General features: G+C 41.4%; 2 protein-coding genes and 2 long non-coding RNA genes across 4 annotated transcripts; 3 read left to right on the top strand and 1 right to left on the bottom strand.

Moving 5' to 3' along the window:
• The first annotated feature begins 25,581 nt into the window (after nt 1–25,581).
• LOC132778755 (uncharacterized) lies at nt 25,582–30,499 on the top strand. The gene is made up of 4 exons (XR_010910234.1): nt 25,582–26,142; nt 28,948–29,048; nt 30,080–30,163; nt 30,386–30,499. It is a non-coding gene; the product is annotated as an uncharacterized lncRNA (long non-coding RNA).
• Nucleotides 30,500–30,519: 20 nt separating this feature from the next.
• On the top strand, nt 30,520–35,047 carry LOC132778751 (uncharacterized). Its single transcript, XR_009631768.2, has 3 exons — nt 30,520–30,825; nt 32,856–32,955; nt 33,975–35,047. It is a non-coding gene; the product is annotated as an uncharacterized lncRNA (long non-coding RNA).
• Nucleotides 33,741–46,777, bottom strand: NIF3L1 (NGG1 interacting factor 3 like 1). The gene is made up of 7 exons (XM_060782024.2): nt 46,672–46,777; nt 44,995–45,438; nt 41,386–41,551; nt 38,274–38,400; nt 36,789–36,927; nt 36,199–36,282; nt 33,741–34,096 (listed from the first exon to the last, which is right to left on the bottom strand). Exons 2-7 carry the CDS (start codon nt 45,428–45,430, stop codon nt 33,912–33,914), a joined length of 1,137 nt encoding a protein of 378 aa, XP_060638007.2. The 5' UTR covers nt 45,431–45,438; nt 46,672–46,777; the 3' UTR covers nt 33,741–33,911.
• On the top strand, nt 46,773–60,246 carry PPIL3 (peptidylprolyl isomerase like 3). The gene is made up of 7 exons (XM_060782039.2): nt 46,773–46,858; nt 48,979–49,024; nt 52,499–52,573; nt 54,275–54,368; nt 56,266–56,333; nt 58,595–58,713; nt 59,910–60,246. Exons 2-7 carry the CDS (start codon nt 49,022–49,024, stop codon nt 60,034–60,036), a joined length of 486 nt encoding a protein of 161 aa, XP_060638022.1. The 5' UTR covers nt 46,773–46,858; nt 48,979–49,021; the 3' UTR covers nt 60,037–60,246.
• Nucleotides 60,247–60,593: the final 347 nt, after the last annotated feature.

Below are 60,593 nucleotides of genomic sequence, written 5' to 3'. Positions count from 1 at the left end.
ACATATTGTTTGTGCTATGAGAAAATGTGGATGTTATGAACTTTTGTGCAAAACTTGCACCTATTTATTTTTGGAGATTAGTTTTGCTTGCAAAGAGAAACAGCATTTTTGCATGTGAAATATTTCTGCATAGAAATATTGTCTTCTGCACAGAAAATGCCATTCCTGGCAAAGAAAATGCTGTCCCCTGAGCAAAGTGCAGTTCCCTGTCAAAAAAGTCACATGAGAATAAATGCAAAACTACAAATATTCTCATTAGGATTTTACTCATTCGTTCCCTGACACCTGAGAAACATTCTTTGGTGAGCATTAAAAAAAAGTTCAATATTCTTTTTATCTCAATTTTCTCTTTATGAGAATTGGCTTTTTGAGCAACCATATGGTATCAACCATATGGTGTTGGAGGAAAATTCTGAGAGTGCCTTGGACCGCGAGAAGATCCAACCAGTCCATACTTCAGGAAATAAAGCCCGACTGCTCACTGGAGGGAAGAATAGTAGAGGCCAAGATGAAGTACTTTGGCCACATCATGAGAAGAAAGGAAAGCTTAGAGAAGACAATGACGCTGGGGAAAATGGAAGGAAATAGGAAGAGGAGCCGACCGAGGGCAAGATGGATGTATGGTATCCTTGAAGTGACTGGCTTGACCTTGAAGGAGCTTGGGGTGGTGATGGCCAACAGGGGCCTCTGGTGTGGGCTGGTCCATGAGGTCACAAAGAGTCGGAAGCGATTGAACGAATGAACAACAACAAAATGGTCCTAATCAAATAGAACCAGAATTCCAAATCAGATCAAGACAAGCATTCTCTTTAACAGTTTTAAGAGACATGGTTCCATTTGTAGGCTTAACTCTTGTTCTCAGATTTGTTGCAAATTATTTGAAAGGTTTTATATGCCCATCTAATTAATTGCCTTACCAGACTTCACCCAAATCTATAGCAAAGTTTTGCTTCACAGTTACTTATTATACACAATCACTATGTTGAAAACACACTTGTATGTGCAAGCAAATGTGTGTAACCACTGCTTCAGCTGCTGCATCAGGACCACAGAGCCATGGGATGGAATCAGAGGATGAAAGCCATTGAAGAAAGAGCTTGTTACACTGTAAATAGCACAATTGATTTTTATGTCAGCCGATGCCTACTGCACTTTGATTTCTCTGTAGATGGGCTGTACAGCATCCCAGTTAAGCCAAAACAATGCTTCTGCAAGATGAAATAAAAGTATTCCAGGAATCACTCATATTGGCCATAAGAGGACAGCCTCTGTCCGACTTTTGTCTCGGACAAGTGTTTCAAGGTGCTCTGCAGTGCAAGCTGAAATAAACAAGTAAAGTAACAATAAGCGTTTTTCAGCTCTAGTCTTTGCCAGCTAGGCCCAGATGACTTCCAGCAAGTTCATAGTGATCCCCTCCATATTTATTTTCTGCTCACCCGAGGCCGGGCTGTCGCACTCTTGCTGTGTCATATGCCAAGCTTTTTCTGATGTGCCGAGACTGAAATTGAAAACGAGCAGTGCAGCGACTCTCAGTAAGCTTCCTATTTCTTACATCAATGTAGTGTTGAGATTAAGTCCTACTGCAGAACGGTGTTGTTGCCAGTAAATTGCAGGGAGGCCACTGACTTGAATACATTCAGAACATCTGTAAGAAGCAATGGCTCCTGTAAAAGACAAGGATGTGGTGTGGGCAATACTCCAAATCAGACTGTCTCTGCTACTGGCTAGGACTGTTGATAGTTGCAGCCCTACAACACTGAGAGGTGCATCGGTTCCTCTTGCCACTGCATAAAATCTATAATGCAGGGAGTGGTGGAGTGTTCTGCCACCATGCAGTTAGCAAATTCACTCTAGATTTTCCTTCCACTGTTCTTATAGTTGCTCTGGGTTCAACCTCTTCCCCCCCCCCGCCCTCCCTTCCCCCCCCCCTTTCTCTCTCTCTGGCAGCATGAGAGCTTTCATACAATTCGGAGCAGCTAGGGGAAGTGCTGAGAAAAAAAATAAAGAGTTCCCTCATTGCCTTTACAGTTGTGGATCCATTGTCCTCTTCCTGCACCCACTGTAATGTTCACTCCTACCGTGGCTCTAAATGCTGTTGAAATTGCAAACTTAGGCCCATTGCCCAAGGCATCACAGAACACAACTAGCAAACACTTTGCCTTTCAGGACACTCAGTTGCAGATGCCACAGTGAATATTCTTGAACAAAAGAATTTCAAAAACAGATTTCAGTGCAAATCAAAACCCTCAACTCTGTTTCTTACGGTGTAAATGCAGGATTATGTCACTAATTCCAAAATGTCTTTGTCGTCACTCTAGTATGGGTATTTATTGGGGGAGGGGAGTTTAAGGAGGAAAACCATTTTCCTCATTTTTGCTGGTCCCCCCCCCCCTTTCCTATGTCATACACAAGGGTTGTTTGCACGCTGCCTAAATGGGTGGAAGGAATAACAGGAAAACAGGATGGAATAGTTTTCCTCCTTCAATCCCCCCCCCCCCCCCATATTTCCTATCCTTCTCTGTCTAGTGCCCCCCTGTGGCCTCTGCCTGGATAATGGAACAGTCCCCTTTATCCCTACCTATAACCATGCATATGTATTCCTGGCAACATGTGTCTGATAAACTAAACTGTATCCTTAGAAGTTTAGAATACTAGAAGTATTCCCATCTATAACAGATGTAAACAACTGAAAACTAGCCAGCAGTAAGGGTTTGAGAGGGTTGAGAAGGTAATATCCAGGAAAGGGATCTGTATTGTGGTAGTTTAGAGATTTGGAGAATGTTAATTCTCCCCCCAAAAATTATAATTTGTGGTAGTTCATCTGGAGCTTTCAGGAATCTCTTTGGAGACTTCAGGGGCTACAATTTGGCATCCCAAGGGATTCATGCGCCCTCTTCAAACTATAAGGTGCCACAAGACTCTTTGCTGCTTCAGATTAATACGGATGTTTCAGTGGAAGTGATTTTATATGGCAACTTTTTGTTCTTTTAAGAAAAAGAGATTGCCTGGTGCCCCATCCATCTCTCATAAATATCAGATAATTTTCATCTTTTTAAAGTGATTTAAAAGATCTGAAAACCCATTGGGGATTTACCACTAAGTACACTGTGCTAGGCACTTTCCTAAGGTCTAATGTAGTTTCAGAAATTTGGAAAATGCCCCCAAACCCAAAGAATCCAAGAAGAAAGCCCAGCTCTCCCCCTTTAAGACACATGCTTCTATTCCATAGGATGGCTGAGGATTGCAGAGTCAGAACTTTAGGTTAAAAGATATTTATTGGAGTAAAATAAATGCATTCTTGATAGAAAAAGGTCTTGGAACTAACTAGCTTGCTAAGTCTCATTATCTAAAGGATGTCAAAGGTAAAAGGTTCATGCAACTACTTGTTGCCTAGAGAGAGGCAAAATGTGTCCTTACTGGAAGGAAGAAAAGGCAGAAGAGACTGAAAAATGGTAAAAACCACATGGTTAACCCAGGGCAATTTAAACATAAAGAGGAAGTTCCCTCACAAGCCTTTGGAGATCTTGTGCAATTGACAAATATGGAATTATGTGCAATGACTATTGGAATGGCGGCAACAGTTGAAGACAGTTCCATCTTGTCTCCTTGTGCTTATTATATTGTATGTAATATTTATAATATTATAATGTAATACAACATAACACTAATAATAATAATAATAATAATACAATATTATAATTATATATTTTATATTACATGTAATATTACTAATAATATTACAATATAATGGTGTAGTACAGTATAGTAATTTATAATACTGATATTGTACTATGCTAATAATTTAATATATTGTATGTATATATATCTTGTAAACTGCTCTGATCCTCTTTGGGGTGAGAAGGGTGGCATATAAATGTTGCAAATAAATAAATAAATAAACTGATTGGACAATAAAACTAAGAAGTAAATGAACATTAAACATATAGCATTAAACACAGTTAAAAGAAATTGCATTTGAAATGGCTAATAGAGGTGTGTCTTAAAAATATATTGCAGCCATCATATAGTGCAAATGGTTCACATGGATATGTGTGTGTTAGTGTATATGGACATGTGTGTGTTAGTGTATATGTGTATCTGTGTTAATGTGCGTGTGCATATTTTCTCTTTGTGGTCTCTGTGAATCCCACCCACTGACATCACATGGATTTGAAGGGAACCCCTTAATGTAACAGGATAGTCCATATCTAACTGTTATTTTGAATGATTCAGGGTTTTTTATATTGAATTGCATTAAATGTTATACAAACAAAGAGCTGCATATTATGTCTCGATAACTTTGCAGACTGCAAGAAACAAATGCAGGGCTGTTATATATTCTTCTGAGCTTTTTGTGTTGTTATAACACATCTTTCATCTGTAAGGAGATGTGTGAAAATCTGGAACTTTATATCTCCCATCATCAAAGAGATGTATAATTTTTCTCTTGATGCATTATTCCTGAGCTGAAAGTCATGCATGCATCTGGAGTTCCCTACTTACATTGCAATCTTATCATATAAATAGGGTTAACTGAGCCTTATTTATACTTCTCTATATGTTGTATTTACTTATCTGTAATAGCCTGGTCTTTCAGAACTAGGATGGTAATGTTCTTTTGATTAAATACATGTCAGAACATGTATTACATGTCAGAACATGTCATACATTATTGTGTGGGATATAAGTCTTGTAGAACTCATGGATGCTGAACCTTGAAGAGTGTGCACGTCAGCAACTCCCAGTAACAGGTTTGTAAAACACAAGCCATTCCCTCCAAGCAGTAAATGCAAAATGCTGTTATTATTTATCAAGGGCAGGTATCTGAAAAAAGGTAAAGCGGACTGTAATAGATTTAAATGTAAAAATGTGTTCCAATTACAGCAGAACCAATGAGTCAGTGGGATTTGGAAAATCAATACTTATTTAATGGATCTGAAACTGACTTGAGACCTTGGTTTTTTGTATGCCACTTTCCCATGGCAGCCTACTCCAAGTGGATCCAAAAAAATTACCCCTTGTCAAAACGGGTTACATTTTACAAAGGATTCAAACAATCGGGAAAAGTAAAACAACAAGACACCTGGAACATTGCAATAGTCCATGTTTAACCTAGATTAAACTGAATTTAACAAACGGGTTGGAGTGGGGGAGAGTCTCACAGCTAGAACTTTTCTTGTTGCCCTCCAAGGAGTCATATCAGCCAGCTTTAAATACAGCTCAAAAGGAACAGAGTGTCATACTTGGGTAAGCCTAACAACCTCATCATAAGGGGCCAGAATCAGCAGCAAACACTGACCTAACCCCAGTCACCCATGAAGCTGACCGGATCCCATAAAATGATGATGTGCAGGCTCTGTGGGTGCAGAGGGGCAGAACTGGCATGCTGCTGCTGCCCTGGCAACATGGGACAATTCCCGTGTTGCCTAATCTATTGGAGAGGGGGGAGCCGCACACTCCACGCTTGCCCTATGTGATCACCTTCCTGGAGAGGTGCACAATGAGAGGCATGGGGTTCCCAATTCCCCGTGTCTCACAGTGTAGTGGGCCGCTGCCTCCTTCTGTTGCTGGCCGTCTGATGAGGTGGTTAGAGCCTATCTCCATTGACATAGCATAAAGCTCAATTAATTATAACTACACTCCCTCCCATATCCCCACATTCTTTATTTACTAATCTGCTGCTGGGGCAAGAGGAGAATGACCAAGGACCAGCTGGGTGTTTAAAAAAGATACAGATCAGCCATGAATGAAAATCTTGTCTCTTGAAAGGATGGGGCATATACGTTGATTACCACTAGATGCCTCTATCAGTGCGTAAGCAGCCTCTAACCTCAGCCATTTACAAAAACAGAACACAAAATCCCTTATGTTGTGGGGTTGTTATCCTGTGAATGATTGAAGCTAGGGATTCTTTATGCATTTGAAGAGACATCAAGCAGTAATAATTTAAATCTAGATCCCACCATTTCAAGTAATAGTTTCATTCCTTGCTGATTTATGGTTGCAGAGTGTTTGGCCCCCTGTATATGGTTGTTGTCATAGATGATCTGGGGCCAGTCTACAGTATAATGCTCCAGACTGGCCCTAGAGTAAAAAACCAGTGTAGACAAGCTGTGAAGCACCACCATTAAATATGTGGCATGACACAATACCCAAAACAAACTGGACAACAAGGAAAGTAAATGGTAGAGGTGTGTGTAGCCTATCTATGACTGAGCACGTTATTATTTAAAGGTATATGTTTGTGTGAAGCTGGAGATAGAGACTAGTATGAGGTTTGAGATAAGAGTGGCTGATACAAGGCTTCTGATGAGAGAGGTTTGACTTTTAAAATGCTTTGTCTGTGGCACTTTAATATGCGTAGTAACCCAATACCATAAACTGAATCCTTCTCCAAAGGATCTTCAGCCATCTTCTTTGAGGTAATTTTCACTTCAGAAACGTGACACAAGTCTTTGTTGTAAGAAATTGGACAAAGAAATATTCATTTAAGGATTTTCAATGTGCCTTCCCTGAATAAATGAAACAATGCCCTGCTCTGATTAATTCCCTGCAAAATGTCCTCACAAGCACTTCATGAACAATTGAAACAGTTTCTATATAACTTCCAGAATGGCTTATCTCCTTGCCAAGCTAACTTTAATAACTTGCTTTACTTTAAAATGATATTCTCTCTCAGCCTTCTGACCGGGTAAATATAATCTTATGGTTTCTTCAGCTTAGCAATAGGTTAACTGTGGACTTATCTCCCAAAGGACACTTTTTCCTCAGTTCCACTGACTGACACTTATGCACAGATGTGCCTTTTATTTACCTCAGCTTTCCCACTGAAGACCTAAAATATTACTGGTAATGCCTTTCTCCTAGCTCACAAGCTAGTTTTTAATTCAAAACCAGGTAATTTAGCACTCTAAATATCAAAGCTGAAGACTTAAACTCCTTGGTCTAGCTCTAACATAGCTAGAACCAACCTTCCTTTGGCTCAGCCGGCCAAAGACTGGCTAACATTTAAAAATGTCCGCTCTCCTCCTTTGGCAGTTGGCTCCCCCCCCCCCCTTGGCTCTTGGTTACTATGGCAACACATAAACACAGCAACTGCCACTTAAGCTAGCCTATGCTTACAATATACTGACCTTAATAAACATATTCAAAACCCATATTATAATTACATATTTTGTTACACAAGCCCTAACACAGTCCCTGGGAAGTTGACTGGTCTTTTAAATAAGCACTAAAAAGACCCTTAGCAGATTCACAATTTTGGGGTCAGTGGCCTGGTATTTCCCATCCTAGTTTAATAGTATTGTTTTGTTCATTTCACTTTTCCCTTGGATTCATTTTCTATTCTATTCGGCATGCTGTTGTCGTCACATTTGCTTTGGCTTCATCTTTCTAGTTTTCTTATGATGCGTAACTGTGAAATGAATTTCTTACCTGCCACACATGGCTCTGGAGATCCGAGCATTGTATTGCATTGTATTACTAAGGCCTGTGGAGCTTTCTCAGACAGATACTTTCTATTGATGTTCCCATAAGTATTTATTTACTCAACTAGCACTTCTGACTAGATTTTTAATATGAACGTTCAAGAGACTTTCCATTACAAACTGTAAAGGAAAATGTAAGCATGTGTAAGCATGTGTACATGTAAGCATGTACGTGCTTTGAGGGGTGGCCATATGCATGTGTGTTTGTATGTGTGCATACACTCTCTATTTTCCTGGTACATTGGGGGGGGGGGGATTGAAAAGTACAATGAAATAAGAAGCTGATAACTCAGTAAGAATTTTCCACAAATAATTTGATTTACATGGAATTTGGTTTCATCCATATTGTGGTTTTCTCTTTTAATAGACAAGTGTCTTCTTTTTCTGATAATCTTTATTAAGGGGTCTCCCTTTTACAATAAAACAATGGGGTAGAAGGTCTGTTTATGTTATTATTATATTTCCTTTTCTCTTTTTATATCAATAATTTCACTTTATTTTCTTTTGACCACGTCTTCAAGGATGTCCAGTCCGTCATCTTCATAGGTTTGTTTTGTGTCTTTGAAAGTAGAAATTTGTTCATTCTGAACAAATTTCTCTGCTCATTTCCATAGATCCCAGTCTATCAGTCAGAACCACTGGCTAGCACTGGATGTGTAACTAGTCCCTTTTTCATCAAAGGCATAAGTGAGCACCTTGCCCTGCCAGAGGCAACTGAAGCAAGGCATCCCCTCAGCTTCCATCCAGCAGATGGCACTCTAAAACTACATCTTGGCCAGACAGGGGCAGCTAGGGGTTCTTTATGCATTGGAAGAGACATCAAGCAGTAATCATTTGAAACTAGATCCCACCATTTCAAGTGATAGTTTTATTCTTTGCCGAGTTATGGTTGCAGAGACAAAGCAATTTCAAGTCAGGTCTGTCTTTTTGGAACACTCTGCATTTCAACAACCAGCCACAGGAAAAAGACTTGATTTTCTAGGACTTCTTGAGGACTTCAGGAATTTGCTTGTTTGTTTGATTGACTGGAGCCCCCAGTGGCGCAGTGGGTTAAACCCCTGTGCCAGCAGGACTGAAGACCGACAAGTCGCATGTTTGAATCCAGGGAGAGGCAGATGAGCTCCCTCTACCAATTCCAGGTCCTCATGCAGGCACATGAGAGAAGCCTCCCACAAGGATGATAAAAACATCAAATCATCCGGGCGTCCCCTGGGCAACGTTCTTGCAGACGGCCAATTCTCTCACACCAGAAGCGACTTGCAGTTTCTCAACTCGTTACTGACACGACAAAAAAAGGTGACTGACTGCTGAAAGACAGGAATCTCAGCCATTAACTGGTTAGATGTGAGCATCTCAACAGCAGATCAATGAGTAAGGAGTGTGCCCATTTCTAACCTTGGCAGAAGTGATGGCATATCAGACAGGCTTTTCATGGAGGTCGTAGGCTGGTTAGAAAGTGGTTGCAATGGCTCTGAAAATGGGCCAGTGGAGATGGTGTGGAACTAGCCCAGCTTGTCTCTGTGGAAGCTGGAGATAGAGACTAGTATGAGGTTTGAGAAAAAGTGGCTGATATACGGCTTGTGATGAGAGAGGTTTGACTTTTAAAATGCTTTGTCTGTGACACTTTAATATGTGTAGTAACCAAATACCATAAACTGAATCCTTTTCCAAATGATCTTCAGCCATCTTCTTTGAGGTAATTTTTACTTCAGAAACTTGACACAAGTCTTTGTTGTAAGAAATTGGACAAAGAAATATTCATTTAAGGATTCTCAGTGTGCCTTCCCTGAATAAAGGAAACAATGCCCTGCTCTGATTAATTCCCTGCAAAATGTCCTCACAAGCACTTTAAAACTACCCGTTGGGTTGCTCTCCCTACACTGTACTTCAAAACCTCCCTGCTTAGATACATCCTACCTCTGTTTATTTTAAATTTTTAATCTATTACATCTGGCCCGGCCATAGATTTTTAAATTTTTGTGTATTATTGCCTATATGTGAGTGATATTAACAGGATTGTTTTATTTGCTTACTGCTTTGTTGTTTTATTGATGTGTTGTTGGGCTTGGCTTCATGTAAGCTGCCCCCCGAGTCCCCTGAGGAGATGGTGGTGGGGCATAAATAAATTATTATTATTATTATTATTATTATTATTATTATTGCAAAGCTTAGAGGTTACACAGTAGTTTCTTCTCAGTATTCTTTAGTTACAGTTACAGTTAACTTTTATTATCATGAACACTTGAAACAGTTTCTATATAACTTCCAGAATGGCTTATCTCTTTAATAACTTGCTTTACTTTAAAATGATATTCTCTCTCAGCCTTCTGACTGGGTAAATATAATCTTATGGTTTCTTAGCAATAGGTTAACTGTGGAGTTATCTCCCAAAGGACACTTTTTCCTCAGTTCCACTGACTGACACGTATGCACAGATTTGCTTATTTACTTCAGCTCTCCCATTAAAGACACAAAATATTACTGGGAATTGCTTTCCCCTAGCTCAGAAGCTAGTTTCTCATTCAAAACCGGGTCATTTAACACTCTAAATATCAAAGCTGAAGACTTAAACTCCTTGGTCTAGCGCTAACATAGCTAGAACCATCTTTCCTTTGGCTCAGCCGGCCAAAGACTGGCTAACATTTTAAAATGTCCACTCTCCTCCTTTTGGCAGTTGGCTTCCCCACCCACTTAGCTCTTGGTTTCTATGGCAACACATCAACGCAGCAACTGCCACTTAAGCTAGCCTATGCTTACAATATATTGACCATAATAAACATATTCAAAACCCATATTATAATTAGATATTTTGTTACACAAGCCCTAACACAGTCCCTGGGAAGTTGACTGGTCTTTTAAGTAAGCACTAAAAAGACCCTCGGCAGATTCACAATTTTGGGGTCAGTGGCCTGGTATTTCCCATCCCCATTGTCGTCACATTTGCTTTGGCTTCATCTTTCTAGTTTTCTTATGATGCGTAACTGTGAAATTAATTTCTTCACTGCCACACATGGCTCTGGAGATCCGAGCATTGTATTGCATTGTATTACTCAGGGCTGTGGAGCTTTCTCAGACAGATACTTTCTATTGATGTTCCCATAAGTATTTATTTACTCAACTAGCACTTCTGACTGGATTTTTAGCATGAACGTTCAAGAGACTTTCCATTACAAACTGTAAAGGAAAATGTAAGCATGTGTAAGCATGTGTACATGTAAGCATGTACGTGCTTTGAGGGGTGGCCATGTGCATGTGTGTTTGTATGTGTGCATACACTCTCTATTTCCTGGTACATTGGGTGGGGTGGGGGGGGGAAGCAAAAAACTGAAAAGTACATTGAAATAAGAAGCTGAAAACTCAGTAGGAAATTTCCACAAAGAATTTGATTTACATGGAATTTGGTTTCATCCACATTGTGGATTTCTCTTTTAATAGACAAGTGTCTTCTTCTTTTTCTGATAATCTTTATTAAGGGGTCTCCCTTTTACAATAAAACAATGGGGTAGTAGGTCTGTTTATGTAATTATTATGTTTCCTTTTCTCTTTTTATATCAATAATTTCACTTTATTTTCTTTTGACCAAGTCTTCAAGGATGTCCAGTCCGTTATCTTCATATGTTTGTTTTGTGTCTTTGAAAGTAGAAATGTTTGTTTATCCATGCTCATTATATCGAGGATTTTCTTTAGCCAGTCTCCTTTTTGAGGTCTTACTTTTTGTCTCCATGACTTTGCGTAGATTATTCTTGCCACTGTCGTCATATATACGAAAGGTTTGTCATCATTAGTGTCCCATTGAATGTTTTTCATTCCTAGGAGAAAGCTTTCTGGTTGGAATGGGATTTTTTCTTCAGTATTTTTGACAGGTATCCAATATCTCCTTCCAGAACGATTTTGCCATTTTGCATGCCCACCACATGTGCATGAAATACCCTTTGCATTTCCCACATTTATAGTTCACGTTTTTGTTGAATTTGGCTATTTTATTTGGGGTCATGTACCATTGGTAGAACATCTTTACCAGATTTTCTTTGAGGTCATACGTGTAAGTCTAGTTCATTTTCTTGTTCCATATCGCTTCCCAATCCTCTAATGGTATCGATCTTCCTGTGTCCCTGGCCCATTTAACCATACAGTTTTTAATTTGCTCTTTTTCAGTACTCCATTTTAATAGTTTATATATATATATATATTTGTAACTATATATTTTTTTTTTGCTTTCAAAGATCTTTTGCCATGTTGAGACACCTTCTTCAAAACCTAATTTGCTATCTTTTTTGAAGTGATCTTTAATCTGTAGGTATTGGAACCAGGTTATGTTAGCAAATTTCTTATTTACTTCTTCTTACGTTTTCAATTTAGTTTCCCTTTGTCCTTCCTTCAGAATATCTTCATAGGCGAGCCATACAGTCCAACCTTATTCTCGCCTCTGGCATGCTTCCAGAGGGGAGAGCCATAGAGGTGTTTTCCTATGTATTCTTTGCTTATATTTATCCCAAATTCGTAGCAGGGCCAAGCATACAAAATGGTTCCCAATTTTTTTCTATGCTTTTTCTTCCGTACCAGAGGTACACGTGCCACCCCGCTTGTAAGTCATGGCCCTCTAGTGTCAATATTTTTTTGTGTCATCTTCTTGACATGATTCTATAGTGACGGAAAATTGTTCCCCTTGACTGCATTTTGCTTACCTCCACTTTTCCTCTTGCCAAGGTCATATAAGGCATTCATGTGGAAAGCATGGATATCTGAGCTATGATATAAAGAAGACTAGTTAATTTGGAAATATGCACTGTTTGCTCAGTTCTACCCTTCACTGTTCTGGTAAAGGGACATCATAAAAGTAAATTCAGAAAAAGTAGGAACCATCTCACGAAAGGAACATAACAATGACATTTTAAGTATATCGGAAAGGCAGAAGAATAATCATAAATTCCTTGTGTATTCACATATCGACTCTACTGTTGTCATCCATCCCACAATGAACTAAATTCAAATTTAGTCTAAGGACTTTCTTGCAGAAATCCACTAATCCACTACATTTTTATTATCAACTACTAGCCGTTCTATGCCACATGGTGCTGTGGCCCAGTTTGTGTTTTGAGTGTGTGTATGTGTATATATCTTTGTGTATATATGTGTGATTTTGTAGTTTTGTGCATGTGTTGTAAAGCATTTTTTTTGTTTTTTGGCTTTTTAAGTCCCTTCCACTGTGTTTTTCAGTGTTTTTATGAGTGGTGGTCACTTGTTGGCCTGGTATATGTATTGTGTCCAAATTTGGCATCAATTCATCCAGTGGTTTTTGAGTTATGTTAATCCCACAAACGAACATTACATTTTTATTTATATAGACAAACTGTCCCCTGCCATGTGTTGCTGTGGCCCAGTCTGGTGATCTGGAAAATAAAGTAATGAGAAAGTGTTGGTTTCTAATATATTTAATTTCTTTATGTTTGTGGGTAAAAAACATTTCTTCTTGTTTCTTTGTCAGTGTTGCTGTGGAGATTATCTGGTTTGCCGACTCTGAAACATGCAGCTTATCATTGTCCTTCTTTAGGGGTCCCTTTCCAATATATGATACCATTTGTCTCCTGCATATGCCATCAACTGGAGACCCACCCACCCCACCCCCCACACCCCAGCACCAATTGCCACTCTGGGCAAGAGTGAAGAGAGGGGAGGCCAAGTTACAGTTCCATCTTATGTCCTGGATATGCCATCAGCTGGAGACCCCTTCCCCCAGCACCAACTGCCACTCTGAGTCAAAATGAAGAGAGGGGAGGGCAGGGGACAGTTGCATCTTGTGTCCTGGATATGCCATCAGCTGGAGACCCCTCCCCCCAGCACCAACTGTCACTCTGGGCCAAAATGAAGAGAGGGGAGGGCAGGGGACAGTTGCATCTTGTGTCCTGGATATGCCATCAGCTGGAGACCCCTCCCCCCAGCACCAACTGCCACTCTGGGCCAAAATGAAGAGAGGGGAGGGCAGGGGACAGTTGCATCTTGTGTCTTGGATATGCCATCAGCTGGAGACCCCTCCCCCCAGCACCAACTGTCACTCTGGGCCAAAATGAAGAGAGGGGAGGGCAGGGGACAGTTGCATCTTGTGTCCTGGATATGCCATCAGCTGGAGACCCCTCCCCCCAGAACCAACTGCCACTCTGGGCCAAAATGAAGAGAGGGGAGGGCAGGGGGCAGTTGCATCTTGTGTCTTGGATATGCCATCAGCTGGAGACCCCTCCCCCCAGCACCAACTGTCACTCTGGGCCAAAATGAAGAGAGGGGAGGGCAGGGGACAGTTGCATCTTGTGTCTTGGATATGCCATCAGCTGGAGACCCCTCCCCCCAGCACCAACTGTCACTCTGGGCCAAAATGAAGAGAGGGGAGGGCAGGGGACAGTTGCATCTTGTGTCTTGGATATGCCATCAGCTGGAGACCCCTCCCCCCAGCACCAACTGTCACTCTGGGCCAAAATGAAGAGAGGGGAGGGCAGGGGACAGTTGCATCTTGTGTCTTGGATATGCCATCAGCTGGAGACCCCTCCCCCCAGCACCAACTGTCACTCTGGGCCAAAATGAAGAGAGGGGAGGGCAGGGGACAGTTGCATCTTGTGTCCTGGATATGCCATCAGCTGGATATTCCTCCCTTCAGCACCAACTGCCGCTCTGGGCCAGAGTGAAGAGAGGAGAGGCCAAGGGACAGTTCCATCTCTTTTTTATTAAATATTTTTTATTTTTCCGACACAAAAATAGTACCATTACATACGATCATTGTTAGAAATTCAGTTGCTAAATTACATTGTCAGTACATATCACATATCACATATTGTTTTCCTAATGCTCTTATCTGTCTCCCCTTCACCTTACCCTTGTGCCTGACAGTTTTACACCCCTCCTCCCCCACCCCCACCCCTCAGGGAACTGTGTTTACCTTAGTTCAGATCTTAATTTAATTGGACAATTGTAAAAAGAGAATGATTTAGCACATTATATCTTTCTTTTCCTTCCACTTTTTCGATCAGTCCTTCCCATTTCTGCACCCAAGTTTTCTTAAATCAGCATGTTGTGTATTTGCTTCTTTCTTCATGAGTATAATCCTGAAGCATATATTCTGCTAAATACTCATACCATTTTTTAACCTCCCATTTTCTGTAATCTTTCCACCCCAATGCCACAGTTGCTTGGGCAGTTAATATCATTTTACATCATAAAGACTAAAAGGTTCCATAGGTGGAACTACATTGCATCTGTTGCTTTCTCTCCTGGCAAGCCTAGTTTTTCCATCCTGTTTGAGAAGCATTTTATGAGAAAAGAATCCTTCCAGATTTCCAAAGGTCTTCCAGGAGGGCGATGATATATCTGGTGCAGAGACATAGCCAGATGATTCTCAGTATATAGTAAGGTCAGGGGTAGGAAACAGAGAAAGCTGGATTTAGAGGGTGGGTTGTTTGTTCCATGAGTGAGGCAGAGGAGTTCAGCTTCCAAAACAACCACAAGGGTGAATTATGGAGACTTCTGTTGGACTTGGCCTACATAACGAACTGATAGGATGTCATCCAACATGATTTGACTGTGTTCTTGAGTTGCATTTTTCTGTTATGAGCAAATGGAAAATGGGAAACAAAACCCAATCCAAAAAGTATTATCTCTCTTTTTAAAATCTGGATGGCAGAAGAATTGAAACCATTTATATATGTGCAGGGATGTACAAGATCTATAAAATGTAATACATTGCAGGAAAGCAAAAGGCAGGGAGATGTGCAATGGTGGATGGAGGCACCCTATTAGGATTTCTAATCCTGGAAACTGCACAGAAACATCTAGCCAAATACATGAACATATCAGGCCTTTGTCAGATTTTTACATTGAACAAGCCGTGTTATTCCAGAAGGCAGCCAGAGGTATGCAAGGAGCTTGGGGGCATGGCATTGGGGCCGCATTCACATGATAGTCATCAAAGTAGTCCTACATGAGTTCAGGTGAATGCCTACTTGGGGCTTTTGTCAATACATGAAATGGCTTTCTAATCATAAACAAACACTAAGAAGGGGGGAGGGGAGGAAGAAACGGGTTTGTAGCTGTTTGTAAACATGAGGTCCGGGCCAAGCAATGTGTAGTTCATGAAACAGTTTTTGTGAACTTCATCCCCCCAGACTGCCCTATTTCTAGTCATAAAAATAATAAATTCCATCTCCTGAAAGCCCCCAAAAGCAGCAATTCATTTTTAAATAGGATCCAGATCCCTCTGTAATCTTGAAAAATAAAAAGAGTCCTTGTTATGGCCTTTTTGACAATTTGTGTAATTTTGCAGGACCACAATGGTTTCTCGTACTCCAGAATCTGTCATGGTTGCCCACTATTACAATAGAAAGTATTTTGCTCCTCTTCTTTCTCACAATAGATGAGATGAAAATGTTCTAGCCAGTCATTTCCACGCAGTGTGTCTCAGAGGACTTTGTTATGTTGGGACATTTTGTTAGCAGAGATTTGAGAGATTTGTTTCTGAAAACCAGACTTTATCAATGGTTTCTTTGCAATGTTGTCATTCACACCAGCATTTACTATTTTGTTAGCCAATAGTAAAGACACAGAAGAGAAAGATATACTTGTGGCAAACGCTCCTTCATGAAAGAGCAATACAAAGAAGTCACTCCCTGAGCAAGTCATGAATCGCCAGTTGAATCCTATAGTGCTTGCAGTTTAATGATAGGTCTGTTGGAAAGTTAATTCCATCTGTATGAGAAGTAATTTACAGGAGTCAATTTGCTCACAGAAACAATCCCTTTACCATGCATGAAATCAAATATTGTTTCAGTGTAGTTTATTATTTATTGTCTTTTGCTTAGAAATTCAGATCAGATGTATAGGACTCTGCGATGGCCCATTGCTTCATATGTTTCTTCCAGCTCAGTGACCAAGGCCAAGGTTATCTCTTCCTGCCACTCAGTTCTCAGCTTTTTGCTGATGCCATCATTATTTTCATTGTCCCTCTTTTGATCATATTTTATACATAACCAACATGTATATATTTTATATGTCTATATTGGCAATACGTAATAAATAAAGAGTAGTAATGGAATATCTCACAGGTCTAAAGACATAGTAGAGGATGCTAGGAAGCAAAATGGTATAGCCATGGTTTTAAGTTGGTGGGTTCTGAACTATATTAAATTTTCACTTAATCTGACAAACACATAACTTTTTCTTAATTGGCAGCACACTAAGAGGCTGCAAGATAATAGTATCTTTAATTGGTACTTATGACATGGTGTCATCTTTTTCACATTGCTGTTTTGCATTTAAATCATTGTTGGAGTGCACCTTTTCATTGATGGGGAAAACTCATCAATAGCTTCTAATATTGCTATTTGAGTGAGTTGATGTGATCCTCCTGCTCTCCCCTCCTTCCTCCTTGCTATTCCTGAACAGGTTGATGCTGTCTTTGTGTATGGAAGAGAGAGGGGGGACTTACCAAGATTGGTACTTCCTAGAGCAAACATCCTCATCTCAATCTAATCCCACCTTCCTTTTGGGCTGATCACTCTGCTCCTCTCCCCTCCCCAATTCCTAGCTGAAATTGTCCACTTAGACAACTTAGACCTGTATTGTAAAGTGTAAGGAAAGGTGAGAGCCATGTATAAGAGGATAAGAGGAAAGACAAGAAAAAGAATAATTTGGAGAACGGGAGCTCAATAATTGATAGTAGTTACACGTGACAGTGGTTTTTTTCCAAACCAGTATGTCACCAGTATGTTTCTATTTGCTTCAGCAACAAAAGTGCTGTAAGTCACCAGACTGGTGTGATAAAGTCCTAAGGACCTCTTCACACTGAGGTCCTCAAGCTGGGGGAAAGTGTGGGCATCCATAGTGCAGCCGGGCAAATTCAATGGGCAATGGGGAAAACTGTCGCCCTGTGCCCACATCATCCCTTTCCTATCCCATGGGGGAAGCATCACTACCTGGCTCCCTTCCCCATATTTTCCTTGGCTTTCTGAATGAGAACATGGGATTATCTCTGTTATCTGGACTCCATTATTGGATGCTTCCAAGATGGAGGCAGGATAGAGCCCTGCTGGAAGTCGCCCTGAATCATGTGATGGACTCCATCAGGCTCTGTTCCGGCAGTGTCTTAAGACAGAGCTCAGACTTCATATGATGAGGTCATAAATCTGTTTCTTGTAACTCTGTGCTGTTTCAGCACTCTGCTTTCAAGATGTAAGCTAATCACTGAGTAGTTGTTTGGCCGATTTGTCTGTACACTGGTATAAATACTGCTGTACTTCCTCAGAGATTGTGTAAATGTAGCATCCTATCCAGACTTGGCACAAAACTTAATGTGAGTGCTAGCACAGTATTCATGGCTTCAAAAGTGGTCTCTTTAGTTGTCTGAAGGGACTTAAACTGACTACTGTACCACAGATTGCACAACCAGTCCACACTCTGCACAATCAGTTGTGCTACAGTGTAATTCAATAAGTCCAGCAAAGCTGCCAGGTAGATTACACATTAGGCTTGGTTGATCAAGGAAAAAAATGGTTCTAAACTCATTTCGGATATAGCGGTTCGATTCTGAAATGATTTCCAATTTTTTTCTCCAAAAAGCTTCGGATATATCCGAAATTTCCAAAACCCTTTGTTAATGACGAACGCGATTGCGCAATACATGAAAAACTGCAAACGGGACAGGAAAAACTTCTGGAGATTCTCTCTCCCTCATTTTTTGATTGCTACTGACAAAACTAGCCATAATGGTAGAAAACATACTCCTCTGTCAGCATAGTAAATTTCAATGTGTTTGGATGATCCATGGGTTATAGGCAATTTTTTAGTAACTTCAGTAATCTAATAAGGAATATTACAAGGAGAACAAATTTGCAGCCTGTCCAGAATTTTTTTGAAAAATTTAAATTTATCTCTCTGTTTGGTATATCTAGAGCAGACCTCTCTGATTATAAAAAAAATGAATTTATCTCATAACATCTTATCAATTTATTACTATTTGCTTGTTTCCAAGATGAGTGGAAGCCAGGCCAGAGGCCACTGTTCGACCCTAATGCGCCCTCCCAGAGCAGGAGGGAGCAATCCCTATAGGACAGATTCCTTGACTGCCCTGTGGTCCCACCCCAGCCCTCCAACTTGTGGCTGACCCCCGTTGGCCAGCGTTCCACTCACTCCCACTGCCCCAACCCTCAAAGAGCAGGATGGATAAATCCCCCCGAGGAATGATGGTTTGGCTGCTCTGTGCTGGTGGGGGAGGTGGTGCTCCCCCAACACCTTCCCCAACACCTCCCAGGAGGATCAAACCCCCCCCCCCAGGAGTGACTGGTCATCTGTGAATGCCTGTGGTCTTCCCCTGTCACCCCCTCTAGCCACAGGAGAATGTGTTACAGGCCCCGGGGACAGCTTGTATGTCCAGAGGATGCCAGCGTTCCACCCCGAGCACCTCCTCCAACACCTCCAGGGGGATCAATCCCCCCAGGAGTGACAGTTTGCCTGCCCTGTGTGGATGCCAGCTGTCCTCTCCCACTACCTCCTCCACCACCACCCGGGGGGACCATTCCCCCCCACCTACTCCAATACCTCCAAGGGGGATCAATGCCCCCCAGGAGTGACTGCTCATCTGCCCAGTGGTCGCCAGCATTCCACCCCAACCACCTCCTGCAACACCTCCTGGGGGGGATTAATCCCCCCACCTCCTCCAACACCTCTCGGGGGGCCAATCCCCCGAGGAGTGACGGTTTGGCAACTCCGTGCGCATGCCAGCCGTCCTTCACCACCACCTCCTCCAATACATTCCGGGGGGGTTAATCCCCACACCACCTCCTCCAGCACCTCCTAGGGGATCATTCCCCACCCCCCACCCCCAGGAGTGATTGCTTGACTGCCTGCCCAGTGGATGCCAGTGTTCCGCCCCGACCACCTCCTCCAACACCTCCCTGGGGGATCAATCCACCCCAGGAGTGACTGTTTGGCTACTCTGTGCGTATATGCCAGCCGTCCTCCCTCACCACCTCCTCCAACACCTCCAGGGGGGATTAATTCCCCCCCAGGAGTGACGATTTGGCTACCCTGTGTGTATGCCAGCTGTCCTCCCTCACCACCTTCTCCAACACCTCCTGGGAGGATGAATACCCCCACCCCCATTGATCATATCCTCAGCTGATGAAACCATTGATCATATCCTCAGCCGTTGCAAGAAAAATGCACAAACAAGGCACAACTCTGTAGCCCAAATGATTCACTGGAACTTACGTCACAAGTACCACTGCCAGCAGTAAAGAATTGGTGGGATCATAAACCCACAAAGGGTAATGGAAAATGAACATGCAAAAATACTGTGGGACTTTCAAATCCAGATTGACAAAGTTTTGGAACACAATACACCAGACATCACGATTGTGGAAAAGAAAAAAGTCTGAATTATTGATGTTGCCATACAGGGTGACAGTCGCATTGAGGAAAAACAACAGGAAAAACTCAGCTGCTTTCAAGACCTCAAAATTGAACTGTAATTTTGGCATAAACCAGTACAGGTGGTCCCAGTGGTCATTGGTACACTGAGTGCCGTGCCAAAAGATCTCAGCCGGCACTTGGAAATAATAAATATCGACAAAATCACAATATGTCAACTGCAAAAGGCCATCTTACTTGGATCTGCGCGCATCATTCAAAAATACATCATACAGTCCTAGACACTTGGGAATTGTTCGACTTGTGATTTTGTGATACGAAATCCAGCATATAGATCTCGTTTGCTGTGGCATACTGTGCTTTTGTGTCAGTAAAATAATAGTAATAGTAATAATTATATTTCTTACCTGCCTCTCCTTGTGGCTCAAGAGTTTGTAAGAAGGAAATTGATTATAAGTACTAAGCTGGGCTATGTGAATAAGAGTTTCCTTTTACATGCTTTAGGAGAAGGGAAGTACATAAGACTCCCAATTAAGTGGAACTCATGCAACCCAAATTCCTAATCAACCAACAAAAAATGTAACTAAAATTGCATACTGCATTCACAAAGTTGTTTTTATAATACAGTAAAACTGTATTAGATTAAGTTACATTTGTATTGTCTGACTTAATTTGCTTTTAATTCTAGTATTTCAAAATTAATATCAAGTCAATACAAGAGTTTATGGTATGTTTTAGTTATATATATACACACACACATACACACACACTACAAATGGGGTATAATATTAGTTAGACCTATTTTTAATAGTGACTCTCAAGCAATCAGAAACTGCATTTATCTGACATCTACCAATCCCCATGGGTGCCAGTTAACTGAGAGTCTACTGTAGGAGGAAAATATTTGTGGTGCTTATTGGAACTGGACTGGAAGCCATTTCTACAAGGGTCTGAAGAGGAACAAAGAGGAGAAGAGATGTTGCCTTAAGTGAATTGCTCTCCCCGTTGAAGGACTAAAGGTGACATTCAGCAACCACTCTCCATGCATAAAATTGATCTCACTATAATAGGTAGACTTCTGATATTATGACTAATCCAGCTTCTCACTGTTTGATTTTATGATGCCCAAGCCTATTTCAATTTATTTAAAATGGCCCTTTTTTCCATGTCAGCAATCCTGGGAGATTAAAATCAGCAATAATACTCCATAGAAAAGATAAAATAACTAAGCTGAAATGAGTCAAGTCAAATAACATTAAGATAAACAAAAACACTCAAATGTCCACCAAATTAGATCCTGTAACTGAGGAACCTTTTCATAGGTGAGATGATCCAAGGCCACAGAAATAATAATAATAATAATAATAATAATAATAATAATAATAGGATCAATGCTAATTACTGGTGAAGGCTGCACAACCAATTTGAATGTCATTCAGAAATTGAAGGCTAGGTTACCAGTTCAGGTACCTACAGTGCAAAAGAGTGACCTACTAAGGAAAGGACATGAATAAGATATTCTTTCAAAGACTTTCTCACAATAGAAGAAAATGTTCTTCAAGTAGGAAACTAAAGGCTTGAGCCAGCATTTCTTCCTCCCAGGTGGAGTGAAACATTTTTGTATAGAGTTACTCAGAGTCCACAATCTACTTTGGGTGGAGAGTAGGAGCAATCTTTCCCTGTTCTCCATCTTCTGGATACCCTAGTCCAGCTGTGTACCCATAGGAATGGTTAGGAAAAGGTTAAGTGAGAGGCAGTGGACAGGGTCATGCAAATTTGGAGAGAGAGATGAACCTTGGGATGTCCATTCTGGATTAAAAACAGAACATCTAAGATGAAATGGACTCTGAATGAAAACGTTCCTTGGGTGGAAAGAGGAAAGCTGGAAAAGAAGAAAGAACAATATGAGAGAATACAAGAAGATATAAGAAGACAACCATCAGATCTGAAACCAATTGATAATATCCCTTTTCTCTTTGCTGTAGAGGACTTAACAAACTTGTAATACTTTAAGTAATGAAAAAGAGTCTAATGGAAATGACAAATTAGATGTAATAATCATAACTATGTACATTGCCTTTTCCTCTTGTCTCCTCACCCCTTCCCCCTGTGAAATATTACATATTGGTAAAGATTTGATTTACTAACAAGAACTCCCAAAACCCTTTCTCCCCCTTTTCATTCTCACCCAACTTTCACACCTCTCTCCCTTGTATGTGTGTGGAAAAAAATTGGAAATGTCATATATGTATGGGTGTAGATAGATGAGAGAGAGAGAGAGAGAGGGAGAGATAGATAGATAGAGAGAGAGAGATGAAAGAAAGAATTCTAGCAGTGGATGAATGACAAGAAAATGTAATGCCTACCATGGCCACTGGAGTGTACCCAATCTCTACTGGAAATGAGAGCCAGTTAGAAGACAGGAAGAATAGGATGGTTTTCTTATCTTATTCCACACAGCTCTTCCACCCTTTTCTTCTTTGGCTTTCAAGATTGCGCTGATGCTAGCATGTAAGATTGGGAAGAAGGAAAGGAGCCCAGCTCTTCTATCTCCTTTTTTCTCATATTGTACCTACGTAACCGTGAAGCCAACAGGAAATTGAAAGTTACCAGGGAAGGCCAAGAGCTCGGACACTGAGCACACCAAGCATGAAGCCAATAGGAAATGGAAAGTTACCTGGGAAGGCCAAGAGCTCAGACACTGAGCTCGCCAAGCGTGAAGGCAACAGGACATTGAACGTTACCTGGGAAGGCCAAGAGCTTGGACACTGAGCCCACCAAGCGTGAAGCCAACAGGAAATTAAAGGTTACCTGGGAAGGCCAAGAGCTTGGACACTGAGCCCACCAAGCGTGAAGCCAACAGGAAATTAAAGGTTACCTGGGAAGGCCAAGAGCTCAGACACTGGGCCTGCCAAGCGTGAAGCCAACAGGAAATGGAAAGTTATCTGGGAAGGCCAAGAGCTCGGACACTGAGCCCGCCAAGCGTGAAGCCAACGACAGTTGAGATTTTGTAAAATTATTATATTATTATTCCATTAAATCCTGTGATGGTAGGGGTTTATATGAAATGAGATGGTGATGATGATGATGATGATGATGATGATGATGATGATGATGATGATGATCAGGTCAAAAACAATGATGCTGGGGGTTTATATGGAATTCTTATTCTTAAAATCAATGATGGTAGGGGTTAGATGAAATGTTATTATAACATTATAACATAACTATGCTGTTATTAGGAAGCATACTATACTCAGTCTTACAAAATACAAAGATAAAATATTGTAATTTTCTATTGTATAATGTGCCTCCCCTGTGAAACATTTTATTTGCCTGTACTTACTTATGGCAGCGTACATGCCATTGTAGCTAGAGATCTAGAAAGTCTGCCCAGTTAATTTTGAACTGTGAATTTTAAATTTGCATTCCATTGATATCATGTAAAATATTTTAATACTAGATAGTTTAGTATCTATATGGTTCCAGCCCAGCCTACTTATCCAAACATATCTCCCTCTACGTTCCACCTCGTGATCTAAGATCTATTCAACTATCATGCCCTTTAAAACAGTTTATCATTTCCCTGGTGCAGTGCAATTCTAGGAATATTTTCTTGGAAGTGGGTGCAGTTAAGTTCATTGGAGCTTCCTTCTCTATGTATGTGTATTACAGCCAAAGCATCTTAACTAGATAAGGAGTGGGAGATCCCAAATTTTTATATATAATTTTAACAAATCGTGTTCATAACCTTAATCTAAACCTATGATGGTGGTTTATCACCCTAAATCCACTTTCTTATCCAGCTGGAATAGATCTACTGAATCAGTTGCTTAAAGATAAATCGGTGCCTCTTTAAATACCACCGATTCAAGGAAGAGATAGACAACACACCCAGCCTCACACTCTCAAACATCTGAGATTTAATTCAGGTTAGAACCTACATGTTTGTACCAGTTGGTGTTCTCCAAATTTCTTCAACGTATGAGCAAGTTATTTTCTCTACTTGTAAAAGTACCACTTATGTACAGACTGACATGATTTGCGTGTTTCTCTGCCATTGGCTATAACATACTAAATGTCTTCATCTGGTTTTTTTTATTTCAGGACTATGAAGAAAAAATGATTTTTTTTTTGGACTTCCGGTGGGGCAGCATGGCGGTAGGAGTGCCTTGCTGAGGCTCCTCAGTGAGGAACCACGTTGAGCGGCCGGGCAGAGCTTGTAGCTCCCTCCTCAGCCGGATCGAGTGCTGAGGAGATGCGAAACCGGGTAGGAGGGGTAGCGAAAATCAAAAGAACTGGAAGAGAACAAAGATGGAAGGGAGAATGGAGAGCAGAGCGGAAGTGACGGAGTGGCGAGACGCGAGAGTAAGGGTGGAAGTGAGGAAAGAGCGAAGGCGGAGGGATGGGAGTGATACGACGCAAGAACAAAGAAAGAAGGGCAGAAGTGGAGAGGTGGAGAGAGAAGAAAGTGCAGAGCAAAGGGTAGAAGCGATGGGACACAAGAAAGAAGTATTAACAAGATAGAGAAGAACTGAAACAAGAGGAAAGGAAGGGGAAAGGGAAAAGAGGAAGAAAAAGTAAGAAAGGAGAAAGGTATAAGGAGGATACTCCAGACATTATATAATGATATATAGTGATATTAATTAATTGATAAGGAATTGGACTTGGATTTGATGGATATAGGAAGCAAATATTACTATTATTATTACCAATATTAAGCACCTTATCACTTATTGTCTATCATCAATTATATATACAGTTTAATTAGCAATTAATTTATAACTCAACAGATAGGCTAGTAGTAGGAGGATATATTTATATATATAGGATAATAATCAATTAACAAAGAAATCAACTTGGAATGGACTGACATAGGATACAAGGACTATGACTATGATTAATTATTAATTGTCATATATCATCATTTATCTACCTCAACAAGATTAATTAATCATTTATCTACCTCAACAAGAAGAATAAGGAATTGAAGAGGATTAAAAAAAAGGGGACAGAAAACAAGCAAAAGCTAAGAAATAAAAGGGGAAGTTATTGAAGAAAGAAAAGAAAAAATATATAACAGATAAGTTGAGAGTAATATAGACAAACTGTTATTTCTCTCCACAACAGCAGCTAGAATATGTTACGCTAGAATGTGGAGAAAAAAGGAGACGCCCACGATTGAAGATTGGAAGAGGAAAATTTTGGACGTTAAGAATATGGACAGGCTAAGTTATTTATTACAAAGATATAAAGGGATAGTAAAAAAAGAAACAGATTGGGCATTATTTGATGAATATCTAAGATAACAGATGTTAAAGGGTTAAACAGCTTTTTGATAAAGAACTACCACATATTTCTTATTCCTCTGAAATAATTTATGTAAGATATGAAATGAGATCTACGAAACATCGAACCTCGAAGGAAAAGGAAGAAACCAACCTTGAAGGACCCCGGAAGTCAGACTGAAGAAGAAGGAACTTTTAGATTTTCTTTTTGGTTTTTCCCCCGGTTTTTTTTTTTTAATTCCCGAACCCCCTTCCCACCACTCCACTCCCACACACCCCTTCCCCTTCCCTTCCCTACATCTCCTCCCCTTTTTTTCTTTTTCTTTTCTTTTTTTTCTCTCCCTAAAAAGTGCTTTTATCTATTATGTACTATGAAAACGTAATAAAGAATATTTAAAAAAGAAAAAATGATTTGCCATTTCCGGGTTGGTGTGATGGCTGCAGGACAGTTTCCGCAGAGAGCGCAGGGCGACCTGCCGACGGTCCTAAGATACACTCTCCCCTCAACGGTGGTGTCCAAAGGACCCGGCAAAGGTGGTCCACAGGGCATAGCGGATCGTGCCGGGGCGAGCTAGGGTCCAAAGATAGCCTAACAAAGGAGACAGAAAATCATTGACTCCATAGCAGAGGGGGGAAAGATAGAAAGAAGATAGTTAAGGCATAATAAAATAATGCTGCAGGATTTGGACTTCCACAAGTGTTTTTAAGTTGAGATGCAGCCACATTCAGTGGCTTTCCCTAGGTTCAGTTGCAAGTGTTGTGTGGGTGCTCACCTAAAAGGCTAGTGTTGATGCACCCTAAGTCTTCTTTATGAAGGCTTCAAGAGGGGTGCTGAAGTTTTCATGGACCTTGCTGATCGGGACCTCTCTCATTTGCAGCTTCTTCGGAAACATGCAACGACGACAGAGCGAGAGGTTGGCTCCCCTCCAGCCAGTTTCCTACAGAGAAAAAGGAGTCAAGAGGTAAGACTTATTTATGTATTTATCATATCAGAAGCAAACCGAGGGTATAGCTGTAATGTATTTTTAAAAAACAGAGTTTCAAAACTTGGCATTATTCTAAATGTCCTTTGACCAGTAGCTGTCCACTTGGAGTGCCTCTGCTGTCGCTGTGAGAAGGTCCTCCATTGTGCAAGTGGCAAGGCTCGGGCTGCATTGGAAGAGGTGCTTTGCTCTTCTCCACACTCACATGTCGTGGACTCCACTTTGTAGCCCCATTTCTTAAGGTTGGCTCTGCATCTCGTGGTGCCAGAGCACAGTCTGTTCAGCGCCTTCCAAGTCGCCTGGGGGGGGGGGGGGGGGGAGGAGTATCTTCATCCAGTCTCAACCATGGCTTGGAGTTCCAGGTTTTAGTCTGCCAATTTTGGACTCTCGTTTGCTGAGGTGTTCCTGCAAGTATCTCTGTAGATCTTAAAAAAATATTTCTTGATTTGAGGCATGCTGATATCTGAACAGAGGATGGGCCAGAGATGTCACTGCCTTGGTCCTTTCATTATTGGCTTCTACTTCCCAGCAGATGTCAGGTGGTGCAATACCGGGTAAACAGTATAATTTCTCCAGTGGTGTTGGGCATAGACATCCTGTGATAACGCAGCATGTCTCATTAAGAGCCACATCCACTGTTTTAGCATGTTCCACACTGAGCATGCATACTCAGCAGCAGAGTAGCGAAGCGTAAGGACAGATGTCTTCACTGTATCAGGTTGTGATCCCTGGGTTGTGGCAGTCTGCTTTCGTATGATATTGTTTCCAGTCCCCACTTTTTGCTTGATAGTCGAGCAGTGCTTCTTGTATGTCAGAGCATGGTCCAGGATAACTCTCAGGTATCTGCGTGTGCTGCAATGCTCCAGTGGGATTCCTTCCTAGGTCATCCTCAAAGCTTGAGATGCTTGTCTGTTCTGAAGACAAAAAGCACATGTCTGTGTTTTAGATGGATTAGGAATCAGCTGGTTTTCCCTGTAATAGGCAGTAACCTAAGATAATCCATTAGGCTGATTTCTGTAAGACTCACATGGAAGGCCAGCTTTTATTTCAATGTATGTAGAACCTAACCATCATATTTGGGCAACAAGGGATCGTCTAAGTAAGCAGTTCTCAGTGTCTATTAGGGCTGGGCAGTTTCGTTTCGTTAATTCGTAATTCGTTAAAAATTCATTATTTTTTTTGTTAACGAAGCGATAACAAACCATTCTGGAGCAACCTAAAAACGAAACGAATTTTTCAATTCGTTTCGTAAATGCTTCGTATTTCGTTATGTATTCGTTTCGTTATTGGTTTGAGGTCGTTTCGTTATTATTTCCGCATGTCTGGGGCAAGTTTTATAGTTGTTTTTTATTTAATTAGTGAAAAAAATTATAATATCACACCAACAGTCAACAACAGAGGGAGAGGGAAGCTTCAGAAGTTCCCCCTGTCCCATTTGGAGGTTTTTTAGCGTATTGCGCGGTCGCGTCCGCCATTAACGAATCGATTAGTTATTGTTTCGTTATTGTTTCGTTATTATTTTGTAATTTTTTTACCATTTACGAAATTTCGTAAATATCGAACTTTTTTAAAAAAAAAAATCGGAATTCTTTTAAATATCGAAACGCAAAAAACCCCAAAAACGAATCGATTTTAGAAACAAATTTTTCCGTTGTTACCCAGGCCTAGTGTCTATGCCACAGTTTTCAAGGCTATCTTTAATCCCATCTTTATATCTCTTTTCCTGTCCACCAACATTATATTTCCCATTCTTGAGTTAGAAGTATAGTAACTGCTTTGGGAGATGGTGATTGGGCATTTGGACAACATGGCAGGTCCAAAGGAGTTGATGGCATAGGAACATTGCTTCAGTGCTAGTGATCTTTGCTTCTTCCAGCACACTGACATTTGTCAGCCTGTCTTCTCAAGAGGAATCGTTCCTCTTGACGCTGATGGAATCGTTCCAGGAATTGAGTATGACGTCCACGTTTTGCAGGCATAGAGCAGGGTTGCGAGGACAATAGCTTTATAAACAAGCACCTTGGTCTCACTACGGATGCCCCAGTCCTCAAACACTCTGTGCTTCATTCAGAAAAATGCTGCTCTCGCAGAGCTCAGGCAGTGTATTTTGGTGTCAATGTTGACTTTTGTGGAGAGGTGGCTGCCAAGGTAGCGGAAATGGTCAACATTTTCTAATAATACACCATTAAGCTGTATTTCTGGCATTGCAGAGGGATTAGCTGGTGACTGCTGGAAGAGCACCTCCGTTTTCTCAAAGTTTAATGAAAGGCCAAGCTTCTCATATGCTTCTCCAGCGTCTCCACAATGGTGGAGAGAATAGAGGGGTTGGTGCTTCTTTTGGGTCTTCCGGCACAGTTTAAGCTCTTACCTTTCACCAAATGCCCGATCACCATCTCCCAAAGCAGTTACTATATTCCCAACTCAAGAATGGAAAACAGAATGTTGGTGGACAGGAAAAGAGTTGAGGAACAGTCATGTAATGATCTATGAAGTCCACACACATGTGGCAAATGGTATTAATGCAGAAGAACCCATGAGTTAGGAGAGGTTGCAGCAGTTTGCTTTTGCCTGAACCTTTTGCAAAGATTTCACCCTCCTCTCCTCTCTGTGGAGATAATGGAGTGCAAACTAGTTTTGGACTTTGAAGTCAGTTGGCAGCAATTGAAGCAATTGATGATTTGGGGCGGTCTTTGCCAAATCAGGGCAGCAGGAGAGTATGGGAAGGGAAGCAGAATAAAACCTTGAGGTTCTTTTGAGCGTACAAACCAGGATCTTCTTTTTCAGGGTCTTCAAAAAGATCCACAGGAGAAGCTGGTCTTCTACTGCTATGAGAAGAGTCTTCGAAGAGTGTGACATGACGGACAGCATCCCTTGCTGTAGTAAGTGTATGTTCGCTGGCCTTGGGTGAACTTTCCCATTCAAACCTTCAGCAAGGTTTGCTTTTCTGCAATTGGCCGCTGGTGGGGTGGGAGAGAGTGGCTCCTCTGTCACTTGGAGGGAGAACCCACTCTGGGTTTTATCCCATTTTCAAAGATACACCAAATCCATTTGGCCTTTTAAATACGGTATTTACCACTACATCACATAAGTTAAATTCCACTTAAAATCTGGTTAAATTTAAGTGTTAAATTATACTTAAAATCTGGTAATCCACTGGGTTAATCACATTAATTTGGGTTAAAGTGTAGAGTATAGCATTTTTGAGTCTTTTAAACATTGGTGGGGGGGGGGGGGCAGTATTATTTTCCAAAGTGTCAGGAATAATAATAGTAATAGTAATAGTAATAATAATACCCCACTTCTATCTCCCCGAAGGGACTAAGGGCGGCTTACATGGGGTGAAGCCTGATCAATACAGTTAAAATGTAACACATTAAAATGCATAACAACAGTATAAAACAAAGTAAAACAACAACATTACAACAATACATAAAAACAGGCATCAAAACCAACAACCAATAAGATTCAATTTCTCGTCATGGGTGGGTGGACTGGTACAACAACAATGTAAATGATGGAGCTAGTGCATAGGTCATATGGTAGCAATAAGGATAAGAGCTATGTAAAATAGGTCATTATAGCTTTGGATAGAAAACAATAGTAAAGTGCGAGGGCAAGATTTTGAACCTACCTGGGGCCAGCTATCTAGGGCATTGTCAACCAATGAGCAACCAAGACTCATTGGCTTAGCAAAAGATCTGTCCTTGGTTCAGAGGGCAACTGTCTCCATTGGTATGAGAGTATCGCTCAAGAAAGCTGCTTAAGTTTATAGCTGTTGGGAATTGTCATGTTAGGTCTTTGAAACACTAAAACGCCAGAGATGCAGGAATTAAAAAAACACATTCTTACATTGTTGAATTTGTGAACACTGTTCAATTTCCATGAACAGTGACTAACCAATCTTTTCTTTTCTTAGCCTCCACTTGGACCACACCCAAATGATGGCCCAGGATGGGGCTGCTTCTCCTGGCACTGCTCTTCCTTTTTGGGATCTGCTTACGTGAGTGCCATAGTTTGTACCCAGGCCCAAAGGCTGCTGTGGTGGCCCACAAGGGTGGTAATTTGAAAAATAAGTCCAAATATTCCCCCCCCCCCCCATCATTTAAGGAAGAAGTTACCTTACCATTTAGGTAAGGGACATCAATCTAACACACCACTGCAGAAATGCAGATGGGTTTTTGAATCATTCATAGTCCCTAACACGGTTCCTCCTTCCCTGTAGGATTCATGCCTGGACTCAAGATCCAAAAGGCTGTCCATCTGAGGTAAAGAGATTCCCCAACTGACAGAAAGAGGACAAAGCCTTACGCTGTCCCACCATTTTCCCTGCTGTCCCTCCATGGGGAATATTAATCTTTAATATTCCCCATGATGTCCCGATTACTTTTTATGAGTGATATTTTGTTTTGGTTGCATAGGCATTCACTTCTGCCAGCCCTCCTTTGCTAAGCCCAGGAGGAATCCTCCCCTCAGTTATGAACAGGCCTAAGGGTGATACGTTGACTATTTGGACTGTTTGTGTCATTTCTATTTAGGGAAGAGTATGAAGTTGTACCACAAAATCCAGATAAGGAAATTTATGCTTCCCGTCTTCAAGCACCTGAGATTGACATTTCTACAAATGCTGTTGAACATATCAAGAAAAATGTAAAGGAAGAAATGGTAAGGGCATAAAGTAGATGATGTGCCTTACTTTATCTCTCTCTTTCCAATGTAAATGCATTAGGAAGGGATATTTTAGCGTCCACAGTAATATGTTTCTGTAGAAACTACACAGCGTTAACTCTATAATATTGACAGTCTATGGTTATGCGGAAATGTTTATGGAAACCACAATAATGCCTTGGAATGCATAAGAAACCTGGGACTGTTCAGATCTATTCAACAGTGTATGTCTGTTACACAGATTACATTGGTATATTACATTTTTAACAAAACAAACAAACAGACAAAAGACAAAGTTTGCAAGCTTGGCAGTTAATTAAACGTCCTTTGACCAGATTCTGGCCACTTGGAGTGCCTCTGGTGTTACTATAAGAAGGTCCTCCATTGTGCATGTAACAGGGCTCAGGTTTCATTGCAGCAGGTGGTCTGTGGTTTGCTCTTCTCCACATTCGCATGTCGTGGATTCCACTTTGTAGCCCCATTTCTGAAGGTTGGCTCTGCATCTCGTGGTGGCAGAGCGCAGTCTGTTCAACGCCTTCCAAGTCGCCCAGTCCTCTGTGTGCCCAGGGGGGAGTCTCTCATTTGGTATCAGCCATTGGTTGAGGTTCTGGGTTTGAGCCTGCCACTTTTGGACTCTCGCTTGCTGAGGTGTTCCAGCGAGTGTCTCTGTAGATTGACGTGCTGGCTGATACCCAAACAAGGGATGAGCTGGAGATGTCACTGCCTTGGTCCTTTCACTATTGGTTGCTACTTCCCGGCGGATGTCAGGTGGTGCAATACCAGCTAGATAGTGTAGTTTCTCCACTGGTGTAGGGCGCAGACACCCCGTGATAATGCGTGTCTCATTAAGAGCCACATCCACTGTTTTAGTGTGGTGAGATGTGCTCCATACTGGGCATGCATACTCAGCAGCAGGGTAGCATAGCGCAAGGGCAGATGTCTTCACTGTGTCGTTGTGATCCCCAGGTTGTGCTAGTCAGCTTTCATATGATATTGTTTCTAGCACCCACTTTTTGCTTGATGTTCAGGCAGTGCTTCTTGTAGGTCAGAGCACAGTCCAGAGTGACTCCCAGGTACTTGGGTGTGCTGCAATGCTCCAGTGGGATTCCTTCCCAGGTAATCCTCAGAGCTCCGGATGCTTGTCTGTTCTTAAGGTGAAAAGCACATGTCTGTGTTTTAGATGTATTAGGGATTACATTGGTGTTCCTCATCAATCAGGAACCATAAACAATCAGGGATCACAAAATGGACACTTGGGAATGTATGTGATGTGACCCCTTTTGTTGTGGCTCCATTTACTCCACCTGGGGAGGAGATAATGGAAGTGAAACTGCATTGTGAAACTGTATTATCTAGTTGGGGCTTTGGACAGCCTCTTTAGGGCTCAGGTTGAAACCTACTCCAAGTCTGTACAGGACTGTGATGGCTGGTTAGAGTCTACATAGTTCAGTCCAAACCACATTGGTCCCAAGAGCCGACTCTTTACCTTCTCTGATGCCACCATCCTTCTTCTTGATTTGACTCCATAGGCCCCTCTCTTGAGGCCAGACCCACCCCTTCTCCTTGTGCTGATTGGGGCAGGGAAAGGGCGATGGATGGTGGAGTGCCCTCTAGAGACAGTGCCATGGTCCAGTGTAGACCTGGTCCTGCTTTCCTCTCTGTCCCGAAGCTGAGGGATACTCCCAAGACATTGACTAATGCAGACCAAAGCCATATTAACCTGGTTTACTCTGCAATGCTCACTGGGAGCTGAGAAATGTCATGAAGACAGCCATGATTTAGCTCACAGAATTCCCCAGCCGACCAAGCTAAATGTGGGTGCGTATTGTGCAGAAGGGCCAGTGAAGGGGTAGAGTTTAGGAACAGAAGCATCCTTTCCTTCCTCTCCCCATACCTGTCGGTTTAGCTTTGAAGTTGGGTGCCGCAGAGGAAAGAGAAATCCCATTATCCCTGTGCACGCCACATTGTTTACTGGCATACACTCCCCTCAGGACTTGACTAACAGCAACTTTGTATTTTGGCAATAGTGTGACATCTTGCAACCAAAAGACGGCAAAGAACCTAACGACTACAAAGAAGCAAGCGACGATAACACCACAAAGGAAGATTTCGCTTTGAAACCTGTAGGTAAGTTCAGGAAGCCCCTGTCTTAGGGGACATTATTGCAGCCACGTGGTCCCCCTTTAATTGCCATGACCCCATCATAGGGAGGATTCTGTAGTGTGGACTCTGTAATCTGTTCCCTTAGCAGGGAACTCAAGCCTTTGGTTCAACTCCTGTGCCGTTGCACCCAGACGCTTTTAAAAACAAAACTATGATGTGCTGTTCCCTGTTTGGGCAAACTGCCAGTGCTTTTCTTGAGAAGATTGAGATTCTCCGCAACTGAGTCTATTACAAGTTCTGAACTTCAAAAAAGGATATTTATTTCTCAAAGTTGCAAACAGAACAGTCAATTGATAAAACCAAATAGATATTTTTTCTTTCTCTTCTCCACCAATTACTGAATCAGCCTTTCCCCAAGTGGCAAAGGGGTCCAGGGATCCTTCACTCTAATCCGGAGCTGTTCTCTTTTAGAAAGAACAAATATTTCCCTATCTATCTAAGCTCCAGATTAGCCTTGGAGATAAGGCAATGCAGTCTCTCTCTCTCTCTATAAGACTCTATAAAACTCAATTCGCAAAGCTCAACATCTATTTTTCTTTATACTCTATCTCTCTTATAATCTATCTAACTATAGCTCAATTCTTCTCAATAAACTTCTCTATTTTAATTTCTCAATTCTCAATTGTTCTCAATAATTCTCAATAGTTTTTACAGTGGTTTGTCAGCCACCAGCACATCAGATTCCTTCTTCAGAACTGAACGGGCAGGGAGGACTCCAAAATGGAAGAAAGGCAAATTTTGCAAACACATTTATCAATTGGCCATTTATTCATTTCCAGGCAGGGTGATAGTAATCAACTCTTCAAAATCTGACAATATACTTCTAGGATGTCCTTCTTGCCATTGTGTGTGTTTTTACTTGCAAACCCAGAAGAAAAAGAACAGAAACTCCAGGCCTCACACCTTAGCCTTGCTTTCTTTTATGCCACTTTAAGGGGGTCTCTGTCTCTCTCGGAAATGATGATATGGATCTTGTTCTCAAGGTGCAGAGCCAGGGCTTGTTGCAGCTCCAACAGAAAGCCTCGTTCAGTGTTGCTGTGTTCACACAGAATCACAGTTATTCCTTTGGAAACCGCATCCAATACATCGTGGTGTGACATCTCTCCTATCAAGGAAATCAAGATGAGGTCTATTATGAGAAGATTGAGCTACAATTTAGAATAGTGAATAGTACTTCAGGACAAAGAGGTCAACAGTTTTTGCTTCTTACTGAGTCAATGTAGGCTGCACTGAGAACCTTTACAGCCAACGTGTGATGGGATGCTAAATAATAATCACAAAAATAAATACCTGTGCTGGGTTTATGACTAATTTCATGTGATGCATAAAGATATATGATGAATGGTTTGAATGAAATTGTATGAAAGATGTATGGTTGGGGGCTATATAGTCTAGAGATGCCATCCTAAGGAATTAGGCTTGGAAAACTACAAGAGGGAGGTGAAGAATTCATAGACTATAATTAAAAGTTGCTGGCATTGGTGACCAGTGATCATGATTAACTGTTGAACTTTTGGTTGGAAACAACGTGTTTACATTATCAGAGACAATGGCTCTTTAAGTTAAGGAAATGTTTACAAGGTTCCCTACGTTAGAAAGGAAGTCAACACAAGGCTCCTTACGTTTACCAACATCAATTAAGGAGAGTCAACATCTGCCAGGAACTAAGATGAAGCCAAGATGTTTCGGGCCGGAAAAACACCCATCATTCATTTACATCTTTGAAACATCAGCAGAATATTCTTATAAAAGACTCAGCCTAATAATTTTCAAGTGTGATAGACAGCTGTGCTGTTTACCCGCCGTGCTCTATTGAAAGATATGGTGTACCTTAGGTGTGCCCAATCTGCTACAGGAAAGAAAGATTCTGGACACTTGGCTCCTTTTCTCAAAGGAAGAGAATAGAGCAGTGGCTCTCAACCTGTAGGTCCCCAGATGTTTTGACCTTCAACTTCCAGAAATCCTAACAGCTGGTAAACTGGCTGGGATTTCTGATAGTTGTAGGCCAAAACACCTGGGGACCCACAGGTTGAGACAGATTTGCAAGGGAGCAGTCCGGCCTAAAAGATATTCTTCTCCATGAGATGACGGAAGAAGAATGGTGATGGATGCATGAGGATGGATGAATGTGTATGGTTAATGTGAATGCTGAGTAGAAATGTAATTCCCCTTTGTTTGTACGCCAATGTAACTGTAGGTTGTTTGTGGATTCAATGTAGTTACATAGAATCCGTATATCTGTATGTTTAAATGTTGTTCTGTAGAAGTTCTGATACCCTTTCTCTTACTGGAAAATTGCAATAAAAGAACCTATGCATTAAAGTTATTGAAAAGCTATTCCTAACATTCCCATACATCCATGAAAGCACATGGGCAGGCATATAGGTGTGCATGGGCTTGTGCGTGGCTACTATATCCCCACTAGACTTTTGTATCTTTTCTATACAAGTTTATTAATTTATTTACAGTATTTATATTCCCCGCAGGGGACTCAGGGCGGATTACAATGTACACATATATGGCAAACATTCAATGCCAAAGACACACAACAGAAATAGACAAACAGTCAAAGGCTATTTAACTTTTTCTGGCTGCCAGGGGAGCTGTCACTTTCATCATCCATCTGTGACGCTGATGTAGTACTTCCGCATTCCCCACATGCTTTTGTTGGAGTGCATGGCTGGAGTCTTTTCAATGGCCTCATAAATTTTGTTAAATTAGCCTCCCCACACATAGGTGGTACCTAATTTTCCTACTTGACAGATGCAACTATCTTTCGGGTTGCAAAGGTCGACAACAAGCTACACTATTGGTTGGAAGCTCACTCTGACCCGGGCTGGCTTTGAACTCATGACCTTGTGGTCAGAAGTGATCTTAAAGCATATAGGTGTGCATGGGCTGGTGCGTGACTACTATATCCCCACTAGACTTTTGTATCTTTTCCATACAAGTCACTTGCAAGTCAGTTTTAGTCCTCCCTAATCTGATTTGTTTGGTTAATGATAATTTGGCAGGATGGGGGCATTCATAAGCTTTTTTGTTTTTATGTGAAAAAGAAAAAAATATCCGTAAATCAGGTTTTAAAAATTGACTGAAAAAAAGATTAACTGCTGATTGGTACTGGGCAATTGGATAGAAAAATATGTCTTTTACACTGATTTAGTGTTGATATCTCAACGTTTTTCTACATGAACGAACAGTTCTTACCTGTGAGATAGAGATCACTTTCTGTACCTCGCAAAACACTGGATCCTGAACCAGCACACAGAGCAACCACTTTCACCTGGGACTCTGCAAACGGAAACCAGTAGAGATAAATGTTGTACTCAACGAAGGTATATTTGACGTTATAGAAGAAATCCTAACTGGTGTGACTTTTTCACTTAACAAAAAGATCAAGTTATAATCACCAACCATTCTTTGGATTTGCTCCTCTTTTGAAACATTAAATACATTAAGCAGAGTAATTTGGCTATTGACAGAAATAATTTTGAAACAGTGTCAGCCAGTCGAGTGATTTCAGCCCGTCTCAGCTAGCTTCATCCATTTCACTCTACAACGGAAGAGATTCGTACGAGTTCTCAGCCTAAACTGAGGAATGAATTCCACTGAACTTGGGATATTGCTCTTGGAATTATACTGTAAAAAGACACCCTCAAAACTGGATTCTCTACTAATACTGCAATAAAGGTTATTGTAGTAAATACAAATTAGATAGAACTCTTGAATCTTTTAAAAAATTATGTAGATTTGTGTCTAATATCTATCCCACACTATGAGAAAATGCAATCCTATACCCAATGATTTTCCTGTTCCGAGAGCGAGGCGAACATGAGGCAGTCTTAAATGGCTTTTCACTCGCTCCACCAAGATGGATATTGAGACGGGTTCCTTCAGCGTGCATAAACGTCCCGTTCCTGTATCTGCAAGCAAAGGCTAAGAGGAAACAGATGTAAAGATTTTGTTTGGCAGTGTTTACACTAATATCTCTCTCATATTGATTATTTTTTTTATTTCATACACTTCTACCCTGCCCTTCTCACCCCCGAGGGGGGACTCAGGGCGGCCTCACACAAGCACCATACGATGCTATCACCATATAAACAATCAACAAATACATTGAAACAATTCATTAAAACAATACATTAAACATGCCAGTTAAAACCAAATCCAAGTCTGTTTTAATTCAGTGTCATGGGTTTCCTAAGTTTTCTTTCCAGTTGCCACTATCCACTAATTGAACGCCTGGTTCCAAAGCCAAGTCTTCACTTGTCTTATAAAGAACAGGAGGGAGGTGGCCAGTCTAATGTTCCTGGGGAGAGAGTTCCACAGGCGGGGGGCCACTGCCAAGAAGGCCCTGTCTCTCATCCCCACCAATTGCATTTGCAATGATGGTGGGATTGAGAGCAGGGCCTCTCATGATGATCTTAAACTTAGTGATGGTTCATAACAGGAGATACATTTGGACAGGTAGTCTGGGCCAGAACTGTTTAGGGCTTTAAAAGGTAAAACCAGCACTTTGAATTGTGCTCGGAAGCTGATTGGCAGCCAGTGGAGCTGGAGTAACAGAGGAGTTGTATGCTCCCTGTACGCCACTCTGGTGAGCAACCTGGCTGCCGACCGTTGGACTAGTTGAAGCTTCCGGGCAGTCTTCAAAGGCAGCCCCACGTAGAGTGCGTTGCAGTAGTCTATCCGGGATGTAAGAAGAGTGTGGACCAAGGTCAGACTTCCCAAGGTACGGGCGCAGCTGGTGCACAAGTTTTAATTGCGCAAAAGCTCTCCTCAGCAAATCATGGAGATGCAAATCTCATTTGAGAAGTATTATTTTCTCTCTCCTTCTGTGCTTTAAACCCTATGTACCAAAGGAATGAAAAAAAATCAATTAGAGAGCCTGACATATTTACTTACCAGCAAAAGCTACAACATTCAACAAGAGTAAAAAAATATGCTGCATTTTTCTAGGGACAAGAGAGACTATGCTGCCCCACTCGTTCTGCCTTTGCCCTCCCCATTATACTTTGGTCTTTCGTTCTTCATATCTTAGCTAGATCACGCTATGGCAGATTGGGGGGACTGAGGCAGAGATTTGAGTTTAAAAGGCCATTTTAGTGTATTTATTTGTTTTTAACTTTTGTATTGCACTTTTTAAACTTGTCTAGTGTAGATTGTTAGCTGCCTTGTGTCCCCACAGGGAGATAGGTGGGGCATAAACAACAACAACAACAACAACAACAACAACGGCAAATATTGTGAAAACTTCTTTCTGTACATATATGGCTTACCTTCTGTAATGATATGATTTCCGTCTTACGATAAATATGGCTGTTCTGGGAAAGTAGGGTCATCACTTGCACCAAGGCCTGCTGGGTACAATTCAAACTAACCCGTGTCTGTTCATCCCCTTCGGCCCTTAGGGAAAAAAGGAGTTGCTTTAAAATCTGTTCTAATCTATCCATTCCATTTAGGATAAATTACATTTAAATGTGAGTTGTGTTACTCTCTTTAGAGGTTCTCCCATACTTGCTAGTATGGTACTCCACTGCCTTTGGCTTACAGAATCAACATCCATCTTATTAGCTCTAGCAAGCAAGGAGAACCAGTGGTTGGTACAACAACAAGAACAACAAAACTTTATTTATATACTGCTCTACCTCCCCGAGGGGACTCAGAGCAGTTTCCAAGTAACATCAGCAATACATAGAGTAAAGAACATAAACATAAAATTAACAAAGCAATATAAGTATAAAAAATTACAATACCGCATATATATTTAAAATAGTCCTGCCTGTTCAAGGCAATTTAAAAATTAATTGCCTTGAATTAAGCTTGTGCATCGGTAAGAAACATTAAGAACCTTAGATATGCAGATGACACCACTCTGATAGCCGAAAGCAAGGAGGAGCTGAGGAGCCTTCTAATCAAGGTGACAGAAGAAAGTGCAAAAGCTGGGTTGGAGTTAAACATCAAAAAAACCAAGATTATGGCAACCAGACTGATTGATAACTGGCAAGTAGAAGGAGAAAACATGGAGGCAGTGACAGACTTTGTATTTCTAGGTGCAAAGATAACTGCAGATGCAGACTGCAGCCAGGAAATCAGGAGATGCTTCCTTCTTGGGAGGAGAGCAATGACCAATCTTGATAAAATAGTGAAGAGTAGAGACATCAGACTGGCAAAGAAGATCCACATAGTTAAAGCAATGGTATTCCCCGTAGTAACCTACGGATGTGAGAGCTGGACCATAGGGAAGGCTGAGTGAAGGAAGATAGATGCTTTGGAACTGTGGTGTTGGGGAAAAGTTCTGAGAGTGCCTTGGACAGCGAGAAGATCCAACCAGTCCTTACTTCAGGAAATAAAGCCCGACTGCTCATTGGAGGGAAGGAAGGATAGAAGAAGTCAAGATGAAGTACTTTGGCCACATAATGAGAAGACAGGCAAGCTTAGAGAAGACAATGATGCTGGGGGAAATGGAAAGAAAAAGGAAGAGACCAAGGGCAAGATGGATGGACGGTATCCTTCTAGTGACTGGCTTGACCTTGAAGGAGCTGGGGGTGGTGACACCCAACAGGGAGCTCTGGCGTGGGCTGATCCATGAGGTCATGAAGAGTCGGAAGTGACTGAATGAATGAACAACATTCAACATTCAAAAAGGTAAGGACATGCTGGTCCGAAGCTTGTGCATGGATTTGATTTGGTTGGTTTCCTTAAGCCAATTCGGCTTGTTTGGCTGGCCGTAATGGTAAGGGCTCAGACGTCCGGGGTGTTTTTTTACTGAAACGGCCCACATGACTGCCAGGCATGGCTTCTTTCCTTCTATTTGGGAGTACATGGCGCATGCTTCCTTAACCGTGTTGCTCAAACCCAGGCTCCTTTGAAAGAAAGAAAGGAAAAGATCCCAGGAACGGAAAGGGGAGCCTTATAAGTTCCCTATTGTTGCCAATTCACCAGATCTTTTCTGATCTTTCAGCTGCCTAGCCAAAAACAGATTTTTCTATTAGCCAATTTTCGGGAGGCTGCTGAAAATGGATCTAGGTACCCAAAGAAATTTGGATACCAAAAATGGATCACCCTCCATCTGAATTGCACAAGCCTAGTACTGATGGGAGTTGCACTCTTAATAATATCTGAAGGGCCATTCATTTTCTGTCCCTGGCATACAGGGTGCTGCTATGCTCCAACTTGGCTCTCATGCTGCTGAATATCTGTAGGAAAGTATGAAAACTGGTTCTATTTCAACATGGCTTTCCACAATACTTTAAAAAGATTTTACTTTTGTAGTTTAATTTATATTAACTCGATTGTGTTAGAGTGCTGTAATTTCAAAATGTGTGACACAGCTTGATCATTTTTTGAGAATGGAGAGTAGAAGCGGCAAAAATAGGACTATGTGTGTTGCAGAGGATGTTTGATTTGCAGGAATGTATCCAAAAAGGTAAGGACATGCTGGTCCGAGATTGCCATTTGCTCATGTGTCTATTTAGCTCAGTTTGAGCACCTGGACCATAAATGTGTAACATATGACACCCAGAAAGGATTCTAACACACATACACCCTGCTAAGACATGTGATAGTTGGTAGGCAAGAATAGAAAAGGAAGGGCCAGGGATAAATCACAACTACAGAATTAAGTATCTTTGCCTTTGTTATTATTACTAAACTCCTGCTGTGACCAGTCTTGAGCCATGGGGAGAGGCGGGTAAGAAATAATAATAATAATAATAATAATAATAATAATAATAACAACAATAATAGTTATTGATGTCGCCATGCCAGGTGACAGTTGCATTGAGGAAAAACAACAGGAAAAACTCGGCCGCTATCAAGACCTCAACATTGAACTGCAAAGGCTCTGGCATAAACCAGTACCGGTGGTCCCAGTGGTCATTGGCACCCTAGGTGCTGCGCCAAAAGATCTCAGCTGGCATTTGGAAACAATACATTGACAAAATCACAATCTGTCAACTGCAAAAGGCTACCTTAGTTGGATCTGTGCACATCATTCGAAAATACACAGTCCTAGATGCTTGGGAAGTGTTCGACTTGTGATTTTGTGATACGAAATCCAGCATAGAGATCTCGTTTGCTGTGACATACTGTGTTTTTGTGTCAGTAAAATAATAATAATAATAATAATAATAATAATAATAATAATAATATTTTACTGACACCATAACACAGTATGACACAGTAAACAAGATATATATGCTGGATTTCGTATCACAAAATCACAAGTCTAATATTTCCCAAGCATTTAAGACTGTGTGATTATTATTTATCATCATCACCATCATTAATTATTAGGGCTCAGGATGCTTCCTTACCAAATTGTGATTATTATAGCAATCTGAAATGTCTCACCAAGAACAGACAAGTCGAGGAAGCATTCTACATTACCTGATAGGGAGTGTTGTGATGAACGATACTCCTGGCAGTTCACGCATGCTGGACAAAACTTTTTTTAAGCTTTCAGAAGAACAAGCATTAAATTCAACCCGGTGAGACCCTTCTGAGGGGTACTCCAAAGCTGAAGCAGGTTGTAAGGGAACAGAGGTGCAGGGACCTTTGAAAAAGAAAGCAAATTGTTCAAAAAAAAGATTACAACATGCGTAGCGAACCTAGAAGCCGGAAATGAAGGAGAGGCTTTTGTCTTTGTCTTGTGCATTTGTGTGTCATTGTATTTCACTGTAACAAGGCATTGAATGTTTGCCTGTGTGTCTGTTTATATAGTATAATCTGCTCTGAGTTCCCTCGGGGAGAAGGGTGGAATATAAATAAAGAGTCCAATGTATTGTTGAAGGCTTTCATGGCCGGAATCACTGGGTTGTTGTAGGTTTTCAGGCTGTATGGCCATGTTCTAGAAGCACCTCCTGACGTTTCACCTGCATCTATGGCAGGCATCCTCAGAGGTTGTGAAAATGCCTGCCACAGGACCTCACAACCTCTGAGGATGCCTTCTATAGATGCAAGCAAAACGTCAGGAGAGAATGATTCTAGAACATATCCATATAGCCCGAAAAAACTACAACAACCCAAATAAAGTGTTGTTGTTGTTGTTGTTATTATTATTATTATTATACATTTGGTACTGTAGGCTCAATACTTCCTAACCATTAAAAGGAATTGAATGTAATTAAGCTAGCCAGGAAGTGTGAAAGAGTGTCTGTGCCATCACACCCAGACACTATAAAGTTAAAACTAAGATGTGCTTCTCTCTTTATCTGGGTGAACTGCAGGTGCCTTACTTAGAAGCTCAGGATTCCCAGCAACTGAGGCCAGTCCAGATTTGAACATCAAACAGAACATTTATTTCTCAAAGTCCTTAACAGACTTGGCACAGCTTGATGAAGTTACAAACACAGTCAACTTGTGAAACCATATAGATGTTCTTTCCTTCCCTTTTCCTTCAGCTGCTGAGTTAACTTTCCCCAACAGTAGAAAAATCCTGGGATCTTTTACCCTAACCCTGAGCTGCTATCTTTTAGAAAGAGCAGGTCTTCCCCTATCCAAGATCAAGGTTAGTTTGGGGATGAAGTAATGGAGCCTCTCCCAATGGCAGAGAAATCCTGAGATATTCTCTGCCCCAGCGCTGAGCTGCTGTCTTTCAGAAAGAACAGGTCTTCCTGTATCTGAGCTCAGCACCAGTTTCAAAGGCAGGAGGGTAACCGTACTCACGATGGCCTGTCCGAGCTGCCTAGCTTGGCCACCAGCACATCTGAGGCTTTTTCTAAACTGAAGAAGGCAGGAGAGCTTCTCCAAATTGGAGTTCTCATCCCCAGGAAAAAGGACGGTCTCTGGACGAAAGAGATACTTTTTTAAGCCAATAGCTGCAAAAGGCGTCCAGCTTCTGTTGATGTTTGACTATTAGGGTGCTGCTAAGACTGTAGCAACCCTGGGGAAAATGCAAAGGGATACTATTTCAAGCAACTAAGGGGCAGTGCAAACCAAGCTTCTGGAAGACGGAACAACAACACTATCAGTGCCATATTTATTACAAAGGATGGAACAGAAATGTGTTAAGGTAATACCACCAAGATCTAGTTGGTGACATAAAGAATGCAAGACTATGGATCTCCCAAAGCCCTATGTGCAAACAAAAAGTCAAAAAAGGATGTGGATGTTTAGTCACCTCACTATTCACTTATACTTCAACTTAAACAATTTGAACTCAAGTAAAAACAGAGTTGGGGAGCCCCTGGGCCTCCAAGTGTTGTTGGTCCTAGATTCTCATGAGTTGCTACCAATATGGTTGATGGTGAGGGACAATGGGAGTTGCAGTCCAACATCTGAGAAGTCAAAGCTTCTCTAGCCCTGCTTCATAACTTCAGATTAGATAGGAAGGGAAATCACTTTCCCCCATTTTATTATCTATCCAAACAGTATTAAAATTCAAAAATGAGTATTTGGACATCATAAATGGTTTATTAATAAAATTTAAACAACATTCATCCTTATGGAGACTTTAGTTATATGCAAATGTAATGAAAAAACAAACAAATTGGATGGCATTTGCCCATTCAGTTGCCTTGAAAAAAAAACCCAAGCTGCCGCTGAATCAATTGCATGATGTTCCCCCACTGAACCTTCATAGTTAAATCAGATTAGAGTGGATAAAACTTTCTAGTCTTCTTTCTTCAAACACAGCACAGAAATCTCTCCGATTTCCAGCTCCTGTTCTCTGCCCCTAACCATGGCTGGGATATACTTCTAGCACTCACCTAAACTCTGGTTAATGTTAGCCAGAGTTATGCTTTCAATCAAGTTGATAATTGGTTTTAAAATTCTAGCATAATAATAATAATAATAATAATAATAATAATAATAATAATACAGTCCTAGACGCTTGGGAAGTGTTCGACTTGTGATTTTGTAAAACGAAATCCAGCATATAGATCTCGTTTGCTGTGACATACTGTGCTTTTGTGTCAATAATAATAATAATAGATAGATAGATAGATAAATACACAAGATTAGTATGCAGCAAACAAGATCACTATGCTGGCTTTTGTCACACGTTGGACACTTCCCAAGTGTCTAGGACTGTGTGACGTATCGGCAAATAATGCATGCAGGTCCGAGTTTTGGCCTTTTGCAGCTGACAAGGCAATTTTGTCAGCGTCAATTGTTTTTAAGTGCAGATCACCACTGTTTTTAAGTGCAATCACCACTGGGACCACCTTTACTGGCATGTGCCAGAGTCTTTGTATATTATTATTATTATTATTATTATTATTATTATTATTGAGCCCCTGGTGGCGTAGAGGGTTAAACCCCCTGTGCCGGCTGGATTGAAGACCGACAGGTCGCAGGTTCGAATCCGGGGAGAAGCAGATGAGCTCCCTCTATCAGCTCCAGCTCCTCATGCGGGGACATGAGAGAAGCCTCCCACAAGGATGATAAAACATCAAAAATCATCCGGGCGTCCCCTGGGCAATGTCCTTGCAGACGGCCAATTCTCTCACACCAGAAGCGACTTGCAGTTTCTCAAGTCGCTCCTGACATGACAAAAATAAATAAATAAATATTATCATTATTATTACAATGTTTATTTATACCCCGCTTTCTCTCTCCACAAGGAGACTCAAAGTGGCTTACCATAAGGAAACATGTGTAGCGTTAACTGTAGTGAAGGATGATGTCAAAACAGCTTGTCATGATGAGGACTGTCAGTCAAAGAGAGGGAATTTTGCCTACCATGGGAGGACACACAAGTCAATCACCTAATCTTCATTATGCTTCAAAGAATGGTGTGAACTTACCTTTTCATATATGCCATTGTTTAAACCATGTAATTGGTTTGCTACTCTCAGCTTCCCCTCCACACATAACTTGACACAACCATCTATAAGTAAGCCACTATTTGCGTGACGTGAGCTTGGTGCTGACATGTCAGCTTTCAGCAACAGAAAACAGTAGCATTGAGAGTAAAATTACAATGTAAATGTTTTTAAAAGACAACAGACATCATTGCCAATTCTTGAAAAATTCAGAAAAGGGATGTCTCACCAAGTCCTTTGGCAAGCCAGTTGTTGACTCCATGGGGCACAGCATCGTAGGCTGTATGGGGAGAATAAATGGCAACTCTGTTTTCCAGGGCTTGGATAATGAGACGCTCTTTCCACGTTTTCCACGTTAGGCGTTTGAGTGGCTGAAAAATGGGTGGGTGGTAAGACAGAATAAGATTGGCTTTCTTCTGGAGGGCCTCCTCCATCACTTCCTCGGTCAAGTCGTTGGTCAAAAAGAGGGTGCTGACGGTATGGGGAGGGCTTGGTTCAACCAGGAGCCCCACATTGTCCCAACTCTCAGCCAGCGACAGCGGAGCAAACCCATTGAGGGAAGAAACCAGGACCTTAAGATCCATGAAGGCTCTCAAAGGCACATCAATCCAGGACCGGACACTCAAGAGGCGCTGCGGAGTTGGCTTCAGGTAGGAGAACTGCATGCAGGTGCCTAAAGAACGCCAAAGGCAACGATACAATTAGAAATACTAGGATAAATAGTACATTCTTAGGGCCCTCCTAGACAGGCCCTATATCCCAGGATCTGATCCCAGGTTTTCTACTTTACACTGGATTATATGAGTCTGCACTACCAGATAATCAGAAATCAGGGATAAACAGAAAACTTGGGATCAAACTATGGGATATAGGGCCTGTCTGGAAGGGCCCTACAAAAAACTGGATATTTCACAAATACATCTATATAAATAAAAATATAATGTTCGTTTGTAGGATTAACATAACTCAACAACCACTGGACGAATTGCTGCCAAATTTGGCTACAAGACACCTACTAACCCATGGAGTGACCATGACTCAAAAAAATGATTTTGTCATTTGGGAGTTGTAGTTGCTGGTATTTGTAGTTCACCTACAATCAAAGAGCATTCTGAACTCCAGCAATAATGGAATTGAACCTCTGTGTAGTCTGACATGGTGGTTGTTGGTGTGGTCCAGCATTTCTGTGTTCTCAAATAATATGCTGTGTCCAGGCTGGTTCATCAGGTGCTTTGAGAACACAGAAATGCTGGACCACACCAACAACCACCATGTCAGACTACACAGAGAAGCCATTGAAATCCACAAGCATGGGGACAATTTCAACAGAAAGGAGGAGACCATGAAAATGAATAAAATATGGCTACCAGTATTAAAAAAACTCTAAAATTACAACAGCAAAACAACAGAGAGGAAACAACCAGGCACAGATTAACACCTCCCAGCAAGAGATTTTCCCAGGCTCAGGCAGGCCTTCAAATGCTAATGAAGGTGATCAGTTGAAACATTCACACCTAGCTCCAGCAGACAAGAGTCCTTTGTCTCACCCTGGTCATTCCACAGATATATAAACCCCTTTTTCCTAGTTCCAACAGACCTCACTACCTCTGAGGATGCTTGCCATAGATGCAGGCGAAACGGCAGGAGAGAATGCCTCTAGACCATGGCCATATAGCCCGAAAAAAACCTACAACAACCCTAATCCTTGACAGATGAGCAGATCTGAAAATGTACTGCCTGATCCCATAGCACTGAGCCAGGGCATAAATGTGTGGTCAAACTGCATTCATTCCTCAGTGTAGATCCATCCCAGCAACTTCCCTTCCCAATTTCCTCCCTCCTTCATTTAAAATCCCTTCCTTCCTGGTATTGGGGGGGGGGGGTTGTCTCTGAATGGCCCTCTCACCTCTCTTCCAGCCTGGGATAGACTGGGAGGGCTTCCAGCTGGAGCACGTTTTGAATGCAAGGCGGCCCTCTTCTGCTGGAGAGAGGAAGGGGGCGTGGCCTAGCGGGTGGCAGCGGGGGCGGGGCCTCACCAGGAAGTAGGAGGACGACAACAAGCAAGAGGAAAGGGGCCTTTTGGCGGGAAGAAGGTAAGTAAGCGCCCCATTGGGCCAGGCGCTTCCTGGGAAGCAGGCCCCGCTGTAGTGCAATGGGTGCCGTTTGGTCCCACTGGAACCGCCTCTTCTCAATGCTATGCAGGCCTGGGAGCTGCAGTTTGGCGTGGCATCCAGTACTCTTGGGTGGAGAAGGCGCAAGACCTTGTAAAACTACAACTCCCATGAGCAGCGAGCCATGGGATCAAAAAGCATTCATTCCACAGAGTAGAGGCGCACCCCTGATCTCTTTGCAGGAGTAAAACCTTTCCATGGTCGTTTTGAGTGAGATTTTGTGTGTATGTGTGTGTGTGTGGAGGGGGGGGGGTTGTGTGTTTTAAAATGTATTTCAGTTGAATTCATTATGTGTTTTGAACCAGTTACTTCATGCCTATCAGCCTCCTCCCAGTAGAAGGAGAAAATGGCATTCATAACCATTTGGAGATCATAACTTTTTAGATCTTTTTAGACCTTTCAGAGTAGAGCCAAAAACCCTTTAGAGGAGACCCTTCTCTTGTGGTATGCAACCAGATATAATAATGCAAGGCAATGGTTTCAGTTGTTAGACTGAATAACCTGTTATCTCTGATCTGTTAGGAAAACAGATTTTTCCAGTGCATAAAAAACAGCAGTGCTTCAGAAGTTTTTTTAGTGTCCAAAAATATTTTTTCTCTCCCATAAAAAACTCGTTTTATTTATTGATTTAAAACATTTATTTTCCGCCCTTCTCACCTCAAAGGGGACTCAGGGCGGAGAACAGCATATATACGGCAAACATTCAATGCTGGGACACATACATAAACATTAAAAACATTTATCAAAATATTAAAATACACCATTTAAAACCGTCCTAGTCATCCGCATCAAATCATTGGCCTGGTCATCTTTCCTATTGCCGCTTTATTGCCCTGTCCCGAAAGCTTGGTCCCAGAGTCAAGTTTTTACCATCCTTCTAAAGGACAGGAGAGAGGGGGCCGACCTGATCTCACCAGGAAGGGAGTTCCATAGCCGGGGAACAATCACCGAGAAGGCCCTGTCTCTCGTCTCCACCAATCGTGCCTGTGACAATGGCGGGACGGAAAGCAGGGACTCCCCAGAGGATCTTAATCTCCGTGATGGTTCATAGGGGGAGATGCGTTCGGACAGGTAATTTGGGCCGGGTAATTTGGGCATAACATGGGAGTTGTATGCTCCCTGTATGCCGCCTCAGTTATTAACCTGGCTGCCTCTCATTGGACTATTTGAAGTTTCCGAGCAGTCTTCAAAGGCAACCCCATGTAGAGTGCGTTGCAGTAGTCTATCCTAGATGTAACGAGAGCGTGGACCACTGTGGCCAAGTCTGACTTCCCAAGGTACAGGTGCAGCTGGCGCACAAGTTTTAATTGTGTGAACACTCCCCTGGCCACCGCTGCAACCTGGGATTCCAGGCTCAGTGATTAATATCATGCACTCTAGACAAAAATGAAGTAGAGTTAGTTAAAAATAACATACTTGGTTTATTCACAACTTCATGTATTCAGAATACACATGTACATAACTATCAATGCATGAAAAGCACAATCAAAGTACCCCTGACAGTTCAAATACTCCTATTTGAACTTTTTTTAGCATAGTGGATCTAGACTTTATGTATAAGGTGTATATACTTAGGTCCTGTCTCCAAGATATCTCATTATCTACTTCTGTACATGCAGATATTCTGAAATCCAAAACTCTTCTGGTCCCAATCATTTTGGATAAGAACTCTTTAACCTTGCAAATAGTACATGCCTCTGCCCTTTTAAAATAATGCCAATTCTTCCGGGTTTTTAAAAACCATGCTAATGTTAAATTCAGTTTTAATTGACTTGTTGCAGGAAAAACAGAGCTTTTGGCACCTTAGAAACTGACAGATGCATTATAGCTTTAACATTTTGGATTGCTTTTCATGTCATAATAAATATGCTAATCTTTCTCAACTGTGGGATTCAGTCTGGTCACTCTGCTAAAAACAAAAATAGTACAATCATTCTCATCCAAGTGGTTCCTCCATGCCTTTACTACTAGAGCAATATTGCTTTTAGCATGCAAAGCCACATTTCCACTCATTATAGCTATTTTTTCTGGTTTTTTTGCAGAAACTCTTCAGGTGGCTCTGATTTGAATTCCTTGTCTGCACAGATGGTGAGGCTGGTTGTTTCAATATCTTCTTCCTAACTGCGTGCAAGGTATTCCTTGAGAAACAGGTAGCTGTCTATTTAGAAACACACTATTTTAGAGTATACAGGCAGTCCTCAAGTTACAAACAAGATTCTGTAGGTTTGTTGTTGTTGTTGTTCATTCGTTCAGTCATCTCCGACTCTTCGTGACCTCATGGACCAGCCCACGCCAGAGCTCCCTGTCGGCCGTCACCACCCCCAGCTCCTTCAAGGTCAGTCCAGTCACTTCAAGGATGCCATCAATCCATCTTGCCCTTGGTCGGCCCCTCTTCCTTTTGCCTTCCACTTTCCCCAGCATAATTGTCCTCTCTAGGCTTTCCTGTCTCCTCATGATGTGGCCAAAGTACTTCAACTTTGTCTCTAGTATCCTTCCCTCCAATGAGCAGTCAGGCTTTATTTCCTGGAGGATGGACTGGTTGGATCTTCTCGCAGTCCAAGGCACTCTCAGCACTTTCCTCCAGCACCACAGCTCAAAAGCATCGATCTTCCTTCGCTCAGCCTTCCCTAAGGTCCAGCTCTCACATCCATAGGTTACTACAGGGAAGACCATGGCTTTGACTAGGCGGATCTTTGTTGCCAGTCTGATGTCTCTACTCTTTACTATTTTATCGAGACTGGACATTGCTCTCCTCCCAAGAAGTAAGCGTCTTCTGATTTCCTGGCTACAGTCTGCATCTGCAGTAATCTTTGCACCTAGAAATACAAAGTCTGTCACTTTGTAGGTTTGTTATGAAGTTGAATTTGTATGTTTAATTAGAACAGAAACATTTTTAAGCGTATCTCCATCTACCCCTCCCCCCATATATAAGCTTTGGACAGCATAGGGAAAGGTTAAAACCCCTGTGGCATTTGTTTTGCTGTCTGTGCCCCTATTCAGATTTTGGAAAAAATGTTTTTTTGCGGAAACAGGATTGGTAATAAAACTTCTGTTGAGACACCTTTTTCCCATGATGATGTTGTCAAGCCATGGCACACCCCCTCCAAAAGGTTATGAACAATAAAAAGACCCCAAGCAAGAAATATGATTTTTTCTTTAATTTTAAAACATTTCCCACCCATTCAGAGATTTGCGATATTGAAGCCGCAGAGGATCTAGCTAGAACTGTGTCCCAAACTCTATCAAAGCTTAACCCCTTAATGCAGGGGTCCTCAAACTAAGGCCCGGGGGCCGGATGCGGCCCTCCAAGGTCATTTACCTGGCCCTCGCTCAGGGTCAACCTAAGTTTGAAAAGACTTGAAAGCACACAACAACAACAAATATAACAATCCTATTTCATCAGCCAAAAGCAGACCCACACTTCCCATTGAAATACTAATAACTTTATATTTGTTAAAATTGTCCTTCATTTTAATTATTATATTCTTTTAAAGTGTCTTTTGCACTACAAATAAGATATGTGCAGTGTGCATAGGAATTCATTCATGTTTTTTTCAAATTATAATCCAGCCCTCCAACAGTTTGGGGGACTGTGACCTGGCCCTCTGTTTAAAAAGTTTGAGGACCCCTGCCTTAATGAATGTATAAAAATGCTACTCTCTGTGTAACTTGTATTGCTTATGTACTGTATCAATATCTAAATGTATAAACTTGTATCAAATGTAGCCTGAAGGTATCTGCTGCCCCAATGCCCCCTGTTTGCATAAGCTCCTGGGAACGGAAATTGCTATATAAAACAAGGATCTCCCAAGCCAGATAAAATCCTTTGTGTATGTATGTGAGACAGATGATCTGATCCTTTTGCTACAAAGATATGCTTAGGATGTTTTCCTGTTCAAATGAGGATGGAGGCTGCCATTCTCATGGAAGTGAAAGCTAAACAAATATGAATACATTAATCTTCTGAATAGGCAGCCCAGCCTCTTGTTATTTGGGATTATCATCTTTTGTCCTGTGGGTCTTGCACCTTTGTCTCTCTGGAACTGGACACTTAAGTCAATCAAGATCAAAGAATCATCTGAATACTTATGTCATCCCTTCCCTCAGTTTTGTGCCCTTCCAGCGGGTGTCTCTGCAACAAACTGGACCTTTAAAGTGACCAAACATCAGTTGTTGTTCTTCTTGCTGCCATGGGGATCTCCTCCTCCTGTCAGTGACATCAGGGAAACCCCTGGCCAATCCCTGTGTCAAATCATCCGGGCGTCCCCTGAGCAACGTCCTTGCAGACGGCCAATTCTCTCACACCAGAAGTGACTTGCAGTTTCTCAGGTTGCTCCTGACACGACAAAAAAAAATCCCTGTGTGGATCCTATTCGGCAAGGTTTCTCAGCCAGTCAGGGGGAGGCATAGGAGCTCCCGGGAGTGCAGTGGGTTAAACCCCTGTGCCAGCAGGACTGAAGACCGACAGGTCGCAGGTTCGAATCCGGGGAGAGTGCGGATGAGCTCTCTCTGTCAGCTCCAGCTCCTCATGTGGGGACATGAGAGAAGCCTCCCACAAGGATGATAAAACATCAAAACATCCGGGCGTCCCCTGGGCAACGTCCTTGCAGACGGCCAATTCTCTCACACCAGAAGCGACTTGCAGTTTCTCATGTCGCTCCTGACACGACCAAAAAAAAAGGGGGGGGGGGAGGCATGTAAAGTCTGAATAGCTGTCAAAACTACAAAAAAAAGGTCTTATATTTTATGTGACTTTATGCTTGCATATTTTGAAGAGCTTTCTGGCACATACCTCACCTTTTGGACAAACTGGACAAACCTTTGTAGTTTGCCTTCTCATTCTTTGTCCTAGCTGATCTGGTTTAGCAGAATCTCACCTTTTTATCCGCAGTCCCAGCTGAAATCTCAGTAACTCTTTCAAGAGTTAATTTTCATTTCTAAGGTTGCATTTCTCTCCCTGTTGTGTCACCCATGTTCTTAAGTATGAGCAGTTTGTAATTCAGATGTTTGTAACTTGGGAACTGCCTGTATTAGGATTTAGAATTCATATTACCTTACTCATTGAGCACTGCAGCATGCTGGAGGGGGATGCAGTAGAATTATTTCTGTTTAGAAAATGGAGGGTACAAGGAATGGATGCTTCCCGAAGGGTGCATTTCAGATGTTGGTTTGTGGGCATCCGAAGGTCTGGGAGTATGGTAAATTATTTTCCCCAGTTCTGTGGGGAAGCAGGTGAGTGGGGGAAAATGAGGACTCCTCTAAGCCATTTGAAGCCAAAATAAGTGTGCTACATGTTTGCAGCATAGGCTAACTAAATGTGGAAGCTTGCAAAACAACTGCTAAATGCAGAATATTTAGACCATTCCTGCAGTCTACAAGTCATTTAGCATGTATTACTTTTGTATGTTTTGTTTTGATTTCTCCTATTAGCTGTTCATAACTATTGATTTGACTAGTTTTTTTTAAAAGAAATAAGGTGTTTGTTTAAATTACATTTAGTCATTTATTATTTATTTATTTATTTATTTAAACTAATGTAGTTTGTGTTCCCTCTCAATCCAGGCTGTGACTCTGCACACTGATGTGGGAGATATTAAGATAGAACTGTTCTGTGAACGGACACCTAAGGCTTGTGAAGTGAGTAATGGATCTACGAGGTCCGCTGGAAACAAGCTTTCAAAATGCAGACTGACTGGGTTACTCTGCGCCTCTTAATTTAAATGTCACTTTATTAACATGGTCAGAAGATTCTCAAAATAACATCAGAATGGAACAATAGTAATCAGATTTTATTTATCATATCAGAAGCGACTTGAGAAACTGCAAGTCGCTTATGGTGTGAGAAAATTGGCTGTCTGCAAGTACGTTGCCCAGGGGACACCCGGATGTTTTACCATCCTGTGGGAGGCTTCTCTCATGTCCCCGCAAGGGAAGCTGGAGCTGACAGACAGGAGCTCACCCCATCTCGTGCTTTTGAACCGCTGACTTTTAGGTCAGCAGTTCAGCTGGCACAAGGAGCTTCATAGTAATCAGATGATAGTATGTAATAAAATGTAATTACATACTAATAAATTAGTTAGTGATCCATTGCAAAAGCATTCAGAATTTAAATAAACACAACATTGTAATTCCATTAGGCTTTGATTTAAAAAAAAACTCATATTGATTAAATCCTTTATTCCAGGGTTGGGAATTCTGTGGCCTGTAGGCTGCACCTTCCCTCCAGTCTTCCCCCTCAGAGAACAGATACAACACATAAGAAATAATGTGGAAAATATGCTGGCTTTTAGGTTTACAAATTTGGATAGCTCAGTGACCATCACTCATAAAAACACTGAAAAACACAGCAGAAGAGACTTAAAAAAGTCAAGAAATAGAAAAATACATTAAAACGCATGCACAAAACCACATATATACACATACATACACACACAAAACACATATACAAAGACTGGGCCACAGCAACGTGTGGCAGGGGATGGCTAGTATATAAAAAAATCTATATAAATAAAAATGTAATGTTTGTTTGTGGGATTAACATAACTCAAATACCACTGGACAAATTGACATCAAATTTGGACACAATACACCTGTCAGGCCAACAAGTGACCATCACTCATAAAAACACTGAAAAACACAGCAGAAGAAACTCAAAAAGCCAAAAAAGACCCATTACAACGCATGCGCAAAACCACATATATACACATACATACACACACAAAACACATATACAAAGACTGGGCCACAGCAACATGTGGCAGGGGATGGCTAGTATATAAAAAAATCTATATAAATAAAAATGTAATGTTTGTTTGTGGGATTAACATAACTCAAATACCACTGGACAAATTGACATCAAATTTGGACACAATACACCTGTCAGGCCAACAAGTGACCATCACTCAAAAAAACACTGAAAAACACAGCAGAAGAAACTCAAAAAGCCAAAAAAGACCCATTACAACGCATGCGCAAAACCACATATATACACAAACACACACACACATATACACAAATATATACACACACAAAACACATATACACAGACTGGGCCACAGCAACACGTGGCAGGGGATGGCTAGTATATTATATAAACATTTATTCGAGCTCCATGAGAAAGTTTTGCTTCAAAAAGGGCTCTGTGTCTAAAAAGGTTTGAGAACCCTTGTCTGAAAAAACCCAAAAAGGGATGAGCTTAGTTTCACATCTTAATGGACCATTGTTTATTGCAATTTATAAAAACAACTGCATTTTCCACACAGGACCTTGTACATGTGCATTTGCGATGGGTTTCATATCATGAGACTATATCCTCACTAGCATTTTTTTCCTTTGTAGAATTTTCTGGCTCTCTGTGCTAGTAATTACTACAATGGTTGTATTTTCCATCGGAATATCAAAGGCTTTATGGTGCAGACAGGAGATCCATGTGGTAATTCCTTTTATTACAGTTCATTTGTTTATTATTTTATTTATACAGTTTTCAGTAGTGGACAGATGTATTATTTACCAATTGCCGTAGGAATGTTGCAGTATCTTTTGCTCTGAAAAAAACATTCAGAATATGTTTTCATGAATTGTAATTCACTTGACCAGAAGCGTGTACCTGAGGAAGAGGGATGCATGAATGCTTGTGGAAATGGCATGCTAAACATACAGCATTATAAAACTTTGCATTAATTTTAAAGATATTTTTAAGTTGAAATACACGATGCAGGAACACTGCTGAACCTATGGAGGTCTTCATGAAGGACCACCTGACTTTGAGTCTTGTATTTACTTTAATAGTGTCTGGAATAACCACATAATTTTATCCCCCAATCCAGTAGTTCTCAAACTGTGGGTTCCCAGATATTTTGGCCTTCAACTTCCAGGAATCCTAACAGCTGGTAAACTGGGTGGGATTTCTGAGAGTTGTAGACCTTACTTACTTATTTACTTTAGGCAATCCCTCTTTGGATGAGTAGGATAGTCTTCCAGGGTCAGTATTCTTGTGGGTCCGTAGGTGACTGTGGAGCCCTATTTTTGACCTGCATCTTCTTCCGCAGTGAGGGCATTGGTTTCCAGGTGGAAGGCGGTCTCGGTCAGTGTTGGCTTGACGTGCCTTCCTCTTGGCATGTTTCTCTCTATCACCCTCCATTCGTGCCTCTTCAAATTCTGCAGCACTGCTGGTCACTGCTGACCTCCAGCTGGAGCTCTCAAGGGCCAGGGCTTCCCAGTTCTCAGTGTCTATGCCAGAGCTTTTAAGGTTGGCTTTGAGCCCATCTTTAAATCTATTTTCCTGCCCTCCAACATTCCGTTTTCCATTCTTGAGTTCGGAGTAGAGCAACTGCTTTGGGAGACGGTGGACGGGCATCCGGACAACGTGGCCGGTCCAGCGCAGTTGATGGCGGAGGACCATTGCTTCAATGCTGGTGGTCTTTGCTTCTTCCAGCATGCTGACGTTTGTCCACTTGTCTTCCCAAGAGATTTGCAGGATTTTCCGGAGGCAGCGCTGATGGAATTGTTCCAGGAGTTGCATGTGACGTCTATAGACAGTCCACGTTTCGCAGGCGTATAGCAGGGTTGGGAGGACAATAGCTTTATAAACAAGCACCTTGGTATCCCTACGGATGTCCCGGTCCTCAAACACTCTCTGCTTCATTCGGAAAAATGCTGCACTCACAGAGCTCAAGCGATGTTGTATTTCGGTGTAGATCAAATCACCTTGGGACCCACAGGTTGAGAACCACAGTTCTAGTCATCATTTAATATCCTTTTGTAAATAAGTGTTACTCAAGAGCCTGTGATTTTTCAGCTAACTTTTCAGTACACCTTTTCAGCTTCTTGCCTTGAAGATGTGTTCTTGGAGAAATAAACTAACTCCTTTTTCATATAAACAAGAGTACAGGTTATTATATGGTTGCCAGTTGACACAACAATTGTGCATGAATTAAACGTATGACTTGAGAAAAATGTTTACAACGTAATCTAGCCACATATTGCACAATGCAACCTATATAACATGTACCATAAAAATCTAATCTATAGTTTACAAGGTTGTTGGATTTAGTAACCTGGTGTTGTATTTGTCTGATAATCTCACCTTTGATCTCTCTCATAAATCAATAATTCACACTAAGAAGGAAAGAGTTTTGGTACAGCTCTGAAGAATCTGTAACTTATTTCTTAACCTTTTGAAAAACTCAACTGTAATGAAAGAACACTTTTCCATTTTACTGAGTTTTCAAAATTGCCTAAATGCTTGTGCTAAATAGATGAAAATGCTGTCTTCTCTGGTGACTTAATGCCTGCATTTGTCTCCTTAACCTCCTTTCCTTCTCTTTAAGGCTCTGGGAAAGGAGGAAATAGCATTTGGGGAAGAAAATTTGAAGATGAATACAGTGAATACTTAAAGGTATGGATTTTCCCTCCTCTTTCCATTAGTGTTCCTTGATATTGGGTTACTGTGAGTTTTCTGGACTCTATGGCAATGTTCCAGAAGCATTCTCTCACATCTATGGCAGGCATTCTCAGCGATTGTGAGGACTGTTGGAAACTAGGCAAGAGGGGTTCATATATCTGTGGAAAGTCCAGGATGGGAGAAAGAACTCTTGTCAGTTGGAGGCAAGTGTGAATGTTGCAATTGACCACCTTCAAAGCCAAGCTTTGAAGCTGCAAAGCTAATCAAGGTGGCCAATTGAAACATTCACACTTGCCTCAAGCAGACAAGAGTTCTTTCTCTCACCCTGGACATTCCACAGATAAATAAACCTCACTTGCCTAGTTTCCAACAGACCTCACAACCTCTCAGGATGCCTGCCATAGATGTGGGTGAAACATCAGGAGAGAATGCTTCTGTGGCATGGCCATACAGCCTGGGAAACTCACAACAACCCAGTGATTCCGGCCATGAAAGCCTTTGACGGTACATTATTCCCTGACACATTCTCTTGAAGAAGTACTTGTTTTAGGGTAAATAATAGGGTAATAGTTGCAGATCAGATCAATCACTTCTCTTTTTTTCTAGCTGGTGAAAAGGCTATGGCCCCCAGGCATGGCTTCCATGAGTAGATACTAGTTTTGGTAGCATATAGTTGCAATACTCTATTATCGCTTAAACAGCAGTGATTTCTCAAGCCCTATGAATTCAGTGAACTTTGAGTAACAGTACTGGAAAGGCCCAGGCTGTTCGTTCTGCTAATTCCACAAAAGCTTCAGGAATTTGCACTGATCAGCTTCATTTCTCATATAATAGGAAACTGACTGTAATGCAGACTTCTCATTGTCCTCAGCAGAATTTATTGTGAATTTAGATTCAATTGGGGGCATCCTCTTTTGTGTAGAATTCCTTTTCAGCCTGCCACTATGATCATGACTGAAATATCCATAATGCCATAGATATTGTAAACATGAGGAAGACTGAGGTCTTTGTTTATCCTCATTCTCCCGCTACTGCTTCTTCTCCCATTCCCTTTCTGGTATGGAAGCAGCCCTCAGGGGTTTGAGCATAGCCAACCAGAAGAAAGGCTTCTGCTCTGGATTGGTTTGGACTGAAGAACTAAAGAGTAGGTTCCCATAGATAAGAGCATGGGAAAGTTGAGTCACTGCAGTTGAAAAACAAACAAACAAACAAACCCATGTCTCCAAACCATTGCTGTGCTTAATTTTTCAGGGAAGCACAGAAAATGCTTAAAAGGTCCAAGTATCTATATTGGAGGTTGAAGTATACTTGACATAATTTGGCTTTAATTGAAAGTTTTAAAAAAATGGGTTGTTGTAGGTTTTTTCGGGCTATATGGCCATGTTCTAGAGGCATTCTCTCCTGACGTTTTGCCTTCATCTATGGCAAGCATCCTCAGAGATACCTCACAACCTCTGAGGATGCTTGCCATAGATGCAGGCGAAACGTCAGGAGAGAATGCCTCTAGAACATGGCCATATAGCCCGAAAAAACCTACAACAACCCAGTGATTCCGGCCATGAAAGCCTTCGACAACACATTTTAAAAAAATATTTTGTTTCATAAAAGTCTTTTTTTTTTTTGCTTCAGTCAAACTTCAGTCAAACAATATCTATAACATTTGTACTTATTCTTACATTAAGAAAAAATCAAGTGAATCATTATGGACATAAAACTTGTTGCCAGAATTTGATTTTATGGTCCTCAATAAAAGGACTTTTTTTTTTTTTGTCTCAGGAGCGACTTGAGAAACTGCAAAACTCTTCTGGTGTGAGAGAGTTGGCTGTCTCTGCAAGGTTGTTGCCCAGGGGATGCCTGGATGTTTTTGATGTTTTTACCATCCTTGTGGGAAGCTTCTCTCATGTCCCCGCATAGGGAGCTGGAACTGACAGAGGGAGCTCATCTGCGCTCTCCCTGGATTCGAACCTCTGAACTATCATTCTTCAGTCCTGCCAGCACAAGGGTTTAACCTGTTGCAAAGAAACAAAAACTATAGAAATACAAAGTTGCTTCATTGGCCCCTGTGCCATGTCAGCTCAGGCAGAGGACAAACACCAAACTCTCCCCATATTGACATTAAATATCTGGAGGATAGATTAGTAGGATATCTTTCTTAATGGAAATGTATTGCCCTGCACTGACTTTGTAATATGCTTTGGCGAAAAAATAGAATTAAAAACTCCATAAATCTGGTATTTTTTTGTAACTCTTTTTAGCACAGTGTCCGTGGAGTTGTTTCTATGGCAAATAATGGTCCAAATACAAATGGATCTCAGTTCTTCATCACCTATGGCAAACAGCCACACCTGGACATGAAATACACTGTGTTTGGGAAGTAAGTAATTTATCGTTGAGCCTGATGATGGAAATAAGAGGAAGATGATATGCCGCAGGACTGGAGAAGGAGTTTTTCCTTGCTTCAAGCAAGATTATTTAAAAATGGAACTTCCTTAACTAACATCTGGTTGCTCCAATCACTCTGAGTGCTATTCACTTTGTGATAACACAAAAAGAATGACTATATGCTTGGAAGGCACAGGTGATTTGAATACTAAATGATTTTACAAACCATGTAATGAAAAATAAGTGCTTAAAAATGGCCCACTATATACCACTTAGAACTACAATTGGATGATGACACTGTCATTTGTGTGTGTGTGTGTGTGTCAGGAGTGACTTGAGAAACTGCAAGTCACTTCTGGTGTGAGAGAATTGGCCGTCTGCAAGGATGTTGCCCAGGGGACGCTCGGATGTTTTGATGTTTTACCATCCTTGTGGGAGGCTTCTCTCATGTCCCCGCGTGGGGAGCTGGAGCTGACACAGGGAGCTCACCCATGCTCTCCCCAGATTTGAACCTGCAACTTGTTGGTCTTCAGTCCTACCAGTACAGGGGTTTAACCCATTGCGCCATCTGGAGCTGCCAAAAATGTAACAAGAACATTCGTTAGCAGGGGAAATAGTTGTTGGTTCCGATTACTGGATTTCCATTATAAATCCTAGATTCTCATTTTCAAATGCTTTTTAAAGATATTGCATAGCAAAGTGAGATTACTTCATGCTGATCTATGGCAGTGGTTTTCAACCTTTGCTCCTCCAAATGTTTTGGACTACAGCTCCTAGAACCCCTGATTATTGGCCAAGAGAGCTGGGATTTCAAGTCAAAACATTTGGGGATCAGAATTTCAGAAGCACTGATTTCCAGCATATTCATGTAGTTCTATCTCCCTGGCACAAGCTCCACTTGCACTAAAATTAATTTGTTTAGGATTGCAGATTTATTATATTGTGAGCTAGATTAATTTATTAACCTATCAGATAGGAAGGGGAAATTTTCAGCCCTCATCTCACCAGCCTCATCTGCCTGGGTTTCTGGGAACTCTTATCCAACATTGTTTTGAAGGTACTGGTCTCCCCTGACCCAATATCTGAGGCTTTTTAATCCTTTTAGGAAGCTAAAAAAACCAATGTCTAAAATGTGTCTCTTTCTGTCCAAGGACATTATCATAACTATTTTTCCATTTTGTTTCCTAGGGTCATTGATGGTTTGGATACTCTAGATGAGCTGGAGAAACTGCCAGTAAATGAAAAGACTTTTCGCCCATTGAATGATGTTCATATTAAAGATGTCACGATGCATGCCAATCCTTTTGCGCAATGACTGCTGTGTTCTTACCATAGATTTCTGAAAGGCTGCGGGTGGCCCTGAAAAGGTAGATAGGCCCTTGCATTCTCTCATGGAAAGAGGGACTTTGCAAGACTTTTCTAATTCCCACATTGCACAGATCAGAAAAGCCAATTTTGATTTGCTGCATTTATTTATGATAAATAAAGCTGGAAAAAGCATAAAAATAAATTTGTAATATTTTTATCAAGTTGTATTTGCCTTGTTTGTATCTGCTACTTCACTCTTGATAGACATCTCTGTTCTTTTGAAATATGTTTGCATGCTTTAACATAGCAATAAAGCAAGGAATCCTGGGAATCCTGTCTTAACAGGTAGAATAATACAAGTATATGCTGTCTGATTGTGGGAGTAACTAAAGAAACATGTAGTTTGAAGACAGGAAGTGTCAATGCTTTCGCTTGCTGCTTTTCATGCCTTTGGTGAGTGAAGATATATTCCATATTTTGTTTGCTCCAACTACAGTTCCGTCCTCATGGTGCACCTTCCCCCCGCCCTTAGTGAAGGTCCAACTCTATTGTTCGTTCCTTTTG

The sequence above is a fragment of the Anolis sagrei genome, chromosome 1, assembly GCF_037176765.1.
Source record: "Anolis sagrei isolate rAnoSag1 chromosome 1, rAnoSag1.mat, whole genome shotgun sequence".
Lineage (NCBI taxonomy): Eukaryota > Metazoa > Chordata > Lepidosauria > Squamata > Dactyloidae > Anolis > Anolis sagrei.
This window is presented reverse-complemented; position numbering and strand designations above follow the sequence as displayed.

Bases quoted from the DNA above. Each gene is read 5' to 3' on its own strand.
- NIF3L1 (XM_060782024.2), bottom strand. From the start codon at position 45,430: ATGCAGTTCTCCTACCTGAAGCCAACTCCGCAGCGCCTCTTGAGTGTC. The intron at 36,928-38,273 runs GTAAGCCATATA...GTTTCCTCTTAG, and splicing joins AAATCATATCATTACAGAAG to CCTTTGCTTGCAGATACAGG. The intron at 34,097-36,198 runs GTAAGAACTGTT...TTTCCTTGATAG, and splicing joins AAGTGATCTCTATCTCACAG to GAGAGATGTCACACCACGAT.
- PPIL3 (XM_060782039.2), top strand. The intron at 54,369-56,265 runs GTAATTCCTTTT...CTTCTCTTTAAG, and splicing joins GCAGACAGGAGATCCATGTG to GCTCTGGGAAAGGAGGAAAT. The intron at 58,714-59,909 runs GTAAGTAATTTA...TTTGTTTCCTAG, and splicing joins AAATACACTGTGTTTGGGAA to GGTCATTGATGGTTTGGATA.